This window comes from Amblyomma americanum, chromosome 1 (assembly GCF_052857255.1).
Source record: "Amblyomma americanum isolate KBUSLIRL-KWMA chromosome 1, ASM5285725v1, whole genome shotgun sequence".
NCBI lineage: Eukaryota > Metazoa > Arthropoda > Arachnida > Ixodida > Ixodidae > Amblyomma > Amblyomma americanum.
This window is the reverse complement of record NC_135497.1, coordinates 303,052,051-303,124,139: the sequence shown is the minus strand read 5'-3', so window position 1 is coordinate 303,124,139 and position 72,089 is coordinate 303,052,051. Positions and strand designations below refer to the sequence as shown.

The 72,089-nt window shown below is 45.1% G+C and overlaps 1 long non-coding RNA gene across 1 annotated transcript; it reads right to left on the bottom strand.

The window, feature by feature from the left end:
- Nucleotides 1–19,494: 19,494 nt before the first annotated feature.
- On the bottom strand, nt 19,495–38,058 carry LOC144098336 (uncharacterized). Its single transcript, XR_013307173.1, has 3 exons — nt 37,693–38,058; nt 29,368–29,466; nt 19,495–19,770 (listed from the first exon to the last, which is right to left on the bottom strand). It is a non-coding gene; the product is annotated as an uncharacterized LOC144098336 (long non-coding RNA).
- Between the last annotated feature and the right edge of the window lie 34,031 nt (nt 38,059–72,089).

Here is a 72,089-nt window from a genome sequence, read left to right as displayed (position 1 = left end):
CTCTGTGCTGCTCGCAAGCGCTCATCATGCTGCTGCTTGCTGTTGCCACAGATTAGCACGTCGTCAACATATACATGAACCCCTGGCAGGCCGTCGAAGATCTCTGCGAGCGTCTTCTGGAAGACCTCACTAGCAGACGAAATACCGAAAGGGAGCCGAAGGAATCGGTAGCGGCCGAACGGAGTCGCAAACGTGCATATCCGCGACGCGGCTTCATCTAACGGTATCTGGTGGAATCCGGAGTTGGCGTCAAGGCGGGAAAACAGTCGCGCCCCTGACAATTCGCACTCAATGTCTTCACGTCCGGGCATAGGGTAGTGCTCACGCATGATGTGCTTGTTAATTTCTCTTGGGTCCATGCACACCCGGAGGCTTCCATTCTTTTTGCGAACTATGACCAAGGGACTTACCTATTCGGTGGGCTCGTCTACTCTTTTGATGATAAATGCCTTCTCCATGCGGTTGAGCTCTTCACGTAGTGGTTCCCTTAGTGAGAAGGGTACCCTCCTAGCTGGTTGTACCACTGGAACCGCACCGGGCCGCAGGACCATCTTGTAGTGTCGTTTGACGCAGCCGGTTCCACTGAAAAGGTGCGGGGCCGTTTGCTCTGGTGTTTCATGCCCATTTTGCTTGTTAACAGCATCGACAACTGTTGGGATGAGGCTAAATTGCAGGCACGTTTTAAAGCCAAGGATTGCTTGTCGGCCCTTTTTCACGATAAAAAAATCCGTCTCGTGCTTGGCTTTGTTCAGGAGCAGTGATGCTGTGGCGACACCCACGTGCTTGATAACGGTGCCATTGTAGGCAGTAAGAACCGCTGTACTCTTGCGCAGGGGCGGTGTACTGCAGATGCGTCGAAAGATGCTGAGGGGAAGAAGGTTTGCCTGGGAGCCCGTGTCAACTTTGAAACTGATGACGCATCCGGCAATCTGGCCTTGCATTGTCCAATCTAGCCCTGCTTGCCTGTTGACACCACATATGCTGACGTCCAAAACTTGGAAGTTTTCATCGCTTTCTACCTCTTCCTGTATTTGGTTGACTTGGAGACTGCTGCAGCACAACGAGAAATGATTCATTCTGTTGCAAGTGTAGCAGCGCTTCCCGTAAGCTAGACATTTTCACGGCGCGTGCGCCTGGTTGCACTGCTTGCATCGAATCCACCTTTCTTTACCAGGCTGGTTTCTTACGGCGTAGTCAACGTGGACGTCGCCTTTGGAGCAGGTAGCATTTTGCTGAGCGGCAATCTCCGCTGCCTTACACATCTCTTCTGCTTTCTGCATTGTGAGACTTATCTCGTAGCATTTTTTCTCTGAGCGGGGTACTATTAGTGCCGAAAACAATCTAGTCTCGTACCATGGATTCTTCAAGGCCACCAAAATTGCAGAGCTTAGCTTGCGTTTTGAGGTCTCGTGCAAAGGGCTCAAATGGCTCGGACTCACCTTGCACCCGCATACGAAATACGTGCCTCTCGTAGACTTCGTTTTCTTTTTCGTCGAAGTAAGTGTCAAATTTCTTGAGCAGTGTGTCGTAATCATCTTTGGACTCATCTTTCGCGTACCTGAAGTTGTTGTAGATGTCCAGTGCCTCGTCGCCGGCAGCGCTTAGAAGGATAGCTGCTTTGACCGCTGCTGACCTTGGGGTGGCGGTCGACGTCGCTGTCAGGAACAGTTGCAGCTTCTGCTTGAATATTAGCCAGTTTCTTCTACATTCCCAGTCAACTGAAGTGGTCCCGGCGGTTTCACGATGTCCATTGCTTCGGCTGCTTGAAAAATCCAGCTGGGCACACCGGGCCACTTCTGACACCATGTATCGATCGCTTCATGCAGAGGCGCGACACATCAGTAGCTAGGCCAGAAAAGACGCCTGGTCCTTTATTACGCATAGATTTATAGCTGCGACTGCAGCGAGGGAAAGGGAAAGGAAGAAGAGGCGTTGGCACGTTATCAGGCCGCTTGCTTGATAGCCATATCTGATACAACCTGCTTGTATAAGTCGCGATTAAAAGACAACACTGGCACAAAACAAATTCGCATGTTTATACTTTAGGTAACCTGTGAGGGGAGGACGGTTCATGATTACTTTACCTTCTCACTCTGAAACGGCGAGAAAGACATGAAGATGGCTCTCCAGTGCAGCTGCTGGACATCTCTGGGGAAGTGCAGTGCCACTTCGGTATACGTTACGAATGATTGAAACCGCCCACTACGAACGCCATCGCCGCCTAGTCGTATCTTTTGCACGTAAGCCTATATGAACATGTGCAAAAACGGTAAAACGCGTGAGAGAAGTGGCGGGGGAGAGCCTTACGAGTGTTATGATGGTTTGTGCGAAGAGAAAGCTGACGCGGGGCTAGGTCGTGTGAATGATGGTGCGACCGTAGCCGGGGGAGTTCCTGTTCGGTACAACGTCAGGTCGCCAGTTACGGTCACAACTCAGGGCCCGGGGGCCGTCCACCGACAGCTACCCGACAGGCCAGAACCACCGAGAATCACCGTAAGAGCTACATGCAGGCCTTGCAGCCAACGAACGTCTGCCAGCCGATCTACTCGCTGCCGCTTTGGTACTAAGTGAGCACCTTTGCGACGGAGTCCTGCACACGCCTCTTGGCTTCTCTGTAATTTTATCGGTATAACTTGCGTGTGTCGCCACTTGTCGCGTACCCTATCTGTAATGCACTCCTGTTGGATGCGAGTCAATACGCTGTCTGTCTGAAGGCTAGCTGAGCGAGCCTGGGTCCTCCATTACAAGAACAACGAGGGGTCTCTCTCTCCCACATTGACACCTGAAGACTAGTTAGTTCTTCACAGGAATCATGATGCCTCAACTAGGGCTGCTGTCGAAGCGCCCGATATATTAGAAAAGGTCGACTACATTTGATACACTGGGAAACTTAATTTTTCCTGGCCACGTTTCGGTAAAGAATACCCAGTTTTAGGTAGTATTTTCCCCTGCATTTGAAGTCTGCCTGAAACTAATATTTACACGCGCCATTTATCTTTATCGGGCGACCACGTTTCGCCGCCGAACAAGTGTTATCGCACAGAGCGGGACGCGCCTGCATCCATCCGAAGTTTCTGGCAAGTCATCGATGCTTCTATTCGCTGTCTGTTGTAGACGAACCTTATGTTATCTGATTTCATCGCCTGACGCGAATGGTGTAGAACTTTGTGGAAGGCACGCGGGTCCCAACGATTAGTCTGGAACATTCGAGGACTGCTATATAACAGCCGACGCGCTTGACCCGCGGATCAAATTTTCGACGATCGTCGACCGTGCTCGCCGCTACCGTTGTGCTGTAAGTGTAGCCTCTTTTGTGGGCACAGGTTCGCCCAATAAAAGTTAGTTTTGTCTTTCACAGTATTGCTACATGTGTTCTTCACCGTCACCACCACGTGGCAATATGAAGGCCTCGTTCGCCTCCATTCTTTATCAGTAGTGACATGCAACCTACATGCCAAGTTTTAGGGGGAAGCTGGCGGCTAATGTTTAAATATTGGCTTTTTGAGGTAAATGATGGCTTTTTCGAAATAGTAATACCAATGTTGGCGGACGTCAGAATAGAGGAGAACCACATTAACATCTGAGCCGGTTAGGTAAATTCTGACAGTTAATTTCAAGCTACTACAGATAAGCGCCTCGTTGCAATGAGAGCTATTTACCTAGCCTTTAATGATAGCTATACCAGTTTCTAGAATTTCGAAAACAATTACCCTGGCCGCTGCAGCACGAAACATTCTGGCCATTTCTCGGGCAATTTGAAAGCCATGTACACGGATTGAGTGCACAACAGCGCATACCAGCGAACATCAGTTCGCGGTTCACGTGGCCTTCTCGTCCCCGCCTCTGCAGAAGTAGTGAGCAGAGGCAAGTAGCGCAACGCCGGCAACGCAGGCCGGACAGAGAGCGTCTCGTGGCATGCGCGTCTCTGTGTGACGCAATTTGATGGACGTCGCTGTGCGCACGCAGCCGGCGCGTGATTTTGGAATTGCTCGAGGAATTGCCAAAGTTTGTTGAGCCACAGCGCCAAGGATAATAGCGTTTTAGAAATTATGAAAGCAGATATGGCTATCGCTAATGGTCAGCTACAACTCCCTAATTTCAATAAGTGCCTTTCTCCAACAGTGGTTAAAAATTTGACCATTAAAATTTACCTAATCGACTTACTGGGCAATCTGAGTCACCTCTGTCCTGACTCCCGCCAATGATCTTATTACTTTGCCGGAAAAGCCATGTTTTTACTCCAAAAAGCTTATTTTTAAAATTAAGTCGCGGGCTTCCCTGAAACACGTGCCATATCGAGCACAACGCGTCGAAAACTAGGGAACAACGAACGCAATAACTAGATGAATGGCGAAACTTCAACACTGCACCGATGCGGCGAAAGGATGACTGTAACAGTTATGCCCTCCCTCCTTCGCAGTTATCCCACGAGATGCCGTGCGCGAAGTTTGCAGACTTGAATAACATGACCACCGATCATAAATTACCAGTAGACTGCAGCTGGAAACTCCGATGCGCCATTATCAATGAGCGCAATGAGATCCCCTGAGGCCAATGGGATAAGCCTTCGTTACATCATACCATTAACACGAATACGACGACGACGAAGATGACAACGTCCCAGGCACAGCTATAGTTGCGAAACAAAAAACCTCCCCCAGTTTATAATCGGCCTGTCTATTTGGGCAGCCTAAGTACGATTGCTTGAATGCCTTTCAAGAGGCGAATTTCGCATCCCCCATCCGCCTCCCGCTTGTTTCAGGATATTTCATGGAAGACGGCAGTTACGGCTTCCTCCCAGCAGTTCTTTAGTCGACAATCGAAAGTTTTTTCAGCGATTAGCTTCACTTGTCTAGGTCGTATTGTTCCAAGCCGCCTACGAGGGCCCTATACGGCGACGGGAAGCGCTCATGGACCAATATAGTCCGTCGTCTGAGCTTTCAGCAGGATTATGGATCGGCTTGGCCGAATGCAGCCTCTATCGAAGCTGAAATCCTCAGTGAGGGAGCAGCGCAACCCGAGCCGGACTGCATTAGCCCCAGCCTTTTTCAACCCATAGAACAGGCATGGGCCCATTATTCGCCCACGCACCGCACATTGTATGCCGCTCACACCTTGGAGCCACTTGATTATACTCCTCCAGATCTACAATGCGCAGCGCTCACTGGCGGCATTAAACGCTGATCCTCTGGCCGCTTTCACCACGAAAAAGAAGTTCGGCTCAAAAGAAGGGCTTTGGCGGATTAAGGACCGGACGGAAATCTCTCTGATGTATGTTGCGATTAGATAAGGATATATTTAGTAACAAGCTTGACGGATAAGTGACGGTGAAGGGTTGTGCGCAAGCGTTGACTTCACTGTACCTTCTGGCAGCTAATCACCTCATGTCAGTAGGTGAAAAAAATACATGGACACTGATATAAAACCCACGAACGTGGGATCGTTGCGTGGAAAGTTCTCGCATAGCTAGCGAAAAATAATTAGAGTAGTATATATTATGGAACAGCAATGCAATGTCGTTCCGTGATTATCTGAACACTAAAGCAAGAGCGAAGATGAGTGATGAAAATTTTTAGGCACCTCCATACTGCATCCAGTCAGGGAAGAGGTTCTTTCTCAACAGAAATCTTGTACTTGGACGGCTTGCGTCCGCTTTGGAACGACGTTTAAGTGCTAGCAGTCGCTTGTGTTAATCATGGCATTGTCAACACAGTTGAATAAACGCTTCCCTGTGCTGCTTGCTCTCTAGCAAAAGGGGAGTAGCCATCGGGCGAAGGGGCTTTGAATATTTAAGTATGGTATGAAAGTTCTGGAGCACTAGCATAAAGTCGTTATTGTGTTTGTTTTATTTTTTTCGAGTGCGTTGCTTTACTAGCAACCGTCTCACTTCAGTTAAAATGGCGGTTTGTAGTCACAGGAAACTTTTTTCTTTTACAGGGCAACTTCTAATGCTATGACAGGTTCATAAATTGAACAATCTTTTTCGTGAGCCACATTGGACATCTACATTGAAAGTGTGTTGTAACCGCAGAATGTCAGTCTAGGAATATTGGGGCTTTATTTTGAGTTCCTTCCTTATTCTGGCAACGATGCTGGAAAGTCATCTAGGAGCTTGAACTTTTGCTGTCGCAGAGATAAGCACAGCACGAACAAATTGAATAAATGACATCAGAGGTTCAAGCTCTGACCGAGAGTACTGAAAACGAAGGTTGGCGGGGACAAGACAGCAATCAGGCGGATACCCTGCCGAATGTATTAGCAAAATAAGGCGGTATTGAAAACCGATTACGAAGAAATAATTTGCTTTTATTGGGATCGCAAAACAACAAAAAAGGAAGCGTGGGATAAGTCCGAGTCCACAGAGATTTCGCTTTCTGCAGTGAACCTCCAAGTCGATGTATTATTCTCTCTTCTACAGAAAGGGCCCGCAGAATCGGCCGACACACAGTTTACGAAGCGAGGCTCTTGACAGTTGCCTCAAAATCGGTTGAAGCTGACTTTTCAATAAGCGAAGATTATTCTAAACGCGTTCGTCAGGCAACGAACGGCATACGCGCCTATGCCTGAAGCGAAAGGCGAAGTTCACACTTGGTTATAACAAGCTATTGATGGCAAGCAAAACGTACAACCGTCAGCAATATGAGCAGGAACGAACTGTTTGCTCAAAAATGCGAGTTTCCTGTTATTTCTTCATTAAATTTGAGAATGTCTTTTGGATACTGTTCGCCAAAATAACGACTAATAAGACAATACGAAAAACTGTGCTTGTGACAATTATGGAGCAATCAATAAAAAATGCTGGAACTCTGTTCCTTCTCGTATTGCTCACGACTGCACATTTATGACGATTGTAGTGGTTCTGTTCAAGAATACATTCAATAGCAACTTACACAGCCTTCTTCCCGGCTTACTAGAAACTGTACCGAACAGCAATTTTTCTTTGTAAGCTGGCGAAGTATAAAGGATAAATCTATTTGTTTCGCAGGTCTTGTCTGTATCGGAGTCTCACATCTTAATCGCCAGCGAATCATGGCTTCTTTGGAAACACATAGGAGCGCAAAAAACCGCCACGGACGCAGTGAAGGAAACGGGCGAGCCCTGTACTTGGTGCAACCTTTTCGCAGGAAGAAGCCAAGTAGCCTGGCGCGGCAGGTGTAGCTGACGATGTTTGCGATGAGCAGTGGAACATGGAAAGTTGAAGGTTGAACACAAAACGAAGAGCTCGATGTAGAAGAGACATAACTGAGAAATACTTGTAACTGGGCTTGTCAGTGCAGATTTCGGAAGGATATAGGAACGTAAAAAACGTAGTACAGAGCTCGTCCCGTTCCCTCACTACGTCCGTGTTCGCTTTTTGCCCTTCTTTGCCTTTCCTATATCTGCACCGACAATCCCAGTTACAAGTTCTTCTCAATGCTGGCTATGCTCACATTGCCGACTCTGAGGTTTTTCCGTCAGGCTATGTTGCATGTCGAAAGGACTGAAATGCACGTGGAAGGGAAAGGGGGGGGGGGGGGTGTATTCTTGTTCGTTAAACAGCTGAAAGCGCATCACTACTTCCAGTTCACAATACGTCGGAATCTGTATGTGTCAATCTTTCAAGATTACTGTCAGCCCTTTCATCTGAAACCGTAATTTTAGGTGGGTGATTTTAACATGCCAGACGTTGTATGGTGTGATCGATGTCTTGTGCAGAATAGTAGGCCATTGATTTAGTCTGCTTTTTACGAGCTGGTTATGGCCTATGCATTCACACCGTTCCTTGATTTTCCGACTCGTTTTGGGTGCCCAGATGAAATGTATTATATTTTGTTTTTAGTAATTAAAGCGATATAATACTCTTCATCGCAGCAGTGCACGTGATTAACGATCACGAAGTAGTTATCTTTTCGGAATTATCTTTCGGCATCCCTGAAGATATTCTCGGCTGGATAAAATATTACTTACTCGTGAGCAAGTAGCAAATTTTTCTCAACGGAGTAACGTCAGCTCCAATGGACGCGCTATTGGGAGTTCCTCAAGGCTCTGTACATGGGCCGCTTTTATTTCTTGTTTATATCAAAATTTAGCAGCAGACCTTAAATATGTCATCAAACGATAGCTCGACGACTGTGTCATGTATCGTTTGGCGAAATGTTCCCGACATGACAGATTTGCAGTGCGACCTCTAAAAAAGTTTATATCTGGTACAACCGGTGGTAGGTTACTTCAAATACCGGAAAATATTATAATGGGCAGTTTATGAAAAAGAAGACAAAATTCCCCAGCTCATACAAAGTAAGATATTTTGTTGCTATATGTACAAAATCCACAAGGCGAAACTTAGTCAAATTAGACGTCAATTCCCAGCAAATCAATACTTCTTTCTTTGGAAAAATTGTGATAACGAAAGAGGCCCCGTAACACCTAGGAAACCTGCACCAAAATCCTATTTTAAATGAGAAGTTCTCCAGATCCTACCGATATACAGATCAAAATTAACCATATTAACTCGTCATCCTTCTTTGTCAGCTTAAGCCGCACAGTTTTCACTGTTCCGAGTATCGCTTTATTTATTCCTTCTCCAGCGATACTTTGCGATCGACTGAAGGGGACATGAAGAGATCGGCGAAAGACCTGTATTCAGCAGGCGACGACGAAGGGATCATTGGCTTCGTCGCTGAGGGAGCAAGGGTGCGCCGCCGCTACACTGCACTTTAGAAGGGATTATTTTCGTTAGTGGGTATTGGCTCCTAAATTCATTATTACTAGATAAATGGTAGATGCAGACAGGAAACGACAGGACTAGCGTTTGTCCTGTCGTTTTGTCTCCTGCCTGCGTCTTCCATTTCGCTACTCATCATGAGTTTAGGACCCTCCAGTGAAGTAGAACAAATGATAGACCCAATACTTTCTAGCCAGTTCATTTTGCGCTGTAAAAGTAGCAACATAAGAAAAGAATGCTGTCACGTCAGCGGTTGAGACCGAAGCCGGCTGTTCCCAATTGTTTCTGTTGGCGAAACACCGCAGTGCCCCTGATTACATACAATGCATGTTTTCATGTTTTTTCGGCTCTACGCACACCATAATCATTTTTAAGCATTATATTTTATAAATACAGCTTGAACTACTGCTGCAAAATAATGTTTTTGAAACAAAAGTGGGTCACATCTAGACTTTAGCATGAAAAAGAGCTAAATGCAAAGTTTACATGCGTCATCATCAGCCTGACTACGCCCACTGCAAGACAATGGCCTCCCCTATGCCTCTCCAATTAACCTTGCCATTTGCCTGCCGCGGCAACCTTACCCCCGCAAACTTCAACACCTCAGCCACCCACCTAACTCTTGGCCGCCCCCTACTACACTTGCCTTCCCTTGCAGCCCAGCCCGTTACTTTTAATGACCGTCGGTTATCTTGCCTTCGCATTACATGCCCTGCCCAAGTGCATTCCTTCTGCTTTATTTCGACTAAAATGTAATTAACCCACGTTCATCCCCTGACCCACTCTGCCCTCTTACTGTCTCTTAACGTTATGCCTATAATTTTCCCATTCCATAGCTCGCTGCGTTGCCCTCAATTTAAGGTGAACCCTTTTTGTTAGCCTCAACGCTTCTGACCCATAGTTCAGTACCGGCAAGATACAGGTGTTAGATAATTTTCTCTTCAGATGTACAGGTAATCTGCCACTCATCATCTGAGAGTACTTGCAAAATGAGGTCCCCCCCAATCTTCATCTTGTAATCATTTCACTCCCGTGGTACGGATCTGCGGTCACTACCTGCACCAAGTGGACGTATTCCATACTACTTCCAGCCCCTCGCTACTAATCGCGAACTGCTGTTCCCTTCTGAGACTGTTGAACATTATTTTTGTTTTCTGCATGTTACTTTCTAGACTCTCCGTTTTTCTGTGCCTGTCTTAGTCATCGATTATGGCTTGCAATTCATCCCCTGAGTCACTTTCACTTATAATTCAAGCGAGCTTCACCAAATTATTTGCATAATTGTTCAGTACATGGTAGTGCAGTTTTGCTGAAACCTACATGTACAACATATGCAACAGATTGGATAACGCTAAGGTTTATGTTGATCAGAAATTTTCGTTTTTCTCAATTCTTTTCTAGATGAATTTAGCTCATTTAGAAAAGTTCCTCAAATAAAATTGGGCTTAAAATCCCAGAACACGTTAAATGTCCCGGTATTAAGTTTCCTGAAATGCCTGAGTGGTCTAATGATTTTGACTTGATTGTCGTCGAGGCTTACTGTCTTGTTCTCTTTTTCCAAGAATATTTCAAGCGTTGTATTTGACTAGTGTTAGGCGTATTGTAAATCATGCATAGACATCATAGACATCATAATCACGCATAGACATCATAGAATAAATATAACGAGTCCAGAAACAAGCACCACCCTTTGTAATAGGAAATTGTAATTTTACTGTCAAAGGCTTTGAAATACGTGAAGGATTGGGTTGGCAAACTCCCTTCGCGCAGAAAAATAGCAAGATTGAAATTCCTTCACAATATGCACAATTATAAAGCTGGTATTGATAAAAGAAGTCTATTAAGGAGCCGCATTACGTTTGGTCTAAGAGAGGCAATGCTAACAAAATTAGAGCTTATCAGTGCTCTATTAATTTATTGAATACTTTTTCTTACATAATATAATTAACCCCTACGCTCAGCTTCCTCATAGTGTGACGGCTGCTATTGATCTTGAAAAAAAAAACAGTGAAAACCTTCACTCTTGAGTTCTTTTTATAAGGTATTGATTCATTCATATATGAATCTGTACTACTGTATGTACTGTTTAATATGTATTTTGTTGTTCTACGAGTTATTTCACTCATTTTTAAAGTATTGTTGCTGTGTTTATTCGTTGCTGCATTACCTGACACCTGACTGGGGAAGTAGGTATATTTAATAAACAAATAAATACATAAATTTTAACCTTTCTGCAACGCTCGCAAAGTACGCATCTGTTGGTGGTGACTTTAGCAGGATAACTTTGGAATTGAGTGAAATACAAATTGACTCTCCTAGATTCGTCAATTGTGCAGGGCTGATCGACGCGCCGCGCATGAATTTCCCCTTTAACGGATCCTCTTTTCTCTGGCAATGTCTACAAGTGAGTTGTGGTTTCGTAACAATTCTTGACTAAAAGCGCTGAGCGTTCTCAGTCATAAGAGTAGCTTTACGTACATACTAAGCTCAGAGTTGGCGTTTGGGACCTTCCTTTCTTCACAGGACTTTTGGATATCCTCCAAATAGCATTCAACATGCATACTTTTCTTTGTACGTGTGTCGGCTTGTGCACACGTATTTGTTTGTCACCTCATTCATATGCAATCTTAAGTAGCAAGGCTTGGCGTCTACTGCAGCCGTTGAACCCTGCATACTTCTCTGAAGTGGCCCGTGTACTGTGCGATCTCAGTGCACGTTAAAGATCCCCCAGGTGGTCGAAATTTCCGGAGCCCTCCACTAAGGCGTCCCTCAGCCTGAATCGCTTTGGGGCGTTAAACCCACATAAACCAAACCAGCAAATAATCTTGCGCCCAGGTAATGCGCGGCAATACACATAAGCCAAGGACTCTGTTCGGCCTCCAGGTGCCCAGTTTATACTTTTTTTTTCTTTTTGTGCCACACATCGTAAACGAAATCGAACAATTTCATTTCTGTGTGGTTGCAAAGGACATTACTTCCTTCTTAAGGTGAGATGAGTCTAACGTGATTTGAAGGCGATCACTTCAGGGTAACCTACTCAGGTTGAACTGCTCTAACGCGGTTTAGTGTCGCAAGAAGGCTGCTACGAATACATGAGCTTAGCTAGTCGAAAGAATCTGCTATCTGGCATCGTCATGTTTGTTGCAGACAAAGTGGCATTCACGCCAGGAAAAAATTATCAGTCTGTTTCAATGGGAACGAACTTGATATCCAACAAATCGCGCGTAACTATGCATGTGCGCGCAACTCCTGAGTTCGTTAGGGAACTTTTTGCTCTTATGTAAGTAAATTTTCCTGCCACACATTTTCTTATAGCTATTTTTTGTCTTTGACTTAGTGAGGCCAGCACAAGTTTTATTGCGTGAGGTAACCATGCAGTGTAGAACTCAGGCAACCGGCCGGTAGTTCGGCAGTATCTACCGAGTAGGCTGGGTGCGGCTTTTAATTTTTTTTCTCGATTAAAATTCCTAGATTACAAGCAAAGACTTCAGCGTGTATTATGAGCCATCTTATGTGTTTTTATCTGGAGGGCTTTGTTCGTTATTTAGGTCTGAATCTCTGAAAATAGTGTCTGTTTGCGAACTTTGGAAGCAGTTTTCTGAAGTGCTCTGTATAACAATTTGAAGCTATTTTTAGTATTTACTACAGTAACAGCTGAAAGCAGAAAAAAATATTGCGGCTTCATAAAATGTAAGGGTTTAAGCGAATAAACCTCAGTTGCAAGTTGGCGCCTGTCCTGTTGTGTTCTTGTGCGTCTTTTGTCGTTGTTCTTTTCGCGCCGTACTGACATCATCTAGACGTTAATAACGTTTAAGTGAAAAATGTTTAAAAAGCCACATTTTTGCTTTTTTACTGAACGAGGAAAACGTGGACAATTTTTGCGTCGCTTCATTAAGAAATATGAAAGAACAGCTGAAGCGAAATGTTCTAAATTAAGATTTGTCCTGGTGCCCTGTATCCAATTTTATTTTAGAAATTTTAACTCCACCAACGGAAACTTCAAAGAGCGGAATCTTCAAAGAGCGTCGTCATGAACAAAAATTTTTCAGAGAGAAATACTTCTTTGGTACTCCCTTCACAAAATCACCAACCAGTCCAACTTTTTTTTAAACAATTGGCTGTGCTCACTTTTGAGGTCTGGAGTGTTTCGCGTGGAATTCCCCAAATCTTTTTTTCCCGTGAAACACTTGTGCCATAGCCGTATCTATATGAATGCTAATTTGTAAGAGGGCAGGCACCGCAAGAAGCCGCTGTCACGGCATTTTGTAATGCGTCCTCCTCTGAAAAAAAGGAGGTTAAGATTTCAATTGAATTACTTTCGTTTTACTAAAATTTATGTTTAATAAATCTTGGTTTGACCTGGCACATTGAAGCAATCTGTGGGCATCCCAACCATGGCTTAAAAAAATCTTGGTGTGGTCTGCACTGGTTATAAAATACAGCATAATTATTTTTACTAATTACAACACCAAACAAACTTTGGGTGCCAGCAGCTATGGTGACGCGGATCTACGTACGCAGCCTATACCTATCTCAAAACTGCTGCACATTCATCATCATCATCATCATCATCATCATCATCATCATCATCATCGTCATCAGCCTTACTACACCCACTGCAGGGCAAAGGCCTCTCCCATGTCTCTCCAATTAACCCTATCCTTTGCCAGCTGCATCCACCCTTTGCCTGCAAACTTCTTAATCTCATCCGCCCACCTAACCTTCTGCCGCCCCCTGCTACGCTTACTTTCTCTTGGAATCCACTCTGTTACCCTTAAGGACCAACGGTTATCTTGCCTTCGCATTACATGCCCTGCCCAAGCCCATTTCTTTCTCTTGATTTCGACTAATATGTCATTAACCCGTGATTGTTCCCTCACCCACTCTGCCCGCGTCCGGTCTCTTAACGTTACACCTATCATTTTTCTTTCCATAGCTCGCTGTGTTGTCCTTAACTTAAGTTGTACTCTTTTCGAATTTGCCATATGCGCTCCACCCCGTTCTTATCTTTCTAGTTATCTCCCTCTCATGATCCGGATCAGCTGTCACTACCTGCCCTAAGTAGACGTATTCCGTCACAACTTCTAGGCACTCGCTGCCAATTGTGAACTGTTGTTTCCTTGCTAGGCTGTTGAACATTAACTTGGTTTTCTGCATGTTAATTTTTAGACCCATCGATCTGCCCTGCCTGTCTAAATCATTGATCATGATTTGCAGTTCACCTCCTGAGTGACTCCGCAAGGCAATGTCATCAGCAAATCGCAGATTATTTAGGTATTCTTCATTTATTCTTATTCCCAACTGTTCCCAATTCAGGCCTCGAAATACCTCCTGTAAACATGCGGTGATAAGCATTGGCGATATCGTGTCTCCTTGCCTGACGCCCTTCCTTATTGGAATTTTATTGCTGACTTTATGGAGGAGTATAGTAGCTGTGCAGTTGCTATATATATCTTCCAGTATTTTGACATAAGACTCTTCTACCCCCTGATTACGCAATGTCTGTATGACTGCTGAGGTTTCCACTGTGTCGAATGCTTTCTCGTAATCAATGAAAGCTATATATAGATGTTGGTTATATTCTGCGCATTTCTCTATCACCTGATTGATAGTGTGAATATGATCTATTGTGGAATATCCTTTACGAAAGCCTGCATGATCATTTGGTTGATTAAAGTCTAACGTTGCCCTGACTCTATTAGCGATTACCTTAGTAAATACTTTGTAGGCAACGGATAATAAGCTGATCGGCCTGTAATTTTTCAAGTCCTTGGAGTCTCCCTTCTTATGAATTAAGATAATGTTTGCATTCTTCCAAGCTTCTGGTACAGTCGAGGCCATAAGGCATTGCGTATACAGGGTGGTTAGTTTTTCTAGCACGATGTCCCCTCCATCTTTCTGCAGATCCGCTGTTACCTGATCCTCCCCAGCTGCTTTTCCCCTTTTCATTGCTTCTAAGGCTTTCTTTACTTCATCTTTCGTTACTGGCGGGATGAGGCATTGCTGTGCACTGCTGTCTTTCACATTAACGCTCTGATTACATTGGCTATTGCACAGGTCTGTGTAGAGCTCTTCGGCTACGTTAACTATCTTATCCATATTGCTAATGACATTGCCCTGCTTGTCTCTTAATGCATACATCTGGTTTTTACCTATGCCTAGTTTCCTCTTCACTGCTTTTAGGCTACCTCCGTTCTTTAGAGCATGCTCGATTCTCTGCATAATAAACTTCCTTATGTCGGCTACCTTGCGCTTATTTATTAACTTTGATAGCTCCGTTAGTTCTATTCTATCGGTAGGGTTAGACGCCCTCATGCTTTGGCGCTTCTTAATCAGATCTTTCGTCACCTGAGATACCTTCCCGGTATCCTTTCGAACTGTCCTACCGCCTACTTCTACTGCGCACTCCGTTATTATTGATGTCAGATTATCGTGCATTGAATGAACATCAAGATCATCTTCCTCAGTTAAAGACGAATATCTGTTTTGCAGCGCTATCCTAAACTCCTGTGCTTTCCCTCTTGCGGCTAACTCGTTAATGGTGTTCTTCTTCACTAGCTTCTTCCGTTCCCTCTTCAAGTCTAAGCTAATTCTAGACCTTACCATTCTGTGGTCGCTACAACGCACCTTTCCGAGGACGGCCACATCCTGAATGATGCCAGGTTTAGCGCATAGTATAAAGTCGATTTCATTTTTAGTTTTACCATTTGGGCTCTTCCAGGTCCACTTCCTGTTTTGTCGTTTGCGTAAGAAGGTATTCACAATCCGTAAATTATTTCTATCCGCGAATTCAACTAATAGCTCTCCCCTGCTATTTCTAGAGCCTATCCCATAGTCACCTACCGCGTGGTCGTCAGCCTGCTTCTTGCCCACCTTCGCATTGATGTCGCCCATCAGTACAGTGTACTGCGATTTTGCTTTATTCATTGCCGATTCTACGTCCTCATAGAAACTTTCAACGGTCTGGTCATCATGGCTGGATGTGGGTGCGTAGGCCTGCACCACTTTCAGCTTGTACCTCCTATTCAGCCTAATTGCTATAGCTGCTACCCTCTCGTTAATACTGTAGAGCTCCTCTACGTTGCCAGCTATATCCTTATTAATGAGGAATCCCACACCTAGTTCTCGTCTATCCTCTAATCCGCGATAGCACAGTATGTGTCCGTCCTTTAGTGCTGTATACGCCTCACCTGTCCTCCTAACTTCGCTAAGCCCTATCACATCCCATTTAATTCCCGCTAGTTCCTCGAACAGCACTGCTAAGCTAGCCGCACTAGATAGAGTTCTAGCGTTAAGCGTTGCCAGGTTCAGATTCCAATGGCGGCCTGTCCGGAGCCAGAGATTCTTAGCACCCTCCGCTGCGTCACAGGTCTGGCCGCCGCCATGGTCAGTTGCTCCGCAGCCGCTGGGGACTGAGGGCCGAGGGTTAATTGGTTTGATCATAGAAGGTTGTGGCGAAGTACTACACCAGGGTGGCCAAATCCTGCTCTGGTGAGAGAGTGCTGGTCACCGACATCAGGCCGCATTCCAGGCCTGGTTATGCAATTCCATCGACAGGCGGATTTTTTTTTTGAAACCCGGTGAAGAATTGCGCGGCACCAGGATTTGAACCCCGGTCCTCTTGCACGCGAGGCGGATGTTCTACCTCTACGCCATCGCTGCATAAATGCTGCACATTGGTGAAACCTAAATATCTATCTATTGTTATCCTCATCGATCTTTATTAGCTATCCATCTTTATTAGGCAATTTTCGATAAAATATTTTATTTTATAGATTTGAAGAATCGCTTCTTTGCATAAAAACTTCCTACAGTTTATTTTTATTATTATTTGGATTTAGTAAATGCCACGCACACACAACTGGCCAGAGCGAGCGGTCTGCGCAGCAGCGGAACAAGCGGTATACAGCTGCGACAAATCACATGGTTTGACGTCACAGCCACATCTGGGACGAGTCTCCAGTTGGAGGTCACATTCAAGCGTAATTTGACCTTCAGCTTTGCATGCGAGAAGTGGAGCTTTTCACTCCAAAAATCCCTCTGTATGTATGCCATAACGAGCATCTCATTCTCCTACCTTTATCTGCCAAACTTTGCAGAGACCCTACTCACCTACTTAGCGTTATTAGCACTTTAAGATATGAATTTATTTTTCTTACGGTTCCCTTCAAACCTTGATGAGCCGCCAAGGTGGCTCAGTGGTTATGGCGCTCGGCTACTGACCTGAAAGACGCGGGCTCGATCCCGGCCGCGGCGGCCGAATTTCTATGGAAGTGAAATTATAGAGGCCCGTGTACTGTGCTATGTCAGTGCACGTTAAAGAACCCAAGGTGGTCGACATTTCCGGGGCCCTTCACTATGGTGTCTTTCATAGCCTGAGTCTCTCTGGGACGTTAATTCCTCATAAATCTCAAACCTTGGGGGCTCCGAGACAACTTTTTCACATGTGAATAAATGCTAAAACTGCTTCTTATATTGAGCTATACATAGCCAAGAGGGTGCAGGGAAGATAGAATCCTTGACAGCACAAAATGAACAAGCGTGGGAGGGAAGCCTGACTCTGCTAGCTAACGTTTTGACAAGAGGAGTTACTTTATTTGTGTTGTTCACTTTGTGTTGAACTATTCATAGACGTGTATCGCTGTAGCTAAAGCGCAATGAATAGTGAATATTTGATTTTGAAATGTCCTCAAGCAGTGGGAAATGCTTTCAAACAGTTTTTTTTCAACTAAGCTAAATCGAACAAACATGGTAAGGAAAAAAATTCGCAGCATGATCCGCAGTATGATTTAAGTTTGAAGAAGCACAGAGTAAAAAACGCGACCTTTACGGCGGCAAAACTGAAAAATTTCGCTGGCGTTACAATAAAATCTCGGTAGTCATTGAAGGCTGCAAGTATCACGATGCATATTATATGGGGGTGTTTACTTACCTAAATTTCACTTTGCGACGTAAAGTCTTTTTCCTGCCTCTAGAAGGGCTACAGGCTTGTAAGATTGAGCGGTATAATACAAAGAGACCAAAATAGTAGCAAGCACGAATAAGCACTCCGTTAATATTAAGATTCGCACATGCGTTTCCAGGAACAGAAAAGGGCTGAAAAAGCGCTACAGGTTTAGAGCGAAGCCATCACTTTTACTCAATCTGATTTCGTCAGCATGCATACTTTTCTCGTAAAGAAAATATGCAAGAACTCTTTCATTTCCGCTGATCAAGGTTCTGGTGCGAGATAACAACTCCGATGTTTTGGCGTTTTCTAGTTTTTATTCAGCCCTTATCTTGAATTTCTCTTTTTGGCAGCTGAGACAGATCCGAGAAGAGACTACAAATTTAATTTCCTCAGTTCTGTTTGGCAGGCCATTTCAAACAAGCTTTACACCGCTTTTGTGATAAGCGTACTAGTACTCATTTCCTCTCACGTACCACTCCTCCAATTTCCTTATTCAGTGTCTCTTGCTGAGAATTTTGAAATGTTTTCGTTTCTCAGACAACATGCCCCTCTCATTTTCTTTTTTAAGAAAAGTCAAGGCATCATGATTGAACTTTCATTTGGTTAAGCTTCGTAGGCTGTACCACCCCTCTCATTTTCACTCGGACGCCTGCTGAAATTTTCGCAATACACCTTGCAAAAGGGAACTTGCTTTCAGAATTGCGCGTCAGTGCTGCTAAAGAGAATTGTGACAGCATAAAATTTGTCGCACAGGTGGTACTGGCAATTTTAGGCTGGCTTTTTTCTACTGCATGTGTTGCGATAAATATCTCAGAAGTGTGAATCAGACAGCTAAATACGGATCATCTTACGTACCTGTATCAGCTCTTATTTTCGTTAGCATAACGCCTTAATAAAGGTGCAAAAGTCGGCAACACTGCAATGAAGATTATCAGTACGGCACTCTTCAGATGACTTTACAGAAATATACATTTTTACAACTAAACTGATATTTGTCGTAAAAGCGAAAGGTGGCAATTCCGTAAAACAGCAGTTCGTAATTAAACAATGCCTGCACTTAATTTACGAACTGCTGTCTTACGGAATAGCCACCTCTCGTTTTTACGACAAAATATTGTTTTAGCTGTAAAAAAAAAACTTTGGTGAGGTTTCGTTTAGGGGGGTTTATTGGCCCAAAGGGTCTCAAGCTATCAGGGACGCCGCAGTGATGGGCTCCTGAAATTTCGACCACCTGGGGGTCATTAACGTTCACTGACATCGCACAGTACACGGGCCTCTAGAATTTCGCCTCCACCGAAATGCGACCGCCACGACCGGGATCGAACCCCCGTCTTTCGGGCCAGTAGCCGATACCATAACCACTGAGCCACCGCGGCGGCTCTGACTGAACCTTTATGCTTATGAAATGCTTGTGAAATGCAGAGGGAGGATTTTTCACGTAGCTTGTAAGCTTTGCAAACGCTCCATGGCATTTTCTGCATGTCTTCGACCGCACGGTGCAAGAATTAACCCTTCACAGTAGCGCCTTCTGCAGCAACAGAATAATTTTCGCCTCTAGCAGCAAAATTGGATAATATTATAATTGTTGCAAGAGGTACGGTGCCGTGCGGTTTATCAAAAGTTATACTGCTGCTTTTTTCTTTACTTGGTATTACTATAGTAAGAAGGTGCCATTCAATGCAGCCATTCTAATTTAGCGTAACGGGTGAAATTTACTGCTTCAAGTTTACCTCTCGCAAGGAAAGCGCAAGCTGAGACAAAAAGTGGTTTGGCTTTATTAAATTTTATATTCCAGCTCTGAAAGTGGAAAACTAACCAGTTCAAAATTTTAATTCTAGGGCAAAGACTACTGGCAAAGGTACAACAAAAAGATAGAAAATTTGCATTGGAGTGGCCTCTTCACCAACAAATGCTTGCTGTCTGTGACGGCTAAACCCGTAGATACCCACGCAGCACAATGTCAGGTTCGACTCCTTTTTTCAGCATGCAGGAAACGTGCTCTGTAAGCCCCATCGCGAGCTGCGATGCGATGCAAGTGTCTGCTGGTGGCAACCCGCCTTCCGGGGAATCTCAAGGAAGCACAGTTTCCAGCCTGTGGAAAGTGCAGCCGCAAATCCTGCGAAACAATGCGATCGTGATTGGTTCGTGGAAAAAGGTCGGCGTTACCTTTGCGTTAATTAAGCAGGTTCATCACCGGGGGCAGCAATCGAATCTTTATAAGTCTGATAGATTGCATAAAGAGACACCACCATACCTCGGCAGCTGATGCGAGCGAGGTGAAAACATACCGGTTAAGCGTCAGGGTCTCTTAAGACGGATGGGAAAACAGAGAAAGCGAGTTCCAGCACCATTGGCGTTATTCCTAATAGGTGCATTAACGGAAGTCTGAATCAGTTTTCAGCATAATAAAAAACATGCAATAGCTAGCCCGCCTACTCATTAGCCTTCACTTTCTGATATGTTGGGAATAACCCAAGTCAATTCTGGAAGGTTGCCAATTCATGCAGAAAAAAAAATACATAACACCCATCACCAGGAATCCGGGACCGCACCCAGACAGCGCAGCAAAAGAATATAGCGGCGTATGGGGCTTGAATTGCAACTGTTCGGTCATTATATTTGTTTCTGACACCATGGATGATGTTAACGTGCTGCTTTAAACGTTCAAAGCTATACTCCACGTGGTGCCAGCTAAGGGAACTAGAAGAGCTTGTCCCGAATTGTTGGCAATGGCGCCACCAAATTAACATTCTTATCAGAAGTACTGAAGTTTCAGCAACGCCATTCTCAATATTTATTTTTGCTCAGTTTTATCAGTTTATAGACAATCTTCCGTATTTTCCTTATCTTCATTAGCCTGTCATTCCAGAAATAACGTTTGAACCTCGCGGCATTTATAAGCTAATCGAATGTAGGAAACTGGCGTCATATTGTCAAACATTTTTCGGCAGTTACATTTATCCTGAGTGCTGCTGGAGTGGAAAATCCGTAAAATTATTCCATTTCCTAAAAAAAAACGTTCTTCGACATCGGGTCTTGATTCGAGATTCATATCCATTACTTCAGTTTGTTATAAGCTGATGGAGCACGGCATAATTTTCCATACCGTGTAGTTCCTTCTCTCTAACAATATATTTACATTCTAGCCAGGACGCATTTCTTAATATCGTGGTATACATCACTTTCACTTTTCCTTCCAATTAGGCCTTAATGTACCGGTGCATTCCCCGTTTTTAGACTTTGAAAAAGCCTTTGACAAGGTGCCCCACAATCGGCTCCTCCTGAAACTTGCGAACTGAAGTTTAAATTATATAGTTTATAATTGGATGCATAGCTTTCTGACTGGCCACGACCGGTCTCGAGGGGAGCGCGCGCTTTTATACTTACGGCCTTCGCAATGGGGTCTGTTTCCGTCTCCCGCCGCACCTCGGTGGGGTCGCCGCTGCACCACCGCTAACCGCTCCACCGCTGCGACCGCCGTTAACGCGGAAGGAGAACGCGCGCTCGCTTCCAGTTCGGCCCCCGTCAGTGGTAACCGTCCAACCTTTATATTTTGCCTTCACGCAAATACTGCCTAGTCAGCCCTTTTGCCATGGGAGAAATCTGAGGCAACGGAATAACGATTGCGCGCTCTCCAGCTCCTTTAGCCCCAATGTGTATGGTCGAACGTATGCTTCGAGCACAAATGTCAACAGGTTTCTCTCTAATATTTGGCTAAAAAGCAAGGCTATCAGCTTACATAGTTCGTCTTCCGGCAGGTTCTTTATGAGTCGGTAAAATGATATGCGGCAAGTAATACTTGGATGGCAAATTTCAAAGATAAAAGGATTCTGCAGCATAAATATACCTCCTGAAATTTCAAGCGCAGCTGCTTTAATTTTGCGCAACAGCGGCATTAGGAAGAATTCATGGTGTTCACCAGGAGAACGCATCATGTCATTCGCGTTAAAGAACGAGTATAGACGGAACCCAACCCTGGCCGCAGGAGCAGAGCACGTTGCACGCACGCGACGTCCAATATCTCCTTTTGGAAATGCATTTTGAATTTTGGCAGCTTCTCACGACCCGCGTCCCACCCGATGACAACGCAAAATTAAGTCAGTTGTTGACAGCAACTGCAAGCAAGTACAAACTGTCAGCAAAGCAAAATTAGTTCGCAACTGCGCTCTGTCAATAAAATCCGCCTTTACGAGCGAACAGACTTATCTGAAAGGCGATGACTACCAGCTTTGCATTATTCTACTGCATTTCTGTAGTATCATGATTGCTTTCGTTAAACCTCTCGAGAGCATGAACTTTCCTCACGTCATTCAGCAAACAAAGTATCACCCCAAAAAGTTTTCCGCAACCTAACGGAGCTCCTCTAAACCTCACAGCAATGTGCGTTATACAAGCTGGCTTAGCTTGCAATGTAAGGAAATAAAAATTAACGTCTGCGATGCTTACAAGTTAATAAAAGATCCCGATTTTTTAAAAAATAGAGGGCATTGGACATTGAACTGCATTGTGTGAGATCTTTTCCAAAGATAATTAAACCAATTTTTTGTAGGCAGCTTCAGTACACGCCACAGGTTGAATATACGTGGACAAGAAAAAATGGCGCTTTTTATGGTAGCTGAAGTCAATCATTGGCTATGCATACTTTCTGAAATTGCAATACTCAGTACTCGTAAATATCTGAGTCAGCATACGCAGATTGTACTGGCTGCTTCTTTTACGTTCTGGTAACGTTAGGAAGGCCAGAATCACGACAAGGAAGCTTGCGTCCTTAAAGTTAAAATATTGGTTGACGTCAGTTTTCTCTCAACAAGCTTGCGTCACAATCGAAAATTGTTTATTGGGCGAACTCGTGTCCCCAAGCGGAAAGCATGCAGTTCGTCGGCGCAGCGATAAAACAAGTGCTCGGTCAAGTAACGTCAGAAGGACGGTCGCCCTCGTCCTTTCAAAGTTGAAATATGACAAGGAAGTTGAAACATTAGACGCCTAATGCGCTTGCGAAAATTTCGAACATGAAGAGAGACATGCGTCCAGCTACAGTCATTCCAAAGAAATCTGGTGGCCTATCGTTTGAGAAAGAAAAGCGGAAAGGCCACGTACCATTGGCTTTGAGCAGAGAACAATGCATTACAATGCTTCTTGACCTTTGCACGCACATTAGTATTCTTTTGAGCTATTGATATAGCCCTTTCGTTTAAGAAAGTTATGACGCAAATGCGGGTGAAAATAAATACATTCAGGACGTGCGATAAGCGATATCAGCGTAATTAAGTACTGTATACATCTCCCAGCAATCAGTTTATTTGACAGTTCAGCGTTAGTGTTCATGAGTCTGACTTTCAACTCTACAAGTATCGTCTCAAACCACCAGCTACGGCGATATCGGATTTACGGCTCACGCGTAGTAGAGAATTTTCTCGGCGATACGGTACATTTCTATGGGACGAGCGCAAAACTCTCGTTCTCTGACTTTTCATTATCTGCCCTTTAGCATTAACTTGTCATTTATTCACGGACTATGAGACATGCGCGAGGAAGGGATCAGAATATTTCCTTCCGGATTTAAAACCACAAATGCTCGACATAGTTCAGAGGAATGGGAGAGTTCATTTTAAACCAGCCAGAAGACGCGACACAAAGGAAGAAGCAAACAAGACGAGGCTGGACTAACAACTGAAGTTTTATTGAAAGGAAGAAAACAACGAAGACTCGCACTGAGATGTGCGCGCACATAAGCCGTATCAGTGAAAGGGCACACAAAAAAATTTTTCAATGTCAGGGTCTTACTAACAAGTTATCTAAAAAGGCAAATTCCTTAGCGTGAAGGTTTACCGACGGCTTAGCCACACACGTGTCCTTAGCCTTAGCAATGTAGAAGGCTTCAACTATCTCGCGACAGATTTGTTTTTCATTTCTATAAACTACAGTAGTGTCGCTGAAGTCAGGCGTGCAAAGAGACAGATCATCGTCCGATTTGCATTCTCGAGATTGCACGTGCAACGCCAGATTAGAGTTCGCCTTCCCACCCAGAGAGTTAGAATGCTCCGTCAGGCGCACATTTAGACATCTGCCCGTCTGCCCGTAGTAGCATCGACCACAAGGCAGCGGAACGCGATACACCACATTCTTTCTGCAAGGGGTGAGCCGTGTCTTATGTGACACTGTGCATCGGGAACGATCACTTGATGTTTTATCAACGGCATCTTTTCTGAATAGGCCTCGGCTGCGATTGCCAAGAGTTTTAAGAAGGTTAAAGCAAAGCCATCATCTTACAGGAAGAAGGCTATTGCATGGCTTGATGATCACAATCTGAGGTCATTGAGTTCAAGGGTGAAGGCGGCCTCAGAAGCCCATTTGGACGTTTTCTTCACGGCGAAGACGCACAAGGTGGACATTCCGTTCAGGACTATTGTTTCAGAACGTCGCACCTGGCAGTACAAGATTTCCGGGTTCCTGCAGAGGCACCTGAAGACGCTGAAACTTAAGGATCCGTTTTTGATTCCAAGTTCTTCTACTGTGATCCAGTTTCTTATGGACAAGAACCCGGGCACGTGCTCAGCAATGAGCATCGATGTGGAGGACCTTTACTATTCATTGCCACAGGACAGACTTCTAAGGTGTGTGCAAGATTGCATCACGGTGGATAATGATGAACAGGATTTCATTGATGCGTGCGGAGTATCGGTGGCTAGCTTCATGGAGCTGTTGTCCTTTTACCTCAACTCCACGTTTGTCTGTTGGCAAGACAGCATGTACGTCCAGATGTCAGGCGTTTGCATAGGGTCACAGGTCGCACCTTTGCTCAGCGACATTTTTCTTTCCAAAGTTGACACTGCTTTACAGCCTGATTTGGAAGCCATCGGCGTAGTAGCGTTTCGCTACGTTGATGACTACTTGATTTTCTTAGGCAAGGATGACTCTGATAGGTTGGCACAAGATGTTCTAGGAATGTTCAAGGAGGGCGGTCAGGGCCTGTCCTTTACGTCTGAATTTCCTAAAGATAACCATTTGCAGTTTCTTGATTTAGACCTGTGCTTTGGGGACGATCACGTATGTTGGGGCTACAGCCCCAGGTCAGGGAAGCCTCTGCTTAGCTATCAGTCTGACCACTCGAGGTTGGTAAAGGATGGCTTGGCAGTCGCATGCATCAAGTCCGCTTTACATAAGTCTTGCCATCACCGCGTTGAGGACTCATTCTCGCAGCAGGTTTCAAAGTTAATGGCAGCTGGGTTCCCAACTGCCCACCTTGCCCGCTTGTCTGAACGTGTTTTGACTCGCTTGAGAAAGAGCAACACGGGGCCGGAAGATGCTGACGTGGAGGTGCGGCGAAAAAAGGTGGCCGCCTTTCCCTACCTCCATGGTGTTTCACACCGACTCAAGAAACTTGCGGCGAAGTATGACGTTGGCGTTGTCTTCACAGCTAAAAACAAGATAGGAGGCTTGTGCGCCAGCGTAAAAAGGAGGCTTGATAAAACATCAAGTGATCGTTCCCGATGCACAGTGTCACATAAGACACGGCTCACCCCTTGCAGAAAGAATGTGGTGTATCGCGTTCCGCTGCCTTGTGGTCGATGATACTACGGGCAGACGGGCAGATGTCTAAATGTGCGCCTGACGGAGCATTCTAACTCTCTGGGTGGGAAGGCGAACTCTAATCTGGCGTTGCACGTGCAATCTCGAGAATGCAAATCGGACGATGATCTGTCTCTTTGCACGCCTGACTTCAGCGACACTACTGTAGTTTATAGAAATGAAAAACAAATCTGTCGCGAGATAGTTGAAGCCTTCTACATTGCTAAGGCTAAGGACACGTGTGTGGCTAAGCCGTCGGTATACCTTCACGCTAAGGAATTTGCCTTTTTAGATAACTTGTTAGTAAGACCCTGACATTGAAAAATTTTTTTGTGTGCCCTTTCACTGATACGGCTTATGTGCGCGCGCATCTCAGTGCGAGTCTTCGTTGTTTTCTTCCTTTCAATAAAACTTCAGTTGTTAGTCCAGCCTCGTCTTGTTTGCTTCTTCCTTTGTGTCGCGTCTTCTGGCTGGTTTAAAATGAATACTTACCAACTCGCCCAGTCCTCAACCTTGTTGAATGGGAGAGTGATGCCTTATTTCAAATGTTTTCATCGAGCATAGTTTGTGACGAAGGATCTGTGCACAAGTGGACTGCGTTGAAGGTACGCAGCTTAACCCTTTACATTTTGTTTTTTTTTAATTCGGTGCTGCGCTCACATTGAACCAGCGTGCTACAGCGCGAAACCAGGCAAGAGCCACCCGCCACCGCAGATGCAGGCGCGGAGCCAGCGGTAGGGTCATCGCGCCTCTAGCGGCGGCTGGCGGCGTAACTCCCGGAGAAAAACTCGCATTGTTTCCGCGGCGAAAGCGAAGGCCGAATGAAAGAGCGCGCGCGCCCTCCTCGAGACCGGCCGTGGACTGGCCGCCCTAATGAGTTCGTTTTCGCAAATAACCACTTCTCAGCTGAATAGGCCGATGGCAGCCGTTAACCCTTTAAGGCGAAAGCCTTTAATGGGTCACTCTCGCGGTGACCTTCCGTCCGGTCACGTGACTTCAAGGTGTCCGTCCGTTACATTCTAGGTAGCGAGACTGTGACCGTCCGTTACATCCTAGATCACGTGACCTTGTCACGTGATCACAACCTGCCAACTGGAGTGTGAACAAACTGCCCACTGTGGCGGGTGGTGCGATCAGCCACCAAGCAACAACTGCGCATGCGCAGCGTAACGTAACCGCTCAAATTCAAATCAGTGCAATGAGTCGCAAAGGGCTTTCGCCTTTCCGCAGTTAAAAGATATCTCAGTGACTCCAGCGAAATTTCTTCAGTGTCTCGAGCTGTGGATGCCAAATGAGCAGAGCAGCAAAGAAAGTTGGCCAGACTGACTCAGCGATTCGTGCGCCAATACCACAGAAATCAGGCTACGTCCGTGTGTGCGTGCGTGTGGTATGGTATATGTGGTTTATGTGATTTCGCAAATAACCACGAGGAAAGCCGTAGTAGAGGGCTCTGGATTGATTTCGACAAGCTAGCGTTCTTCAGCATGTGCTGACATCGCACAGCACACGACAGCCTTGTGTGTCGCCTCCACTGAAACGTGCCTGCCGCTGCCAGGATCAAACCCACCTCCACGGGCTCAGCAACCAAGCGCCAAGCGCTCTAACTGCTATAGCGCCGTATGGTGTGTGTGTGTGTGTGTGTGTGTGTGTGTGTGTGTGTGTGTGTGTGTGTGTGTGTGTGTGTGTGTGTGTGTGTGTGTGTGTGTGTGTGTGTGTGTGTGTGTGTGTGTGTGTGTGTGTGTGTGTGTGTGTGTGTGTGTGTGTGTGTGTGTGTGTGTGTGTGTGTGTGTGTGTGTGTGTGCGTGTGTGTGTGTGTGTGTGTGCGTGCGTGCGTGTGTGTGTGTGTGTGTGTGTCTGTGTGTGTGTGTGTGTGTGTGTGTGTGTGTGTGCCTGCGTGCGTGCGTGTGTGTGTGTGTGCGCGTCCGTGTGTGTGCGTGTGTGTGTGCGCGCGTGTGTGTGTATGTGCGTGCGTTCGTGCGTGTGTATGCGTGTGTGTGTGTGTGCGCGTGTGTGCGTGCGTGCGTGCGTGTGTACGTGTGTGTGTGTGTACATGTGTGTGTGTTGATCGCACCTTTGTTTAAACCTTTCGGCAGGTGATTTCGCAAAATGTTGTTCTTCACCTCATGAGAATTTTAAACTTCAAATTACATTGTTTCAATGGCCCTTGAACTGCCGGTCACCGGCCGTCACTTCAAAGGATCAAAGGATCCCGTGCAATGCATACGGTATATTACGGGAACAGATAAAATCTTGATTGCGACGGCCAGTGCACGAGGTCGAAGCCCCAAAACCTGGTGTATAAAAGGTCGAAATAGAGCTGATATTCTTTTACTTAATGAGCTATGATATTAGTTATCGCATCTTGTAAATGTTCAGTACTCTATTTGACTATGGCATTCCGTTATAAAATCGGAGCAGTTATCACTGGACGCGGCATCCAAAGACGTTTTTCACTTTTGACAACTCTGTGTTCTATTTTTACCTTTCACATAACAGACTTGATAATAAAATAATCATATTAATCGTCGTCGCATTATTAAGGCGAAAGCCTTTAATGGCTCATACTCACGGTCTGGATTCTGTCCGTTCGTTACATCGCAAACCGGAAGCCACGACTACGGAAGTGACGTCGTACCGTCCGTCCGTCCGTTGCGCTTTCAACTCGATAAGAAAAATTGGCAGTGGCTTAGTTCAGCTATGCCAGGATATACGTAGCGAGAGCTGCCGTTCCCCCCCTGGTTACGCTTGTTGTCGAGCTTGTTGTCGTGACTATAATGTTCAGTATTGAAGAAGTATTCAGTGAAACGCACTGTTTATTTATTCAATTCTTTTGACAGAGGTAAACACTGCCTGATCATCGGTAGAGTAGCACGCAGTTGCGTCAGTGTTGTCTACACAGTATTCAGACTGGATGGTTTCTCTCAGATACACAAGGTCTATGGTAGTTCGCCACTGAGCAGCCTGAATGCGAAGATCGCTAGCTCCATACGCAGCGATTGTGATACACGGAATCGTATCACCTCAGCTTTATGCAGTTTACGACTCCACACGGGGCCGCGGCGGCGGCTGAGCTCTGACGTTATGCGCTGCGCATCTGCTGCCCTTCTCCGGTTACTGCGAACGCGCATTCACGCGAGGCCGGGACGGGCGTAGTAGGGCTGGCGCGGATCTTCGCGCGGAAGCGGCGGAGAGCTCTGACGTGATGCGCCGCGCACCTGCTGCTACTCTCTGGTTTCGCGCATGCACACTATCGGCCTCCCAGGCTCAGGGCGTAATGCTCGACTGGGTAGCGTAGTGTAGCTGTCGCTACAAAAAGATCTTCGTGCACGTTTGGATTGGAACCACCATCCTTCCGTTTCGCAGCCGAGCGTACAAACGACTAGGCTACTTCCTGCCAACGCACATGTAGTTCTTCTTGTTTAGGACGCTGGAGAGTGTTTGCAGAAAGGCATCGAATCAGACGGATGCTTCCCAAACGCCCTGCAGTGTCTCCAGCATTTAATATTCACAAACAATTGTGTACTAAACATCTTCACCACACATCAGTGACACAAGCAGCAACACCGCGCTATGGGCTTTCTCCTCCCTGCACTTTAGGCCAACAAAGAGCCCCTGAACTTTTCCTATTAAAATAGAAATCAAGAAGCACAGTGGGGTTCTAAGGATATCATTGATTAAATAATGCGCACTGTTGAACAAGTTTGGGGACATGCATCTCTGAATTGTGGGAACGCGAAGACAGAAAAAAGGCCGAACAATAGATCTTGTGTCCCGTCGTTATACTGACGCCTCTTCTCTTTTTGACTTAGCGTTTCCGCTCCCATATTTTGCTGTAATGGTGCCTTAGCTTTTCCCGTTTCTGGGCGCACCTGCAGCCCTGCAGCTTACAAGTTGGCCGTCTCAGTAGCTCTATTTCATCGCCTGAAACTACGTGCGCAGGTCAGCCCCTTCGAGCTTACTTCTCTTTAATTCTCCAAGCCATCGCGGAAAGTTCTGGGAGTATCTAAATCTTGAGTAGGCTAAAGTGATCCATTAATGCAACACTGGTCGAGTTTCCTCATCCGCCTACGAACCTTGTTGTCATGCGTAGAAAATGCAGTTCTAAGAATTTGGGATCGCCACAGCCGGTGCATATGCTACTCACCGAAGAATCCGGATGAGTGTGGGATCACCCATACAGAGGGGGACTCTCTTCCCGTTCTTAGCTTTGCTTGTTGTTCCTATGTGACGGACGAGGAACCCCCTGAAAATAAATTCAGTGGGAACTGCTTTGAGATCGAATCCGCAGCGCGTAAGAGCGACATTTGGACCTCCGCTGCAGCTGTGATATCAAGTCCCCCTTGAAGGGGACCGGTTGCCCATTAACGAAGTTCTACGTAGTGAGCCGCCTGCTTGAAGTATCGATTCGAGAGGTGTCATTTGTATACTATACTCGTGCGCGCCGATTCTAAATAATGTTTATAGGTTATACTTATATTTTTGGTTTTAGCGTCTCCTGTACGCTCTGCGCATTGTACATAGTGTGGTACTGGGTACCATTTTATTTACCCTTTGTTTAATGCAGTGGTTGAAATATCGCTTATAATGTCTCCTAGAAGATCTTAAAGTGTGTTTTTCGACTCTAGCACTACAAGTACGCCATTCATAAAAAGCTTGAGCCCAGGCAGGGAGTCTCCTTCTAGCTCACATTGTGGGGTTCGTTATCTATGACCAGTGTTCCATATCTCCTAAATATAAGACGAACCCTTGGCCCCAATCCGAGCGTTACAACCAGAGTGTTGAACCAGAATTTTTTCGTGTTTGGTTCGGGTACACGTCTTCTGGGTTCAGTTCCGGGTTCGGCTCTGGAGCCCATTCCATCTCGTTTTGAACCGGTTAGGACCGGTTCGGACCGAATCGAACCGGTTCAATCTGGTTAAAAGATGTTCAGGACCTAAAATTTCTCAACGTAGATGGGTTTTATTCAATAAAGTTATCATGCTTACTCTTCTGTGTGACATTGGCATATAAAATAAAAACGCAAAATTTCCTTAATACAAGATGCTTTCAATTCGCCCACTATAATTTACTGTCCACGCAAAAAGAGGGCAATTTACGGCAAGAGCCGCGAAATCAAATTAACTTAAAATTAATGTAAATCGGCTAGCGTATACGCTAGAATCCATCTGATGGGGTACATAGGCGAAAGGCTGGTGGATTCTGCAACAACAAAATCCTTCAGCTTCAGCAGTTTCGGAGACCCCGTCGTGTATAGTAATAGGTTTCTCCGGAAGCTTGTGTCAGTCGGGAATTTCTCATACGCAGAGTACTTACGCGGGCGCCGTCAGGACCGCCGCATCGCTCTCTAGGTTAGCACACACTATCGAGAGAGGTAGCTGTCCTGTATCGGCAGCTGTTACAGACACCTTTCCGCCGCCCAAAACTGACTTGCCAGTCCCCCCCCTCCCCCCGCTGCACCTTCAACGTGTCTACTTTGAGTATTCCTCCTCCCTCCTTACCAACTCTCTACCACATTGTATTATTATATGCGAGAGCCCCTCAACCGCCATCCCCAACCCAACAAGAGCCACGTGGGAACACAGGCTCGCCCTAACATTCAAGAGCTTACCAAAATTATTTTATTTAAATCACATGTTCTCATAGCCTTTGCTGCTCGCGTTATACCAGGTGTTTTAGAGAAGGTGATCAATAATTTTTGTTTAAAAATAGGGTTTTTGACGTAAAGAGAATGTTTTTGCGGCATAGTAATACCAGTGCTGGCAGGCGTCAAAAAACAAAACAAAAACAAACATGCGGATCAAGTGAAGTACTAAAATTATTACCTAAATTCTAACAGTTAACTTTCTCACTATTATCGATAGGCATCTGATTGTAATTAGAGATTTGTAGCCGCCCGCTGGTAATAGCCAAATCAGGTTTTAGAATTTCGAAAATGCGATTACCTTCAGCGCAGTGCCTCGACCAAATTTGGCTATTTCGACTAGTTACATGCACTGGAAGGGTTGCTTTGCCTGCATAATTTCCGAAAGCGCATGTATTTTGCCACTATGTAGCCAAATTTTGTCGAGCCACAGCAGCGAGGGTCATCGCCTTTTCGAAATTCTAAAACATATATGGCTGTTACTAACGGCCGCTTAGAAATCTGTAATTGCAGTCAGGTGCCTATAGTTGTTAGCTAAAAAGTTAACTATTAGAATTTAGTTAATCAATTTACTAGTTAACATGATTCACCTGTTTTTTGACGTCTGCCAGCACTGGTATCGCTATGCCACAAAAAGCTTCTCTTTGCCTAAAAAACCCTATTTCTTTTAAATTAGTGAGTACGTTCCCTGAAACACCTGGTATATCTCGAGCCCCATAGTTCACTATCTTCAAAAATAGCGAATCGCGACTTCTCCCTCGTACAGTGTTAAGATTTCGGCCTGTGCTGATGACGTCGCGCCCTTTTCTTCTTATAAATAGGTTATGAGATAGAGAGAAAAAAACGTTTAATGCATAAAACGTTTGTGCGGGCCCTCATTCCAGGAGCCCATTGGCTTTTGCCGCCGCTCATGACCGGTTCGCCAGCGGAAGGTGGTCTTCCGAATGTGAGCTGGACAGCGCCGCCTCCCAGTCCTCTGTTGTTGGATTATTGATTTTTGGTATAGCTGTTTTTTTTCTGGCATGCCCACACGTTATGGTATAAGTCAGCCACTTCACCGCAGAAGGCGCCATGCAGATTGCACGAACTTGGAAACATATTCAGGTTGGCGCGCTATACTTTGGCCCAAGGACTAGTTACAAAAAAAAGCAGAACAAGACAGGTACAGGCTTGGTCAAAAGTTCCCAGGCCACAGGGTCTGCTTTTCTTCGGTATATCCAGTCGCCTAAGATGCCGATAAAGCTATCAGGGTCCTCAGAGGTTAGAACGATTCTTCTTCTACCATCTACAGATATTTAGAGCTTCGGGGTGTCGCAACTTCCCGACACTACTCAAAAGCAGACCTTGTGGCCTGGGAAATTTTTTGATCGACCCTGTACGTGCGCGAACTTTCAACTGTTTATTGAATGTACTGCTATCCTTATATACTCACATAAAAAGAACAAATGTACAAACACGTATGAGGCACAAGATGTTAAGTGCTATTCATGAAACCGCAACCCGTGTATCACCGCTTTCCATCGCGCTGTTTGCTGACAATCGAATCTCGCTTTGCGTCAGCACTATTGACAGATCGCTTACGCATACCGTGGCACCGGCCCGTGCCATTTCCTGCGTCCTGGTCCTGGTCTTGCGTAAGCGATCCGTCGATAGTGCTGACGCAAAGCGAGATTCGATTGTCAGCAAACAGCGCGATGGAAAGCGGTGATACACGGGTTCCGGTTTCATGAATAGCACTAAACATATTTTATCACGGGTTACGGTTTCATGAATAGCACTTAACATCTTGTACCTCATACGTGTTTGTACATTTGCTCTTTGTATGTGAGTATATAACGAGAGCAGCACATTTAATAAACAGCTGAAAGTTAGCCCACGTACCTGTCTTGCCCTGTTTTTTGTAACTAGTCCTTGTGCCAAAGTATAGCGCGCCAACCTGAAGATGACAAACCAACTAGCCACCATTACAGCATTGCTTGGGAACAGCGGAATTTGACAGGATTTCTATAAGTATTCGATTGCAATTTCCTAAGAAAGACCCCTTTCTCCTTGTTTAGGTTTTTGTGGGGTTCGGCGTATACTTTCCTCGTTAATCTCAAATGTTGGAATAAGTCCTTATAGTTTAATAGTGGTTTAGAATAATTATGTTCCTGCGGATGTAGGGGGACCCGGGTTAATAGCACCCGGGCAGCGGCGGGAGCGCCTTCGTTTCTAACATCCCCAGTGTCCTGGAGTCCATATAACAGTAGATTTAAAGTCTGTATCTTTGTTAGTTATGAGCATTCTGTTGGCGAGTTTACTAATCCTTTCTTTTATATAGTTACGACATGCAGTCTGGGAGTCCGTAATTACACACGATGCTCTCCTGGAAACCATTGCCAAAGCTATCGCCGCTTCCTCAGCCTGGGCGATTACCTGGCATCGAATTGATGCCCCATTCATTAACTTCCCTCGCACGTCCATGCATGCTATCGTTGATATCCCGTTGACCGGTCCTGCCGCATCTATGTAAACTGCCTCTTCCATCGCGCCCCATGTTCTCTTAATGGCGTTCGCCCTAGCCTTTCTTATGATATTCGGGGTGCATATTTCTCGGAATGGGCTGCATCACGATCTTGCCTGTAAGTTGGTCTCCTAAGTCCTCTCTGTCCTCCGTAGACCAAATTCATGGGAGCCCAAGTCTATCGAGTACGTCCTTTCCTGTCCTGCTTCCTGACAGCCGCATCCTCCGCGATATCGAATGGCATTCAGTAATTTCATCTACAGTAGTATGAATGCCCATGTGTAGTACTCTTTCTGTTTCTGCGTTGACCGGGATACCAAGTGCTCTTTTATATACTTTGCTTATTATGACGTCCAGCTTGTTCGTCACACTTTTATTTCATTTCAGATATGGTACTATGTAAGTTATCCTGCTGACAATAAACGCCTGTATTAACTTTATGGTTTCTTTTTCTTTCAGTCCATGCTTGTGGTTTGATATCCTACTAATCATTCTCGCCACTTGCTCAGTTGTTGCCTGCAATCGCCTAATCACTTTCGCGTTGCTGCCCTTGGCGTTTATTAACAGACCTAAGATATTCGCCCTTGAGTAGCATGCCAGGCCAACAACCAGGCAGACCTCTCCTGTTTCATTAAAGCCTCTCTCCTCTCTCTAAGATTTTCGCAAGTGGCACCTCTTGAATTTGCGTTCCCCCCACAAATACTATAACAGGGTCAGAGTCTCCTTTCTTCCTAAATATTAGTAACTCCGATTTGGTGGCTGTGCATTGGATTCCACAGCTATTAGCGTATTGTTGCATTGTATCTGCCGAACATTGTAGTCTTTCCTGTATGCTCCCAATTGACCCTCCGGAGGTACAAATTGTCGTCAGCCTACAGTGCGTGAGTGACACGCTGTATCTTCAGCATACAGGGCGTGCTTGACACGCTGTATGCTGTCCAGCATACTTGGTAGTCCTAATAGGGCAATGTTGAAGAGCAAAGGGGACAGCATTGTCCCCTGCGGTGTGCCCCTACTTCTCAGTCACGTGAACTACGACTTTAGTTCTCAGACACTGAACCTGACTCTTCGGTTCGAGAGAAATGCTTTGATATAATTATACGTCCCTACACCACAATTGCAGTCCTTTATATTTTTGAGTATGACATTATGTTTTGCTTTATCAAAGCACCTTTCAGGTCGAATACTAGAATTACCCTAGTCTGATAGCTTCTAGGTTCTTCGATAATTTCTTCTTTTAGCTGTAAAAGTACATTTTGAGTCGAAAGGTTTGGTCTGAACCCGAACTTCGTGTTTGGGAAGAGGCCACTGTTATCTAAATATCTGTAAATTGCTTTATATATAATATTTTCCATCGACTTGCTGGTTCACGATGTTAGCGATATTGGCCTCAACTTCTCGATACTGATCTCTTCACCGGGTTTCGGAATAAGCAGAACTTCTGCCGTCTTCCATAACTCAGGAATTTTCCCTTCCGGCCACCATTTGTTAAAGAATTCCGTGCTAGCTTCCGATGACTTGTCGCTCAAGTTAGCTAGCAATTTGGTGGTCACCCGATCTCCACCAGGCAGGTATCCTCCTGATGTCCACGAGTGCGGCACGCACCTCCAAGGTTGTGATCACCTTGTCTATTTTTTCATTCTGTGTGCCCTGTAGTCTTCCATGTCCAGACCGATACCCTCCGATTGTATGTATCTCCTTTTAATCCCTGCAATGTGCTCCCTTTTGCTCCCCTTGAAGTTGTACATGACCTTCAACAGATTTGCTTTGCGCTCTGTTTTGCTCTTTCCTAGGGTTTTGCTCCGTTTTGCTCTTTCAACCATCTCAATACGGACCAGGTTATCTTGAGGTTAACTCTGCCATTGAAAGATTCGCAGAGGTTGTGCCAGTTAGGCTTGACCAAATTCGAGGTATACTGCTCCGCGTGTTCCGTAAGCTGTGCTATTCTGTTTTTTAGTTTCTGTTTAGCTTCTGCCTCCTCTACCTCTTTGTGAACAAGACCTCTGCTCGCTTCCCATATATGCAATAAATGCGGGTCAATGGCCGGAAAGTACTCCAACGTTTTAATCTTTTTTTTGGTCAGGACTTTCCCGTCCCTCAAAAGCGTTTTCGCCCATGCCTCATAATCTTCAGTACTCGGCTCCACCTTTTCGCTCCGGCACTCCCTGACTTTATCCCAGTTTGTAATTCTAGCTGCCGCCCTCTTTCTGCTGCTCTTGTCGCACTCCACCGTAGTTTGCTGGATAAAGTGATCGTTTCCAAGTTCTCCTTTAAGTTCTCCGAGGCTGCATGTCTTGGATTTTTACCTGAGCTCAGATCTGGACCAGTGTCCTTACAGTCACTACTTCCAGCTCTAGTAGGCTCGCTTGGTTTCGTTAGGATCGTAAGCGCTTCATTCGTGATTGCATCTGGTAAGTGTTTTCCCTTCGCTATCTCGTACGAGGACCTTATAGGTAGCTTGCAGAGTTCAAGTCCCCGAACAATTAGCAGTGGACCTCCATTAGCGGCAATTTCGGCTTTTATAATAATTTTCTCGAACCTGGCCCTTGTATCCTTCGGCCTGCTACAGATATTCACGACCCAACTACTCCTGTTTTCTCTACGAAGGGGTATCATTTCTATACAAGTATATTTTACCCCCTCCACTTCCAGATCAACGATTTGTGCCTTGTATTCTTTACATACTAATATGCACGCGCTTGGGTGAAGATGAAAGGTTTTCTATTCTATTAGCTTTCCGTCTGCTTCAGTCTCCTGCTGCGCTATTACTGGTGGTTTGAGATCAACACTTTTTACATATTACTCTAATGTAGCCTGTTTTTTGCTTAATTCTCTGCAGTTTCATTGCCAAATTAATTATTTGTTCTTTTGATTTTGACTGTTCATCTTCTTCGCGAACCTCACCATCATCATCGTCTAAAACTCTATTGGCAGTCCAACTCTTGACCGAGGTCCTTTTGACCAGCGTTGTTCCTTTCTTAATAATTTTTCCTGTGCATCTCAATATTAAGGGTCGCTATTTCATTTTTCTCTATGCCTACCGCCTGTTGGAGTTGATGTTGGTTGAGCTGTAAGTTATGAATGGCGAGTTGCATTCGCTGCATGCTAGAAATGATCTACAAACTTTCTTCTCTTAATTGTGCTTTCATCTGTAAGATTATATCCTTGATTTCTTTGAGTCTATTTTCGGGAATCCCAGTTTGTTTGGATCGGATCTCTGGGGGACAGGCCCCGCACTAACGATTTTCATGGTTCTTATTAAATTTTTCATTTCCTCCTTAAGTTTGCGATTTTCTTTTATAAGCTCTTCGAGTTCTTTTTTCAGCTCCCTACATTCGTTATTGTTTCCCAATAAATAAAGACCTGAGGTAACTCGCGCTGCCTAGCTCACCTTTTCCACTCTTTTATCCGTGGTCTTGTCCCTGCATCGCTCATTGATCCACCTCTGCTTCTGTCGACTGACGCCAAGCTAACCGACCGCGAGTGGCTTTCTGATCTTTGGCCGCCGGCTGCGCCCAACTCGAACCCCGTCTTGGGCCTTGGCTCGCTGTCCTTTGCAACTCCGAGGTCACTCATCTTCTCTGCCTCTCTCTTTTTAATAATGTACGGAGTCCTGAATTTCTGATCTCAAAGGTTCGAGTTTGTCTTATGTTCGCCGTTACACACTGAACAGTGCACTACACATTCATGTACCTCCAAAGGATCCTGTTTCCCGCACAGTTTACATCTCGTTACATACGGGTTAGGACAAACGTCGGCCCTGCGGCCCACTTCCCCACACCTGTAGCAGGACGGTGTCGTTTTCTTGTAAATGTAGCACGGCATTCCCTTCCGTTGTAGCAGACGTAAAAGAGAACTCTGTTACCCGAGAGGGTGACCGCCACTGTAGCTACTTTTCCAAATTTCTTTACAGCCAGGATTTCCTTCCCTTTGGCTCTGATATTTCTCCGGATGTCTTCTTCACTTTCCTCCGGATTAATGCCCCTCAGTACTCCCTTGCACGTGTCCTCTGGGGGTTTGACGTACGCACAGGTCTGATATTTGCACCAGACTAACATTATCGCTTCCACTTCGAGGATTAGGCGAGCCGCTTATATGTTCTTTGCCCCTAACACGATGATACTCTGCTCCAAACTGAGCCTGACCTGGATCTCGGATTTCATGTCGGGCTGACCAGTGGCGGATGCCATGACCGCTTCAGCTTTCCACACGCTCGCTTCGTATTTTCCCAAATCCAAACCGCATCTAAGTCTGATAATTGCCTCGTCATCTCCCCTTTTTAGCGCCGGGAGTCTCAGAAAGCTTTTACCTAGGCTTGGGCTCACCTTGGCATGTTCCACGTCATCACCCCGACCCAACAGCTGCCGGTCCAGCTTGGCTTTTTGCATCGCATTCTAGGAATGTGCCTCAATCCACTGACGCGAAGCTTGATCCAGGGCTTGTTTTCTCTTCTTCATCTGCTTCTTGAGGACTCCAAACTTGCATCTCAATGGGATCGTATCCTACGATCTCCTCCATGTCGTCAGGCTGAGCGCCTCTGCCAACTGTCGTAGAATTCCAGTTTATACACTCACATCTTTTTGGTTGGTATCCATGTACTCGTGAAAACTTCGTGTATCTAAGCGCTGTAAAGATTTGCTCTTGCAGCCGCCGAGGTGACGACGACAGCGAAACTTTGTCAAAGCGCCTCAGAACAGTGTCCGAGCAGATGCACTTTGTCTTCGTCTGGCTGCCAAGAAAGGTTACGATAAAAAAGCAGGCTTGGATGGGTTGAGAGCACTCTTTTTCTCCACGAACAAAAATGTGCAACATCGTCGCGACGTTGCATTGCGACGTTGCGTTGCAACACTGTTGCGAGCGCTGCGTTGTGTGAAGAAGGTGCATGAGCTGCATAGAATTTTTGCGATTTTTCTGGGGCGCAGTAAAAGGGAGCCTATGAGTGGACAGAAATTTTTGCTCCCTTGATAGAGTCTGGTGAATCTGCCTTTCACCTTTTGTCCACCAACTACCCCTTCCCGGTAGGCTAAGTGATCACCTGACTTTTCTGGGCATTGTCGCGAGAGAATTTCGCGCTGATGCATTCGGTTTATTTAGTCTTCGCTTTTTCTTAGAATACCTGTACGGCCTCTCCAAAAGGCAGTTGACAAAGGCTGCGATCAGTAATCACTTCATCTACCCATAAAATTGCAGCGTTACATAGCCTTTATTGACACCAGTGTATTAAATGGAGTTCATCGGATGTAAATTCAATGGGCCGCAAAGACATTTTTTACTCTTCAAACGTGAACCTTACGCGTTAGGACGTGCCTTCACGCCAAGGAGACGTTTTTACCGTGGTCAGTGATTTGCTACCTGTGCAAACAACGAGAAACTATCGAACAATGAAATAGATAGATAGATAGGTAGATAGATAGATAGATAGAACTTTTATTCATGTCAATTGCCAGACAACATAAATCAGGCCTACCAAAGCCTCAAAGGGCTTGAGTGGCAGCGCCTGGCAGACAGCGAACGTTGGCAAAACAAAGGAAAATAGAGACGTTGCAGTGAACTTTGCAAAAAAGAAAAAGGTCACCAAACATAGTGAAACAAATATATAACTATTACAACATCAAGAGAGATTACAGTAATTTGAAATTAATACAGCAAATAGATGAAATAACTACGGGGCAGGAAGCAGCGCGGAGACATACCGCAAAGTTTGTTTCAGGGTGTATTTAGTTTTCATGCGGAGTACAGTAGGTGGCAAGCTATTGAAACATGCAGGTACATAGTAATGGCGTGTGCGCTTTCCGTACCGGGTTGAGGAGCGAGGAATGCAATAGCGGTATTTTGGTCTTAAATCCCGAGCAGGAACATATGGAACGGTGAAGTGACTGTACTAGAAGTGTTTTAGCACAATAGTTTATGTTAATAAAGAGTTAAAACTTGGAAGCTTTAGTCTTCTAAAAATATCAATGTCATTACCAATGGACAGGTCGTAAGCAATATTCTTTAGAAGCAAACGCAAAAGCAAATTCACCCTGTGTTGCCAGCGAACCGTGCAATGACCATAAACAGTAATTCCGTACCTAAGTACACTATAGGCTAGAGCATGTGCAACACATTTACGGACAGAAAAAGGCATAAAATATCTGATGTTATACAGGACACACGATACAGCACGAAGCCTTTGGCAAACAAAAGAAAGGTGCGAGTTCCAAGAGAGATCGCTGTCGAAGATCAGGCCAAGATATTTGGCCGAATGCGCATATTTTACTGGTACACAGTTGCAATTAAAACAAGAGGAAGTATGCAAATAAACACGGTCAGTCAATTCAACTTGTTTTAATGGGTTATGAAAACAGATCAGTTTTGTTTTAGAAGTATTAACATTAATAAGATTAAACTTAAACCAGTCCATGACTTTAATAGCTGCTATCTGTAGTGCTGTAACAGCATCAGTGTATTTCTTTGCACATGCAACAATAACAGTGTCATCAGCATACTGAAACAGCAAAGGTGGCACACTGGTAGCAAGGTCGTTAACGTATAGATTGAATAATAAAGGACTCAATATAGAACCCTGCGGGACTCCAGAGGTAATTGCCGTGAAATCGCTATGGAATCTTGAAATCGACACATATTGGCGCCTATCTTGTAAAAAGTTAGTAAGCAGTTCTAAAAACGAACCTCGAAATCCCAGCGCAGAAAGTTTATCAAGCAAAAGAACGTGGCAGATGCTATCAAAAGCCTTGCTTACGTCCAGAAAAAGAGAACATGCGACTTGATTCTTATCAAAAGCTGAATTTAGCACGTCAGAGAATTCTTCAAGAAGAACCATTGTTCCTTTTCCTGCTATAAAGCCGTACTGACAAGGTGATAGAACACTGTGCGTATTAAAAAAATTCGTCATGGTGAGTAATAGATGCTTCTCAAAAATTTGGCCAATGCATGGTAGAATAGAGATAGGTCGGTAATTACTCATAATGTTTCTGGAGCCACCCTTGTACAAAGGTATAACTTTAGCAGTTTTCATTGAAGCAGGTATTATACCAGTAGAAATGATAGTGTTAAGGATAACTAGTAGAACACCTTTAATCACTTCAAAGTTTCTGCACAATTCAGAAATCGTGAGGCCGTCATGACCAGGAGATTTGCTACGATTGATACTGAAAAGTATACACCTTAAATCACTTTCAGTAAAATCAGGAAGGAAAGCAGATTCCATCACACTGAGAGGCATAGGACAGTCGGTAGGAGGGGTTCTAGATGCACCAGAGACCAGAGAAAAAAAATTGTTGAAGTCATTCGCAATGCTCTGTCCATCTTTATGAAAATGCGAGATGAAATATGTATCATTGTAGATAGCAGCGCTCCCTCCTTTCAGACTATTCACCAATGACCATGTTTTGTTGCTGTTAAAACGTGCGTCATTAAACTGAGACCTAAAGTGGTTGCGCTTGGCCAGACGGATCATGGCATTGACATGGTTTCGTTCACGTTTAAACTGCAGTCGTAGCTGAGAACAGTTTGGGGCACGTCTTGATCGAGCCCAGAGCAGATCCTTCTCTTTAATGGCTTCCAGTATTGCGGAAGACATCCACTTATTGTCTAAATTTCGTTGTTTAACTGTCACCATGCGGGAAGATTCTGCTTTGTGTGAACGAAAAACATCGACGAACCTGTCATATAAGTCCGCAGGGGACACACTGTGTATAAAAGAATCCCAATCATGCTTGGCTATTCTTTCATCAAGACGCTTATAATCAAGTACTGATACCTTTTGCTGGCTGTGCGTAGATGCAGGATGGCTGGAAATATCTGTTAACGAGCAGCAAGTGAAATAGTGGTCTGCAAGCTTGACCTCAACCACAGCAGACCGCACCGACAGGTTTTGAGAACGCACGTTGATGTGGTCGATGCAAGACGCGACAAGCTGCCCAGCTAAGTATTCCTCACGTGTAGGGCTGTGGATTGTAGTCGCTAGTCCCCACTTTGATAAAATGTCCAGATAATCTGCGACCGTTGACACAGTGGGGCGTAGAATATCGATATTCATATCACCGATAATGCACACGTGTTCTTCGCGGGAGAACGATGATATTGCAAAATCAAGCTCAGCTAAAAAGATTCGACCGTTACAACACGGAGGGCGGTAAATTGTGAGAAGAACCAGCGACAACCAAGGTGTACTTAGGCGGAGCGCAACTACTTCTGCTTGAGTGAAAGGAACACTAATTTCAGAAACGGACCAAGAATCCTTAACAAAAACTGCGATTCCTCCTCCCATTCTTTGTAAACGAGTGTAAGAATATAACTGGTAGCCTGGCAGCGAGAAATGTAGTAACACGTCTGACGAAGCGTTCACTTCCGTGAGAGCAACGACGTCAAAACTTGAGTGAAAAGGGTGAGTTAACGCAAAAAAATGGTCCCAGTGTTTCCGTATACTGCGAATATTAACATGAGTAAACTGAAATGAATTGCCTGTTTGATACTGAAAAAACTTCCGGACTTCAGAAAAATCGGAACACTTCACGAAACCTGTATCAGACATGGTTATGTTAGTTTCTCAAGATCCGAAAACTTGTTGATGCGAATGAGAGGTGCGCCTTCGGACCGCTTTGCAAGGACCTTCCCATTTTTGGTCCAGATGAACTCAAAACCCTTTTGTTTGCCCCGAAACCTTGCTAGTCGGAACAGCACGCGATTAACCCGAGACAGGTTATCGTTAAAAAACAGCCGAGGAGACTGGTCGTCTTGCACCAAATCAGGAAGGCCCTTCCGAGCTCCGAGCCATTTCTGCCTAACAGAAACCGACTGAGTCTGTACTAGGATCGGTGGGATATAGTCGCCTCTGGACGGCAGCCGATGGACTGCCGATATATCTGCTGGTTGAAAATCGGTAAGGTTTAGTTTGCCTGCTAAGGTACTTAAGAAAGTGTGCAAGTTTTCATCAGATTTGACTGGAACGCCGTGAATCTCGAAGTTACGTCGTCTGCTGTATTGTTCGAGATCATTTATCTCTCCACTCATCCTGTCAATCACTTCTGTCTGGGAAACTACTGTTGAAGACAGTGATTGAACTTGTGACCGAAGATCTGCAAGCTCAGCCTGATTAGTGGTCACTGTAGCAAGCACAGAGTCATACCGTGACGAAAGGAAGTCAATAGCTGACTGTATGTCCTCGACTGCTGAAGCAACCTTTTCGCTAGTTTCCTTGACCAACAATAGTTCTTCCATTTTCACCATCAGTGCTGATACAGTGGTAGTCAAAGTATCCAGCTTCACATTCAGAGCAGACAGCTGCTGCGAGAACGAACCACCATCGGGGTTGGATGCTACGTCAGGTTGCGCCACCAAATCATTCTTGCATGAAGGACACTTCCATGTTTCACGTGTTACCGTACTCATCTTCTTGTAGGCGTTATCAGTAACTGACGAGCAGTTTTTCCCCAAGTGAAATTCGCCCTCACAGGCACAGCAAGTCATAAATTTCCTATCTTTCGGTATGGCTTTTGAGCAAGAAGTACACAAAGAAGACATGGTGCAGTCAGCGGCAAAACACGAAAAGTGATGAATTACAACAGGTTTAACCAACACTCACCTGCCAAAAGCGAAGCAAACGTTTAGACCGGGACAAAGGTTTGCCGCTGACTGCAACGGTCCACGAAGTTGACGGCCTTTAAATAGTCGGTGATCGGCGCCAGGGGGACATCTTTGGCAGGTCCAGAGCCAATGAAGGCAAGGATGGCTTGCGATGTCGAAACAGCAGCTTTCTTGAGAGCCGCATGCGCAGATCAGTCACCCGAAGCAGTTGCGAAGGCGATAGCCGTTGAAGATACGAGCCGCTTTCCGGCTGATACTGTCCCCTGGCTTGCAGAGCCTGCCAAAAGCGAAGCAAACGTTTAGACCGGGACAAAGGTTTGCCGCTGACTGCCAAAATGACTTGTGTTGTGTCGTGATGCTGTGTTCTTTTTTTGGGGCATACTTCAGCAAGATCTTAAAAAGAACATTGAGATCACGCCTTACGCTACAAGATTTTGCCTGCAATGAAAGAGTCTGGAATTCCGTCTGGACTTTTCGTGCTAATAGGGCTGTTTAGCGTGTGGAAAGCCATGTGATGGATAAGCACACAGAAGCGCCGCGTTAAACGAGGTCACTGCTCAAAGAAAAGAGCATTTTAGCGCAGGAGGCATACGCTGCGCAAGTTCAACCTGCTGACTGGTTGCCCTCACTTGACGTGTAAGCCTTCCAGAAATTTCATACGCGGACGAATTAAGAGAGTGACGATGACCTAAAGTCGTGTGCCGAGATCCCTGCATTCGACCCGCTAAAGTGAGACACGAGGAGGGTCAGAGAGGTTCCTGATATTCCAAACAACAACAAAAAAAGAAGCTTCGAGATGGCCCAGTAGCCTAAAGAATCAGTAAACGAAGCTTCTCTGTTGAACTGCTTCGAATACCACTCAGGGCTACAGTACGATAGCTGTTTTTTTTTACTGCGTTAGGAGTATATCCTTATTTCCCAAAAAATAATCAAGTTGTGTGCTTGTGCGTGTGCAGCCTCCACCCTTGACGCACACTCCGGTGGGCGCACACCCGGGCACTCACTGATAAAAATGCATCTTCACCCACCTTCACCCCCACCCATCTACAGCCGATGTAGCCGAGGCAGATTGGTGTGGAGAATTGCCGCCGAAAGTGCATTACAAAAACGCCAATTGCGTTTCTTCCTAGACACCGGACTTCCTTCAGTTTTTCTTTCGCATAGACTGGCCGCCATTTTTGCACTGCCTACCGCAGACTGCTTTCGATGGGTAAATTTACGCGCCAGCACATCTAATTTTGTCTGAAAAAACAAAGAAATAAAAGTATGCCAGGTGGCAAAAAAAAGTGGGGCTGAACGAAGTCCCGAACCAGTTCGGAACGCTTCCTTTAAATCGTTCCGGTTCGGGTTCTAGTCCAAGATGGCGGAAAAAATATCGATTCGGTTCGGTTCCGGTTTCGGGTTCAGGTTTCAGGTTTGGTTTCTGCTCGACAGCCTGGTTAAGACTTCCACGGATGCTAAAAAATCCCCACTACAGGGCTTGAAGCAAACAGCACTGGCTTCTGTACTTTTTACAAAGGCTGTACAATAAAGGCTCAAGGCGTCTGCGCAAATGACACTGCTCTTAGAGTCTCGAAATTCATATTGTCCACCGCAGCACCGATAGCGAAACACTGTGCAGAGAAAAATGAATTCGCATTAAGACACACTGATAGCTCCCCTTTTCCTAGCCCTTTTACGCTTCCGGTAAAATGACAGAATATTGAGCCATCTGAATAAGATGAGGCGTAATGTCACATTTTTTTCGTTCAGGGCGAGGTATTCCTCAGTAATGCATTCTTCTGGGGGCCGTTTATCCGACACTGTGTAGGTGTAAGATCATTTACGAATAGAAAATTACACGAAGAGGTCCGTTGGTCGGCTCTCTGGCCATCAGTACTTGGCAGTGCGTCCAGTATGCCTGTTTCCTGGTGCCTCTGCTCGAACCTAAGCAAAAGCGTCCCAATCTCTCGAGGTTTAGAGTTGAGCAATGTGCTTGAGGGGCACTTTGTTATGATAGGGTGGCAGAGATACCGTAATAATGATCTATATAGCTTAAAGTATTTGTTATTGATCCTAGTTAAATAACATATGGGCTTGCAAGTATGGCTATTTCATGTTCTAAGGTCCGCTTTTTATTTTGAAAGTAAAAGATAGCTACTGGTGATGTTCTCTATTCAACTGAGGATAGACGTTGGCTAAGGTTAGGTACCGTGCAGAATAGTTTTAGATTTTCTCGCGGGCTCATGAAGTATAGAGTTGTAATCTAGAGTAGAAGCACAATAGAAGACACCAGGAAAGGTTTGCCGCATAAAGTGTCAACTAAACGCCCCATGCTTTATTTCGCTCTTTTCTGCCATGCTTTATGGCACTGTAGCATCAGCTTATCGGATCGAAGCACTGCTGGGCCCATGGCAGAGGGAGGTTCGCAAGACCGCCGATTGGATTTCAGGCTCCTCAGAGGGCTTGGATTTCTTCCACTTCATTGCTTTGGCTACCTGATAACAAAATAAACTGGTGACCTGGGGACCAACCTGGTGGCTAACGACACTTAGCGACGTATGTGGCAGCTATCATTCTACCGTGTCCATGGGCTATACGCGAAAAGTTTCATCTTCCGCAGCGATATACACCAAGCGATATGCGGTGTTTACGCCGTTGAAAGATGATCGTAACACAGACTCCAGAATTCGCAAAGATCACACCTAATCAATGAGTGTGGTCAAAAGCCCGTTTGCTTGCTCATTTAAGCGGTGAAATAAATTCCCAACTGAACAGGAAATTATGCAGCTGTTCATATCCGACATCTCTTTCGCATCTGTCCACTTGAATTCCAAGGGGTCCTTCTACACTATACTTGTTCCTTATTATGCCAACGCCTTTCAAGCGGGAAGCGCTTGATTCTCGCATAATTAAATCACAAATAATGAGAGGCACTAGCACTTTTCCTGATTCCGAAGTGGTTAAGCCGCTAAGCCTAACCAGAACGCATGCGATGATGTGTTGAAAACGAAAAAAAGAAGCCCACAGCGTCACTAAAGTGTACATAGGAGTTTTCAGATAAGTTGTTCTACGGCATTGGCAGCCATGATGTTTATCCCGACAAAATTCTCTGATACAGCTGTCGCAGACGAAAGGTCACTAGCAGCAGCATCAGAGTTAAAAAATACTATTCAGCTGATCAGCTTTTTGTCATCTGATCAGATATGACGTTTGCCGCGAGGGCAGTCTGAGTGTGGCGTTGCCGCACAGAAAACTACAGTGCGACGAACTCCCCGCAGATGCCTGCAGCGTGCGCTACCAAAGAACTGCCCTGGTGTCCAGTTTTATGAGAGGACAAAAGAGGTGCAATCTTGAAAATATCTCTTTTGTAAAAGCAACCCCTCACGTACGCGCCCTAGTACTGGACGTTGGTTTCATTACCAGCCAGTGACGTACTGTAGGCGGCCTAGGAAACGGAACTGCGCCCGCACTTGGAAATGCTGCCGCAAAGGCCGCGTGCTTCCAAAGACACAGTTTTCTATACCGACATTTTCCAGTCTTTCTGTAACATTACTCCGTCACCATAAATGGCCTCGCCCTACTGAAGATGCACTAGCTTTATGCCAGCTACGTTGCTCGTCCCGTTTCCCGGAAAGTTGGAATCGTTCACAAAACACGCTAGCATATGTATTCGGGACAGCAATCTAGTTCACTTGTTTTTCCACAACGTGGTTCGGGACAAGAAAGTAACAGAAAAATCTAATCTGAGAACATTTTTATGTGTGCGATGTAGCGTACGACTACTCGGCTATGGCTAGGCGTATAAGTGTGTGTGGACGCATTGGCTTATAGCCCTATGGCGTGAGATGTTGTAACCGTGGTAATTTTGGACAATTTGCCTATTTCTCTAGACGAACAAGGAATTTAATAATAAAAAGACCGGAATCTGTTCTATTTGAAGCCGCTAGAAAAAAAGAAACTGGAGCTGTAGATACTTCAAAAACCGTGTTTTTGTCCCCAAAAGGTGTTCATATTTTCTCTCTTTCTATATACACCCGTTGTTAAAACTTTAAATGGTTCTGGAACAAACGTTAGGCGAGACACCGATTCGACGCTGTTTTTCACGTACTCGGGAGGTCACCTAGAATCTGAATCCTGTGGAAAAACCCAGATCATCTGCACTATTAGTTGTAGGCCAAAAAACGCAACTCATTCCATAGGCTTCAAGGCTTAGCGGCGCTCGCTAAAGGAGCTCTCCCGAATTCCTGATAACGCTTTCATGACAGAACGGGGACCACCCAAGACGCAGTGCGGTGGGTCCTGTCTGCCAATATTGTGCCATTCAGGAAACGGACGTAGACGCGAAAATCAGCCCTTACGGCCGTCGCGTTTAGCGTTTCCTTGTTAGCTGCGGACTATAATAGGAGTGATACCATCGAAGTACTGACAACCGGAGCTCAAGCGAGAGAGGGATTTGGGGAGTTTAACGAGAGAAACAACACATATGCTTCTCGTGGGAACTATATACATGTATATGCTCAGGGCACACATCTCTCATGTTTTAATACTACGGCCTTTCGGTGACAAGCCGGGAGAGTACGGATGAAGCTCGGCAACGAAACCGAATGTATCACACATGCGAATGCAAGAAATAAGCCACCAATATGCCTGAGCGGCAACGAGCGCCCATATCACTGACGCTTTTATACAATGCATACACCAAAGCTAATAGCGTTCTTTCCTTATAATTAGAACTATCGTTGTTGTTTTAGTCACGGTGAGAAGTATTATTGCACTGGCGTAAATGAAAGCAATAAAAATTTTTACAAGGCCTGCAGCTCCCAGGTAAACAGTGCTAAAATTTCGCGCCGGTTCCACTTTCAGGGACTTTCTCTAGTATCCATCATGCACGGCGTTGGGAAGCTCTCTGCCAAACCTCCGTCGTGCTTCGTTGCATGCGTGAAGGTAAAGAATGTGAAAAAAAAGCTGCGTCGTTTTTAGGCGCACCGCCACAGAACTAGTTAGGAGGCTTCAATAAACGGGCGAGTAGCGTAGAGTACGAACAGACCAATGAAGTCGACTGCAATCGTCTCTAGGCGTGGAGCATAATGGTCCTGACAGGACATTCTAACCTCTAGTGGTCTTTTCTGCTAGCATATATGTTTCTCCACTTTGTCGTTATTTTCTCTTTCCTTTTCCTCAAATTCACGGAGTTCCTAAAACCATTAGACATGTTTACGTATCCTTTCCTGTGAATCCAACACCAATCTTGATTTATTACTTTGGCGGAGATGGAGGCCTGGAAGAGCGAACAGTGGTGAACGGCGTAGCCTGCGTGGGACTGAGAAGGTCACTTCACACATGCGTTGCCGATTAAGGTGTCCTGGACGATATCGCTGTGCGCGTTCAAAGGTAGCATAGTTTCGGTTTGACGCACTGGTATGCAACGAAATTGTTGCGCCACAGCGTTGAGCATGAATAGCGTTTTTAAATGCTAAGACTTAATATAGCCCTCACGAACACTTGCAGCGACAAACTCTAATTACATTTACGTTTATGACTCCAATAGCTAAAACGTTAAGTACAAGACGTCAGTTAACAAGTCTGGTTTTAACACGACTCGCCTATTTTATAGCGCCCGCCACTGCTTGTATTACTATGCACAAAAGCCACCTTTATACTCCAAAAACCCTATTTTTATATATCACAGGCGAGCTTCGCGGATACACCCTGTATTGTATATTGTAAGATAACTCCAGGCTAATTTTATGGGTTTCTTCTTTCATCAAAATAGTGATCATCGGCCAACAGCGACCTCATTCGGAGCATTTCTCGTTGAGTTAATACATGACAGTCGACGAGGCGCATCACTGATACTGCCTGAAGTAAAAAAGGAGTTCTAAATCTTTTCTCCGAATGTTTTTTTCAATAATCTTCGTCTCTTATCACTTTGTCACAAACGCGGATAACTTGGGATTGAGTTCTAAGCGCTGACACGCGCATTAGTCCGTCAGGGTTCCATTGACTCCGGCAAATGAACTGATATGCCGTGCTCGAGAAATATATGACGTGCTCGAGAACAATCTTTTCAAAGCGTAAAAAATGGCTCAACACGACAATACATTGAACGGGAAACCCACTATAGTAGCTACGTGTGTTCATTTCTACGTTCTTGGTTGTTCTCTGCAGCCCACTGATCGCATCTGAGAGTGGCAGAAACGTTCGGTTTTTCTTGTCGAAAAATCGACTTTATTCTGGGACTATTCAAGGGTGGTAACGCATTATGGATGTCATTTTAATGCTTCCGAATTTCAAGGACAAATATTCAAATGTTCTAAATGCGTTTCGGATATCTCCGCTCTAATGAAAGCAGGCATCATGTAGTACATTGTCCGTCTGGACCCTTTCTGATAGCAAAATATTCCAGACATGGTTGACAGTAAAGGCAGTACTTCTTTTATACTTTCGCTGTTTTGAGACTTTATTCAAACGAGCGCGTATTTTCTCTAACGCATTTTTTTCGCAAATATAAAACATTCATATATGCCGATAGATGCCTCCCATCGTTCCCCTGTCGTCATTCGTATTGCGCCTCATAAAGTGCGCGTTCGAGTGCATGATTTCATTTCGGATGCGACTTTATGCGAAAAAAAAACATATATAACGCCGGCTCTGAAAGCCTGAAGCTCCAAAGATCCCAATGCTTTTCGCGTATGTTCGCACGTTACGAATGAGCCGAATTGTTGGAACACATTTGAGAGGAGACAGAAGGAGCCATGCGTCTTCTTTGGACACCAGCAAGCCATTTGTAGGACTGTCAGGAATGCACCGTTTCATTTTTTTTACGAATGAAGTTTAATGCGCCGTATTTGCGAGGGCGACTCCAGCAATGTGTCGCCCTAGCGACATGGCGCCTTTTTTTTCCTTTGCAGTTTCTTTCACAACTTGCCAAACAGTAAAAACCAAACAAGTATAAATCGCGGGAAATAAATTACTGCTTCCCAGCCGTTTCATTGTGTTATATACGTGTTCCTGGTATTTGTTTTGAGGAGATAGATGAAATTTTTTACTCGTTCTACGTTCTTCTTTTGTTATAAAAATGGTGTATAAATTTTCTATGCAATTCTTATAGACTATCTTGCCTTCTTATAGGTGTCCCTCATAGCCTGAGTCACTTTGGGAAGTTAAACCCCCATAAACCATACACCTATAGATATTTCATTATGTCTATTCATTGCCCATTTACAAATGTCTACTAAAACTTATGGCCATAAATCTAGAGACTGTTTGTAGAAAGTCTAGAGACTTTATTGGAAAAAAGTCTATGACAGTTTGAGTTTGAGTTTATTTCCACAAAGAAGGAGATACAATGTTTGTGGGGGATACAATTGGAAACAACTGCTCAGGGGCAGCTTGACTGGCCCCAAGTGCCATCTATAGACTGACTAAAAAACTTTTTAAGGACCGTGGTAAGGTGGCTAGATCTAGCCACCTTAACCGTGGCATTCTGAGTGTGATCATCACTAAGAAAAGCAGTAACTCTGCAGTCCCGCCCTGCTACCCAGCAAGAAGCAGTTGGGGCCAATAATTATGTATGAACATGGCGAAAACTACGTTCCGAACGAAGCTTAGCTCCAGATATTCTTCGGCAAAATCGGTGCGCTTCACTCAAACGCTCTGATTTGAGGGTCCTAGCGCGTTTTCGCCCATCGCCTGTTTCTTTCCCTCAATTCTTCGTTCAAGTACACATCACTTATAGCCTGCTGACTTAGCCGAAAGAGCTCTAAAAAACAGACAATTGATTTTTATGCACCTGTACAGTCTTTTCGATGCTGTTTTTCTTGCGGCGAGTCTACTTTCTCAAGCTTAATTATGCCTCTGCGAAAGGCTATCAGAATCCCGCGAGTGGGATGAACCTAATGCATGCGTCATTGCTTGTGGCACGCCGGTATCCAGGGGAACATCACGCGCCGGATCATAGCCTTTAATTAGCTCCCCGGCGTTGGCCGACAGAACGCAATCACGGCCATCGCTGCGGTTGCTGCTCTGGGGTCAGTGCGTGTTAGCAGGAGCCTCCTCTGGAATCTCATATCTCGATTATGCTGAAATCACTGTCTGCTAGTTGCGTATATCTACACGCGCTACATACACGCGCCGCGCAGAAATGTTCTGCACAAGCGCCCAACTTTCTTTTTTTTTTTCTCGCCGGCCTCCTGACTTGATTTCTGTCCCATTTTAGAAAGTTGAAGAACGTCTGAGAATAAACTGTATATTATGCTGAGACGCAAGCGAATTTTCCCAACAAATGCTCGCGTCTCGCCATGCAGTCGTCGTTGGACGGCGCGCCGTGATTACTGAGGAACTTTCGCTCACATGCTGAATTTTCGCTGCCTGTAATGAATGCTAGATTCTCGCAGAGATTTACATGGTTTTTATTTTTTTTATTGGCTTTAATCCCGGTAAAGTGTTGCTGGTCCGGGCTCCCTCTGTCTTTCATTTATGTTTTTTTTGTATTTTTTCTGACAGGGCCAATTAAAGGGTTTTTTTAGACTTGGTTTGGAAAGAAAAAAAATACAGAGGGTTGCGGGGAAAATACTGACAGACACTGAACCAAGAAACGAAGTTTAATCGCTTACTCGGCATTCTGTAACCATGCACGCAGCCACGTCTGCCACGAATAACACACGCAGCCTGGAAAAGTCCCTCAAGCTGACCGTCTACCACAGAACTTGATGAAAATGCCAGCATATATTGCAGTATCATGGGGCTGTTATTGCGGAGCTCCGTTCTGTAAGGCAAGAATAGACAGGGTTTCCTCGTGCACAGCTGAAATGAGGGAGGCCGCATTTACGCAACTTCCCTTTTGCAGCCCTCGCCGAGGCTGGTGGACTTGCCAAAGGATTCCGCTTCGCAGCAGCAGGCGCCGTTGGTGAAGACACCGCCCAGCGACGCATATTTGATATTGCGAAAGGGCCCTAGCTGTAAGGCTGAGAACCTCCTTCATTGATTTCTATCTCCCTGCGGATTTTCGACCCATGGCCTAGCTATTCCAACCGCAGCCAGGCTATTTCGTCGGCTTGGATTTTTGTAATCATTTGTTATCTTCGAAATCGAAGCTTCGCGCTTGACGTTTCAAGTTCATGTGCATATTTTGATTTTTTTAAATGTATACGCCGGGCTGTGCGAGCGGGTAATGTAAAAAAAAATTGCAGCGCCATCTTCAAAATCCCGTAAGTTCGAGAGCAACGAAAATTCCCAAAGTAAACACTTTCTTGTAACGCAAGAGTTAAGCCTTCAAAGCCCACGTAAAGTAGTGAAAAATGCAATTTACGGTAAAGATCCCTGTTCATCTCGAGTAATCTAAACAATCTAAAACTCTGTTACGTTGGTAGCTGAGGAACTGCGCTGGATACCATTTTCCGCCTTTACCAAGTTATAGTAAATCAAACCGTCAATGCAACATTGCGATTGTTTTCAGTAGGCAGTTACACAGATTCTGCCATGGAGATTGACTATTTTCATGAATTCGGCTTCACAGAGGTAGTACGCGGAAACACGACGCTTAAATGATGTCGTGGGCGTTTTTTTTTCTTATAATTAGAGGGAAGAGGGAGGTTGCTCTTTTACACCTCTGTTTTGTATAGGAGTAGACGTTTTCTTTGCGCGTATGAGAGTGAGTTATTTTCGGTGCTGCTAAAGCTTAGAAAATGCTTTTGCCGTAGCTGTATGTGGAATGTCGGCGCAGTGAAGCTGCTTGAAAATGACAGATTTCAAATCATTATCCAGCGATGTTTGTTAACGAGCGAAGTCAATGCCTCGAGTGAAAAATTTATCCTGATGTATTTGGGATATATTTTGCCTCCTCTGACTTTCGAATCCCGCTGCGTAGACCATTCGGCCGAGGCTTGCCTATGCACCTGTAATGTTTCCTTCGCATGAAACTCGCTCGAGATGAATAGAACCTGTACGAGGATAAAAAAAAATATGTATTTTTGCTTACAGTTGTTTTTTTGCGCACACTCAACGCTTTGTAGCACTACCCATTATTCAAAAGTGCATATGTAAGGCACACTCACTCGATGCATTGTTCGTTCGAGCAGATAGAGGCCTATAAACTTTTTAAATCTCACAAGCACGGTACAAGCGACGTGACATGACGACCAAGGTAAATGTGCTGACACGCCACAAGCACCAGGTAAAGCAAACTGCGACCTGAACCTATACTTTGTTACCACGGCAATGCCAGATGCAGAAAATGTCACACACCTGTGACGTTTTGAACTTTGTATCAATGTCTCGCAGATTTCTTCATCAGGAAGACGCAAAAATGCCACGCGCACTGTTTCCTTCTTTCTCACTGTAGTTAATCCAAGGGTAATATGCAAACTGACTTTCATTAGTAGTGTAGGCGAAACCATTTGCGTCAGAATGAAATTCAGCGCAGTGAAAACTAAAGAACAACATTTAAACCAACGCCTCTGTTCAGCTTGATCTCCCTCAGACTTCTAAACTTCCTTAGTTCGTTTTCTACATATCTGACCGTCAAGTCTGCAAGTATCTTACCCTCTCACCTTCTTCTCTAGGAAACTTGATCTGCTTAATACCGAAGTTAGATTCGCATTTGAATGTATTATAAACTCGTCCCGATTACTTGAGCAAAGGGGTCGTTCTTCACTCTAGCCATGCCTGCGGTCGTTTTAGGGTGATATCACGAAGGATATAAAAAAATTATGATTAACTGTACAACCCGTCACTATTTAAGCAAGCTCATCTATGGTTCTGCGTACCAAGGTCGTTAACCTTAGTTTACCCTTCCTGTTTGTCATCTGTACTTCTCCGATTCCCGCAGAGCGATTATCGACCCCTTACAAGCCCCGTTCTACGGTCTTATTGTTAAGAAATCGATTTCTCTCTTCTTCGTGTGCGTAATGGTGGTGATTGTGCAGCACAGTCGTTATCTGCCAACCGTTGCCATTTTAGCGATCGGCTTCTAAGGATGACGCCAAAAACAAAGTCTAAAACGAGGACGGCCTAGCATGTACTGAGGGCAAAATACACAATTACGGTGAAGAGAAAACCAGGTTGAGCGCTTAGAGTCAAGATATTTTGTTTCTTTTCAAAGGCATGGTTAAGCAACTGGCCTTCGGAAAATAGGAATGACTGCAAGATTAATGTTTGTTACATAATGATCAAGGAGTCATGAGATGCGCTCCAAGTCGCGCTCTTCTGCGCAATGATCTGCATGCGAATGCGTTCACCAGTAGGCAATTGTTGCTCTATGATGAGAGAGGCCGAAGTTTTGCTGCAGCTAATCTGAAAAAAGCGTAAGCTTGAAAGACAGAAGCAGCCATTGAGAGTTCCTAAACAAGAAATCCGCCCTGCTGTAGTGTAGAGTTTTGCTGCATACATTAGAAATAAAATCCCAGAAGATGAAGGTATTTCCATAAAGCACCTTTACCAGATGGTTTGCGTAAGTTTAAATTCTCACTACAGTTAAGCATCATGAAAGACTAGCTGCCACTATTGTAAAAAAGAATGTATATGCATGAAGTTACTACCGCAACGCATACGGCGCTTTATACTGCAATGCACCATTGGTAAAATAGTCGTAATATCTGAGGCGCTGTTTTCGAAGCCCTAAAATAAAAATTGTTGCTTCACATGACTTCACAGGCACGTTCTGATTCCTAGAAATCTGCTCCCTGCGGTGGCCTGCCGTTTTCGTTTACGTGTAAAACACCCAATGCTTTCAGAATAATTGATGAACTCCACCAACTGCGACAGCTCAGGTTCCTCAGGTTTCGATGGCAGATGCCGTGGCTAGCAACATCTTTTCCTTCCATTGTTCTTTTATTAATAAAAAACCACAACAGTCAGGAAATGAAGCGATACCGTAAAAGTTCCCTAGCGCTGGCCCAAGCGAAGGCCCAAGTGCTAGCAGTTACTATGGAGTTGGAAACTCGAATCCTGCCATTTATTTTTATTTTTTTTTGCATGAAATCGTTACTCGAGAGTTTGAATTTGGTCCGGGACGTAGAAATTCCCAGATTATTCACTGTACACATCCCTTGAGAGTGGAAAAAGTGGCAATGTACCTAAGGGCTCTACTACATCACTGCGTGGATCTTGTTTACGGCTAGAAAAGCGCAAAAGAAAAGCAACCGCACCCCCTCCGCCGTCTTAATTTCTACCTTATGGTCTGTACTACATCAAACCAGCTAATGCCACCGATGGTGAATTCCATAATTTCTTAGTTAACTAAGAATTTGAGCTGAAAGATTGCAGGGTAAAATTGTGACAATGAAGGCATCGTGAAATAACAAGCTGAGGTCACCTTTCTGTCACAGATGTCGTCGCCATGTCTCACGGCACAGAAAAACATTCCTTCGAGCATGTACGCACGAGTATTTATACTTTGGCGACCTTTGTAGCGGTAAAAACATTATTGGGTCTGGAATTTTCAAAGAGTAAAGAAATTAAGCTGGCCCTAGTTCAGTAGCACGCATTTCTGGGGTTCTCCGATAACTGTATTATTACAACAACCCTGCGAAATTTGTTCTCCTGAAAACCGCTAAAATGGATCGCAATGTTTTATGAAGCATGATAGGGTCTTCGGCGCGATATTGTCTGTGATATTCTATTTGGGTGAGTGTGCGTGCGTGCGTGTCGTGAAGTATGCCACTAAACTAGAATATTTCCAAAAAAGTATACGCTCAGATAATAACACCTCGCAGGCAGACGGTGCACTTCACTTAGAACCCAAAGAAGAGGCTACCTGCTCATTAGCGGCGAACTACTGCCTGCAAAAGGACGGGCGGAGCACACAGACGGCCCAGCTACCAAACTTGCGCAGTAGTGGAACCGAAAGTGGATGAACGCGCATCACGGCAGTCGAATATGCAAACTCGGCATTGCACACTATGAATCACTCGGGGAGTATCAGGACGGGTGCTGCTGTATTGAGAAAATACTGCAAGCATCCCGACTACCATCTGCCTAATATTGTGAAGGTCTTATGCCGGAACAGACACTCGCGTTCACACGAATAAAAAACAAACAAGCCTGTTACCAACGGCGGTACGTGCGCCTCAGATGGATGGCTTAATAGTTTAAGTTTTCTAGTTTCCGAAGTCACAGGCATTTTGCCAAAGGCGTTTCTTTTTTCCTACTTGGTGTGCGCAAGGAAAACAAGAACGGATCTCACTAAGGTCGGTTATCGCTGGGTATATAGGGCTTAACATCCTAAAGTTGCACATGGGTTTTGCTGGACAACATGGTAGAGGGCTCCGGATATAATTTAAGCCAGATGGAATTCATTAACGTGCACTGTGATCGCACAATGCAAGGGAGCGCTTGCGTTTGGCCTCCATCGAAATGCTGCCACCGTGGCCGGGATTCGATCCCGTGAACTTGTGGTCTGCAGCCGAACGCCAAATCGACTGAGCCACCACGAAGAGAGAAAAATGTGGATAATGCGTTTGCAATGCTTGTGTTCAATTTCGAGCGGGCAGAAAAGAAATGGAAGGGATTAAAAAAAAGTGTGATTGATGAGCTTCCGAGTGGTAAAATTTTGAGAAAGTTGTGGTCATCTTCGAAAAACTTTAATCAATCAGTACTTAATGTCGGAAATATATACACACCAGGCGCAAGTAATAATTACAAGAAAACATATTGCGATCAACTAAAACAAAACATTGTACGAAAAGAAACAAGGTAGGGCTGCGAAAGAAGAGATACGTGTAACGCGCAATGCCTTAAAGTTGATGTCAGCGACCCACTATAGCCTAAACTATCGCTGTTTAAGAGTCAGCTTTTCGTGTGCAAAAAGCTGGATGGATGGATGGGTGGAAGGTAGGAGCGTCCCCTTTGAAACGGGGTGATGGCTGTTAACACCATGCTTAGCTTTTTCCCCCTTTGGTTTTGTTTAACTGTGTTGTAGGTTATTAAAATTCGCCATTTTCTTTAAATACCTCTTCCTACATTTTAACCTTATGTCACCTCTCTGCTTTTGAGCCACCAATCTTCCAATCGCTTTTTGCTAATTTCCACCGCGGATTTATTTACATGACTATCATTATCTATAAACCCTAGGGCGTCAGGAAGACTGACTGTGCCTGCATCGACATCGGGATGGATACCATCACATTTTAGTATAAGTTGTTCTATTGTTTCGACAGATTTACTACACACAGCACATGTGTTATCTTCTTCGCTAAATTTTTTTCTGTAGCTGCGCGTTCTAAGACATCCTGACCTAGCTTCAAAAAGTAGGGCCCTGCCTCTTGAGTTATCATAAAACGCTTCCTTCCTGATCTGCTGTTTCCAGTATCGATATAGTTCTACGCTATGCTTCTTTTCCATTGAATCTACCCAATTTTTACCTTCCGCGTTATTGACCTATCGTTTAACGCTCTTTCTTTCTCCGTCCTCATGTCGGGCATACTTACTGGTTAGCTTCCTAGTTCTTTTCCGCCACTGTGTGTCAACGCTCGTTCTGTACAGGTATTTAAATACCTGAGCTGCCCACCTGTTATCGTCCAACTTCAACAGGCGTTCTTCGCATAGTATTTTACTCTGAGCTTCCCGTGCTTCGAACGATACTCAGCCCCTACCCCCTGTACTGCCTCGTTTGTGGTTTTCCCGTGGGCACCTATAGTGCTAATCTCCCAACAGCTCTCTGATTTACTTCTAATCTCGACTGAACTTCTGCCCTTAAGTACAGAACCGCAATCCCGGAAGTATGCCCCGATACCATTATTCGTTTCCAAATACTTCTCTGTACATTATACCTGTTGTACTCCCACAATGCCCTATGTTTCATTATCCCGGCATCTCTTCGCCCTTTTGCTATGAGAGACCGTTCGTGCTTTTCCGTGTACATCTTCGCTTCGTTTACCCATACTCTGAGATATTTGTATTCGGCCACTCGGGGTATTTCATCGCCTTGTATTGTAAGGTCCTGATCAGTTGTATTGTTGAAAACCGTCACATCTGACTTAGCTGCGCTAAAACTGAAACCTAGACTGTCTCCTTCGTCTCCACAGCAATTCACCAGAGTTTGCAAATCTTCCTGGCTATCTGATAACAGTGCAACATCATCCGCAAACAATAAACTTGGTAGTATTTGCTCTACAACCCTTCCTCCTAATGTGTACGATAGATTATAACCTAGACTGCTTCATTGTAGCCTTCTTTCCATATTTATCATAAAAGCATGAACAGCAGCGGTGATACAAGACAACCTTGCCTTAATCCGTTGTGTAGCTTGGCAGTTGTACTCGTAATTCCGTCCCATGGTATTTCAACTTGATTTTCTCGATATATTTCTCGTAGAAAATCAATTACCTCATGACCTATACCTTCATCTTTTAATTAATATGTTTCACAGGAGTTCCCTGTTCGCGTTGTCGTATGCACCGCTTATGTCCAGGAAGGCTAAATACAGAGGCCTGTTTTCCGTCCTAGCTATTTCTATGCACTGGGTAAGCACGAACAGGCTATCATCTAAACGCCTACTACTTCTGAACCCGTTCTGAAGTTCTCATAGTATTCTATTAATTTCTACACATGATCGCATTTTTAATTTCACCTCTTGCATCGTCATCCTGTATATAACTGATGTTATCACAATCGGTCGGAAGGATGTTATGTTCGCCTTATCGCATTTTTCTTTATAAATCAAATTCATTTTACTCTGTTGCCAGCTGTGCTTAATTTGCTTATTTGTTATGGCTCCCTCCAATGCTTTTATCAGCGTTTCTTTGCTTTTTGGGTCAGTTTCATTATTCAGCTAGATTGGAATTTCGTCCATCCCTGAGGATCTGCATTTAGAATTACTTGTTTCTGCCTATCTTCAGTTAAGACTGATCAGTTCTAAGCTGTTTTCTATTGTGCTGTCCTATGTTGCTTCCTCATTCTGGGAGATAACCCTACCGTCGTTCCTCAATGATTCAGCTTTGACTGATGTAATGTAGTTCACAGCGTCAGCTCCCTCTAAACATTTTCCCTCGGCATCGTGCATCTGTTCTTGCTTTATGTGATTAGCTTTTCCCAGCAAGCTTATATGGTTCCAGAATTTTTTTGGCCCCCCCCTTTAGTTGCATCGCGAACTTCAGCCAGCCAGCAATCAGAGGACTGCTTTATTTTAGCCTGGACGAGGACCTGCCCTTGCTGTTTCTTTTGTCCATAAGATTCCCATTTTTGGCCTATTTCCTCTTTAGATAACTGTGCCCTGCTCGCTTCTGTGTGTTCCCGTGATGCCAACCGTAGTTGTTCGATGGCCTCCCTAATTTCCTTATTCCACCAACTTCGTGGCTTCCTCTTTACTCTCCTGTACATCCCCTCTAGCACCCTCTCTCCCTCTCTGTTCACACAGTATCCATTACTGCGCCGGCCCTGTCTTGTATTCTGTGGGTTACATGTGTGGGCCTGGTATTCACTATTTGCCCAACTGAAAAATCTGTGTGCAGGAGGAATAAATACGCATTAATTGAAACTCGTTGTATGCAGGGCTTCATCTCTCGAAGCGACACGTGGGCTATGGGGGCACCGTAGTGGAGGGGCTCGAATTAATTTTGAACGCATGAGGGCAGTTAACGGGTACAGACATATCGCACAGCCTCGTGACGGGCGTCTTTTGCTCCCTCTTCTCCCCTCTCTCCACTTGTAGTTTTTTGAAAAACAGCGGATTAAGAATGACTCAACAAAAATGAATAAAAGAAGCGATTACGAATAGAAGTGGAATAAGAATACAATGAGAATTTCAATGGCATCAGAATTGAAACAGAATCAGAATAGTAATAAAAAAAGGCATTGGAATAGATTGCTGAGTCAAAGACAACGAAATCAGAATTGGAATAGACGAAACCGTTATCGTATTTCTTACGCGCAATCCAATTGGGTGCCTATAGATGCCTCCTGGATGCCTCTAGATGTTTCCATTCCCTTCTTCGTCTCGTCATTCAGGCGCGGTTTAGGTGTCTACATAGAAGTGAGACAGTTACTGCGCATTTCTGTTTTCATTTTTAATGCCTCACGCACCTGGCCGAGGAGTCCCGTATCTTTAGCAAGTCAATTTTTGAGAAGATGACAGTCCTGGCGCGAATGAGTTTAAAGACTGCAGTCATTATTATAACGCTTTGCAACTTTTTGCCCCCCCCCCCCCCTCGCGGCGAGGAAGGGATACCGATACCTGCATCGCTTACAACCTGCTCGGCCCCATGGCAGCACCGACTTCCATACGAAGAATGGGATACGCGACCACGAGTGGCCCGTCCTCAAGAGCGGTATACTTTCCAGCTCACATGACTCTAGTCCACCTGACCATTTTGTTCTCATTGGCCAGCACGTGAAGGCGGGAGTTTTCAATTACGGCATCCAGCGACGTCGACACTGTCTGCCCCGAAGAGAGCCCTCCACGCAGCTATCGCTACAAAATGTGATTGCCGTGGCAGAAAGTGGACTCGCACCGACCTGGCGTGCGCCAACAAAGGACGACGGGCAACAGGCGGCTGGGAGCGCAAGCACTGTCAGTCGAACAAAAGCGATAGAGGCACGTACTGCGAGCTATCTCCAGCTGAAGGCTCGTCGGATCAATAGTGCGATCGCTGTGTCCAAGCGCGAGCGGAAGAGCGATGCGTCCATCGGTCAGATTGCCGCAGCCGTCGCAGGCGATCGATATTGCTGCCCGGTCGTCACGGTCAGCGGTCGGCGAGGTGAGACACCGCATCTGACACCGGCACACTGCTAAATGCCCTGCGAACGACCTCCAGGAGAGAACAAACGCTAGATGAGCGATGGCCTTTACGGAGAAGGTCACTCCCGACGTTACCACACGTGAGGGCAATATGATCCGCGGTGCTCGCAAGAAACTCCTGTAGAAAGCCGATCCTTCAATCAGGCTTCCACGCATGAAAATATTTTCAACGTAAAACACAAGCCTTAGCAGTGTAAAATCCCCGACACTGTGCAGCTGAGTTTTTTTCTCTCTCTCTTACTAATAATAACTGGCCTTTTCACAGAGATTCGTTACAGATTAGTTCCTGCGGTATTCGAATTACTTCAGCGTCAGGATGCGGCCTCTCTGCTTCTCGGCATCCGACTGCAATCTCCGATCGTTGTCTCCGCTGTGTCCGCCGCGTCTCGTGGAAGTCTCCTCTCTGCCGGCGCCCTCCTCACCAGGGGATCCTTGGTCACTTTTGTCCGGCACTTAATTTCGAGTTCTTTCCTGTACGAAGCAGACAACGGACTCCAGCCGGTTCGGCCGTTAAGCAGACCTCTTTCCAGGCACGACGGCGCTTTCGGGACAGCGGTCGGAGGGGCGCGCTTTCTCCAACCAACATTTCTCATTTGCAGCTACCCGTCTCTTCGATGCCAGACTGCTGACCTCCTAACCAGTCCGAACAGGTGTGCTGCTTGTAGCATCCGCCATCGCTAATGAGTTGTTTCATTTTGAACCTTGAGATATGCAGACTGTAGTACGGAGATTTCGTTCGGATCTCTCAAAGTATCGAATAAAGAAGAAAGGCTTAGGGGCATTGCAAAGGGGGAAATTAGCTAGTGAGCATCAGGTAACAGCAGATCTGTTGAAGGACGCTGGGTAGATTTTGCTAGAAAAACTAGCCACCCTGTTCCTTATGATCTCGATCGTACCTGAATCTTGGAAGGCCATTAGCATCATCTCACCCCATAGGAAAGAATATTTGAAAGACTTGCAATAATATCCTAATCTGCTATGGAAATTTTCTTGTGTATGCCACTACACCTTGGCCAATCCCCCCATGTGGGTATGTGCCATGACTTAAAAAGATGAAGAAGAAGAAGAACAGACCAGTCATCTTACGGTCAATTGCCTTCAATGCGTTTGCTAAGGCAATCGCTAAGAGAATCAGGACAACCTTATACTTCAATCAATCGAATGAGCAGGCAGGCTTTCGTAAAGGCTACTCGACGACAGACCATATTCACGCTATCAATCGGGTGATAAATAAATGTGCAGGACAAAACCAGCTCCTGTACTATGTAGCCTTTATTGATTACGAGAAAGCATTTGGCTCAGTGGAAACCTCAGGAGTCATGCAGGCACTACGAAATCAAGTGTAGAAGAGCCTTATGTAAAAATACCGGGACATATCTATATCAGATTCACATCCACCACAGTCCTCCATAAAACAGCCATAAAGTTCGAATAAGAAATGGTGTCAGGCAGAGAGACACGATCTCTCCAATGCTATACACCTCCCGTAGCAGTCGTGGTGTATCAGTGGTTATGATGTTCGGCTGCTGGTCCGAAAGACGCGGGTTCAATCGTAGCTGCGGCGGTCGCATTTAGATGGAACCAAACTGCTAGAGTCCCGTGTACTGTGTGATGTCAGCGCACGTTAAAGAACCCCAGATGGTCGAAATCATCAGGAGCCCTCCACTACGGTGTCCCTCATAGCCTGAGTCGCTTTGGGACATTAAACCCCCATAAACGAATAACTGATGCCATGAATTGCAAAGCATGATCAAGAAGAATGGTGGCTCTAAAAATTAATATGCATAAAACTGAAGTAATGTTCAACAAGGACGGAAGGGAACAGCAGTTTACGATTGGTAGCAATGAGCTAGAAGTGGTAAGGAAAGTAAGTTAGTAAGTAAGTAAGTTCTTTATTTCAAGCTTGTGTACATACCTGAGGGGGAGGGCAAAAGGCATATTAAGCCTGACGAGGCCCGTCCCCCCTGGTGCACCTGGCAGAGCAACACAGCGTAACATGTAACATATATGCGTAGCATGTAACATATAAATTAACACAAGCGAATTACAATGGCAAGATTACCGCAGACACGTAAAAAAATGAAACAAAATCGGTAGTCATTTATATCACTGATTAGAAACATTTTCACGAGAGTAAGTTTATGAGGGTTCTACTAGAAGCATTTCTGTTAATTTTTTCCTAAATAAGCGCTCATTTCTGTACTTATGGATGAGATCTTTTATGTGTTTGTTATAATTAGAAAAACTGTTATCTGGTATATCTCGTATAATACGTCTTCTTAGGGGCAAGTGCTTACCGTGGAACCGGACCACGAGAAAGAAATAACTACAAGAGTAAGAATGGAGTGGAGCGCATTTGTCAGGTGCTCTGAGATCATGAACGCAGTTTATCGATATCTCTCGAGAGAAAAGTGTATAATAGCTGTATCTTATCGGTACTCACCTTTGGGGCAAAAACATGGAGGTTAAATTCAGGACAACGCAACGAGATATGGAAAAAAAATTACAGGTCTAACGTTAAGAAACAAAGAGAGCAGAGTGGGTGAGGGAACAAACGCGGGTACTCACCTATGGGGCATAAACATGGAGGTTCAATTCGGGACAACGCAACCAGCTATGAAACGAAAAATGATAGGTGTAACGTTAGGAGAAAGAAAGAGAGCAGAGTGGGTGAAGGAAAAAACGCGGGTACTCACCTATGGGGCATACATGGAGGTTAAATTCAGGACAACGCAACGAGCTATGGAAAGAAAAATGATAGGTGTAACGTTAAGAGAGAGAAAGAGTGCAGAGTATGTGAGGGAACAAACGCGGGTTAGTGACATCCTAGTCGAAATCAAGAGAAAGAAATGGGCTTGGGCAGGGCATTTAATGCGAAGGGAATATAAACGATAGTCAGTGAGGGTAACTGACTGGATTCGAAGTCAAGACAAGCTTTGGAAGGGGCGGCCGAAAGGTTGGTGGGCGGATGAGCTTAAGTTCGTGGGGTAGGTGGCCGCGGCTGGCAAGGGAAAGGGTTAATTGGAGAGATATGGAAAGGGTCCCTGCCTTGCGTAGTCATGCTGCTGCTGCTGCTGATGATGATAATTATAAAATTATTAGATACGTAGGTTTCCCAGAGGACCTACAAATAGAACTTTTTCGCACGTATTGGTTCTGTGTTATCGTCAAACCCAGAGACCGTTTTAGTATAATGAGATTGTAGACGTCCGCTCGCTTTCGCTTATTGATCAATGTGTGCCTAAACCAAATGACCATCTGAGTACAACTGGGTTTTCCTTGTGAATTTCAACATAATATGTATGAATCACTAAGCTGTGTGACCCACCGTGGTGGCCTATAGCAGCTTTTCCTAGTGGATGGGCCTAGTGGGTGTAAGGCTGCTGATCCCAAAATCGGGGGATTAAGTCTCTTTTCGTTCAGGGCGAAATGCCAAAATGCCCGTGGGCTGCGTGATGTCAGCCCACAATAAAGAGCCCCGTGGGTGGTCTAAATTAATCCGGAGCCTTCAGCTATGGCGTCGCAAAAGCCCATGTGTCGGTTCGGGATGTTAAACCACGCATGCCAATACTAAGCTGTTTGCTTTTGTCATGAATAGGATGCTTGTCTTTGGGATTTATTCGATACGTTTATGTCTTCAGTGTACTCTGTGTTGATATGCATTAGCCTTGTCGTAGCTTAATTCAGCTCTCTGCTCAATTATTTGGCGCTTTTTCTATATGCCTATCTATCCGCGGAAATGTTGCTAATTCGGCTGGATACCGTGTAATGCTGTATGTGTTAAAAGGCGTTAACGTGAGAAGGTGGGCGAGTTGGTACGCACTCATGGTTAACGAGCGCCAAAACGACGAAGACAGCAGAGAAGAAGAGGACAACACCACACAAGAGCGCTTTGTTGTCCTCTTATTCTCTGCCGTCTTCGTCGTTCGTTAACCATGAAGTGCTGAAAGGCGACGAAACCCTTCAGCTAAAGCATATTGAGGGCTTTATTTTTACTTTACTGCCACAGAGAGCTCTGGACAAAGCAAATGGACTCAGGTAAAGTACGCCAAGGTAAATGCTCCTCGAATTGTAAAAAAAAACTATAAGAGTTTTTGAGAAGACAAGAACGTGAAGGCACTTTATTTAAAAAATAAACAGTAAGCCGTTTCTGACAGAATTCTCTCCCTCATTGCAAGGATGTTAACCCAACAAATGCGCCTTCTATATGCTGCTAGTTCTATTAGCGGTGTCTGTTCTTCTGTAAGAATGGCAAGCCTGACATACTTTCAGTGGATTATTTTTACGCCTCATATATATTTTGTGCAACGCTAGCGGTAGGTTATGCGGGTATGCGTCTGCTACTTCGAACGTGACGTGCTTAAAGAAGCCTCTTGAGGAGTGTGAGAAACAGCCTAGAAACTGTTTCGTATCACTTGAAAACTTTCCCCGAACGTGTCTTGACTAACGTAGTCGGACATGTGAGACTTTGCTAACACAGAAACTATCCTTTCAACTCTGACCATCAACGAGCTACCTTGACTGCTGAGAACGTGCGAGGAATATCACAACATCTCCGCACTCCAAGAACGTCGTCACCGACCGCCTGTTATCCATTAACGCAACCAGAGCCACCAGAATGAAGTCAGTACACATTACTACACCCTCTTCAGGATAATGCGCTTGTTACTTCTGCGAGCAGCGAATTCTAAGCAAGCAACGAAATGATGTAGCCTTCGAGTACAGGCGGCGACACGTAATGCACCTATCCGGCTATATCAGGAGACACATTTTCCCGGACCAAGCAGGTCAGCGCAGCCTTGGGAACATTTTCAAAGAGAGAAAATAAACACTGTGCATTAATTGGCGCTTTCAAGCACTTCCTATTGTTCCTGAATGCTTAAAAGATCAAACTAAATTCACTTAAAGCTGCAGCTTCAGCAGCCCGGCACGCCCTTTTGCAAACTGAGGGCCAGTTATGGAAAAGTGCCAACCAAGGATCGTCTGTTCCTTTTTGTTCCTGCGCATACCTCCTCTTCCCACCACTCTCCCCCTCACCCAACCCCCCAAGAATCACACACTCAGAGGCCACCGACCGTTGGAGCAACACTCGTATTCACCATTTCCCTCGACAGATGTCATACAGGCCTGGCAGCCACTACAGAGTATGTCTCCAAATTTACCTTAATTGTACAGGGAGGCAATGAACAATATAATTCAATTATAAAACTGACTCTTGCACGTAAATTCCATGCCGTGAGACCTGCGGCACAACAAGGCGCTCTATTTTACAAGGATTTTATTGCCCGGTTCCTTCTTTTGATTCTCTACCTTTGGTTAGCCGCGAAATTGATGCCGAAGCTGGCGTTCGAGGACGTGGAAGTTACAAACCCTGATATTATCTAAAAATATTAAAATTGCTGAAACGCCCATTACAAAACACGGCCACGGGAGCTGTCTTTCGCATGCCTTTTCTTTTCCGAACTAAAAAAAATCATGTCTCCTCGCCGTCGGTTTTTATGAAAATGCCATAGCCGTGGGATGTGCTCATTAAGATAAGGAAGGCTATCTAGAGCCAAGCAAGTCGTCAGATTTTAGATGGTTTCCTGAACTGTCAAAAATATTCTAAGAAACCAAATCGACTTGGAGCATGGACTTGTGATGCTCCAGATGAACAGTTCCTACTCAACTCTTGAGTATCATTACTATAAAGGAATTAAATAAAACAATCATTACCTCTACATTATCCCATCTAATGTACCCTCATTCAAAAGCCAATGTACAAAATTGGCTAGCGTCATTAAACATTTAGATATTGGTACATGGCCAGTTAGTTGCAATTAGTATTTGGTAAATTATGTGCAGCTTTTGCAAGTTTCGTGAAAGACCGAGTCGAAGGCATGGAACCAACTCGACGGCCCGGAGGCAGAAAACAATTTTTTATCCAACGAATGTCTTGCTGTTTTCCCGACAGCGTTTGTCAGAAAATAAGAGACGACAAATTGCTGGACGATGGATGGAAGTCGCAGACTCATGCTCCTTTTTGTTCACGCAGCTTGCTCATAATGGTGCCAAGCACTTTGATCGGAAAGCGCTTGCTCTGATATGTTCACATCAAACTTCGTAACGAAGCTCCATGCTGTAACAAGTGCACGACGTGCAAACGGTATGTCGCGAATTCGCTGCACCCGGCACTACGCCTCGTGCTTTTTTTTTACAGATTTGATTGCTAAGAAATTGCTACCTAGTAAAGACATATTTAAAAAGTAACAGCGCGGAAAACGGGGATTTCAAAGGTAGAAAACACAGGACAAGCGCTGTATTTTTTTTTTACAGGCAACCCTCAGGCGGTCCTTGAAAAACCAGCCTTGGTGTCACTGTTCCGAAGACAGGATTTTACACGAGCGGCGTGCATGCCCTTTGTACGGTTGAAGGAACCCGCAAATCTCTTGAAGTTCTGGCGGACACAATCCTTTCCGTGCATACCATGAAGACACACGAGCCTTGCACACACACACAGCAACCAACGAAGCCAAGAAAGCCAGGTCTTCAGGGTGAGGGTCAGGAAACGTAACAGAGCCCGTAGTACTGGAAATGAAATTCAACACAACAGCAAAGCTGCCGAGTTGGTGATACATATTTAAAATATAACAGCGCGGAAAAAGGGGCGACCGTTGAAGTCACCGTTTTCCGCGCTGTTATTTTTTAAATATGTATCACAACTTTCCCCCCTTGCTATCGTGTAGTAGTTGTTGCTGTTAGCCTATCAAAATAAGGCACTTACCCACAATGGGGGATCGGCCAAGAACCGGGTGACTATTCACCTGTACTCAGGTAATTAAAATGAAAAGCACGCGGGAAAGCAACACCGGAGGATTCTTCCTCATGAAGAGAAAAAGATGAAAATTTTGATTTCAAAATTAGTAATAATAATAATAAAAAAAATAATAATAGTAAAGAGAGGGACTGGAACATAATTATTAAGTCAAAAGGTAATAATTGAGAGGAAAGAAAATTGTGTAACCCTTAGCATGGCAGTCGGTGCGATTCTAGCAGGAAATTTAGAACAGCGGTACAAACAGATCTGTGGCTGAACCCAAATGTGGTGGCACCAAATGATAGAAAAAGCGGGCTGCTTAATCTAAGGCCAAGGGGCCGCAAGGGCTCCTCCAGCAACCTTCTTCTCAAAGAGGTGTATCGGCGACAATGGAGCAAAAAATGCTCAATAGATTCAGGCTCACGGCAAATGCACAAAGAGGAGAGAGCGCCAAACCCGACCTGTGTAAATAGAAATTTAGAGGAGAGATTCGGCACCGGAGCCTCGTCAGAGATACTTCAAGTTGCCGAGATCAACAAATTTGCCTGTTCCAAGAATATCTGACGTGCTGATAATTCGCCGATGTTACAAGTGTTGTGTCTTGCGTGCTTAAAAACGCACGTCGCCGAAACCTAGATGCTGTAATATAGGCTGTAGCCGGGATGATAGGCAACACGGGGCCGCTTAGGGAAGCCTTTGCGAGCGTATCAGCAATCTCATTAACTGTCACACTGCTGTTACCGGGAACCCATACTAAATGAACAAGACTCAAATGAGGAGGAAACAGGGACAAGAATGTGTTTAAAATGGGACCGTCAACATGCGTGGTGAGGGACGAACACAGAGATAAAGAATCGGTAATTACTGCCACTGCGGTAATAGAGGGGTGTAGCTTCCGCAGAGCAAGTACTACTGCCAGAAACTCTCAATGAAAAATAGGGGAGAAATCACGAAGGCGCAGTGAAAAGGACCAGTCTAAATGCGAACAGAATATTCCTACACCTGCCTTTTCATTGCACTGCGGTGCGTCGATTGCTATTGAAATTTTTCTATGTAGGGTCCTTAGATGATCATCTAGTAGACCATTTAGAATACAGGATGACAAAAGCTTTGCATTTTGGGGAAAAAATCGCCGAAAACAATGTGGACAGCGGGCCCTCTGCATAGCGCAGGAAGGATGTCATGAATTTTCACTTCCACAGGCTCAAGTAATCTTTGCACAAACACTACCTGTGTGGTATGAAAACGAGACCAGACGGCACTAAAAAAGGAGGTCGGCTGGCAACAGAAAATGCTTTGTGAACGGTGGAAGTGATTCGTAGATTCTTGGGTAAGTGTGCATAGTTAAAAATTGAAGTCGAGGTAAGAGAGAGGGAATGCGGGCTTCAAGGTACAGCACATTGGTAGCCACAAATTTTGGGAGGCCGAGGCACATCCTAATGCTTCCTTCTGCAAAAGGACAAGAGGACGAAGTTTGTATGCAGCCAAGCCTGAAAACAACACAGATCCGAATTCTAAAATTGGGCTGACATACATTTTGTAAATCATTAATAGCGCATCTCTTCGCATGCCGCACCGGTGGTGACTACATAGTCTACGTAACATGCCCACGGCACGAGCCCCTTTCAGCGCGACATGGTCAATGTGGGTTCGACAGGTGATTTTCTCGTCATAAATGACCCCTAGGTATTTTAGGGATTGAACCAGCGGTATTGCTTGTAACTGACAAGTGAGAGAGACCACTACAGGATTCTGTAGAGGGAAAACAAGGATGGCGCACTTGCGAAGATTTAGCTTCAGTTGTAAACTGCTCAGCCAGTGCTCAAGTGTACTCAAGTATGACTGCAAAAGACCATACAGGGAATGTACATCCGGTGCAGCCGCAAAAACGCAATGTCGTTCGCATAGACGTAAGTGCGTACATGGCGATTGAGAGGAATTGAGCTCAACAGAATATTAAAGAGCACAGGAGAAAGAACCGCTCCTTGCGGTACACCTCTCATTTGTTTGTACCTCTCTGAATGCACATCATTATGGACGCAAAAGAATTCCCTGTTATAATGAAATGCACATATCCAAGCAACTATATAATCTGGAAACTGAAGAGAGTGTAGCCTATGTATCAGGATCGAGTGTTAGCTTTGGCGACGTCTAACGTAACCAAAGCCGCGACCTGGCGTTGGCGACGAGAAAGGAGAACTCTGCTCTCAAGATCAACATATGCAGTCCATATCGAACACCGTGGCCGCAATTCGAGTTGACACGGGCTTAGTATACTTTTGCTGTCCACGAAGGCTGATACTCGAATTAGTAACACCCTTTCTATTAATTTTACCACGTTTGATGTTAAAGAAATTGGCCTAATATTATCTAATTCATAGCCTCCACTCTGATTTTTAAGTAAAGGAATCACCTTGGCCAGCTTCCGCTCAGGAGGTATCCAAGCGTGTTTGATAAAGTAGTAGATAAAGTAGACTCCTCATAGAGAATCTCGAACCTCTTTGTAGTGACACCATCAGGGCCAGTAGCAGCCGCTGGTAATCTCTGTACAACTTGGGAAAGCTGCGATAGAAAAACTTCTGAGGCATTATCATTTGGCACCACTGACGCAAACAACATTGGTCGCAAAGGCAGTAGAGACGAAAACCACTTTTGCAGACCCGTGGCAATTAATTGAACCGCCTGGATAGCTTCTTTACGTGACATAACTAACGACTGTAAATTACTAGAGGACTTGAGCAGTTTTCTAGACCGTAGAAAGTCGAATAGTGAACGTCGGTTGCCCGACTTCGAAAGATAATCGAAATGTTCTGAGTCATATTTTTCCTTCCCACGAGAAACTGCGTTTAAAGGTGGCTGCAATAGATTTATAATTACTCCACTTATTTGGGAATTAGTTACGAAGAACCTTTTTCCATGCTGCCTTCCTCCGCCTCTGATAGCTTGTACAGTCCGCATTACACCAGGTAGAAGAATTATCTTTTGTTGCCCGCCCCAGAAACTCCCACTTTTTACGGCATTCTTCTATAGCCAGACATATGCTTGTTGACTGGTGGGCCTCGGCGATGTGAGACACTGACTCAAGGGCTGAGCGCAACGCCGTCTGAAACTTGAAATAATTTACATGTGACCGCCACTGAGAAGACGGAGTTACAAAACATATGATATCAAAAGGAATAGTTATATGGTCACTTGAGGTGCCGCAATCAACAGTCGACCAATTCGTTAGGCCAATGCCGGGACTAGTGAACGTGAGATCTAAAACAGATTGAGTCTGTGCGCGAAGATAAGTGGCCGATCCTGAATTTAAGCACATAAGGTTGTGTTGTGATCTGAATCCCGGTCCCAAAGGCGTTTGCCGCATGTATTAGTCCTAAAACCCCACGACACACGGTGAGAATTGAAGTCCCCAGCCACGAGAACTGGGTTTTTACAGTTAGCGAGTAACAAGTCCAGAGGTCTAACATCCTGGACACCATTGGAGAAATAACAATTTGCTATTGAAAATGGAGGGCACCCAGGGAGTACAAAGTCTAGTGCCAAAATCTCCGTCAGGAGACATTTGTTGAAAAGATACCATAGCCCTGTGGCAAAATTTTGAAGAAACTAAACTTAGTAACCCCCCCCCCCCCCTCTTGACTGGCGATCCAGGCGAAATGAACGGTAATTTTTGAAATGAAAATGTTTGTCGGTTGAAAGCCACGTTTCTTGCAGAATTATGACATCCGGATTAAGCTGGGTGGAAATGCAGTGTAAATCTGTGGAAGCTGAAAGAAAAAAGCGACAGTTCCACTGCAGAACTCGCAACGACGCTATGGTTGCGAAAGCCTAGCATCAGCAACTGCCTGCCCCAAAATAGTATCCTTGGGCTTGGTGCCAAGCTGATGCTTCTTTGATTTGGGCTGGGTACGTGGAGAAGACGACGAATGAGACATGGGGGACCCGCTGCGCTTGAGAACCCGCGCCATCAGGCTCCATCATCTCGGAGTCATAGATGATACCATCATCACTCGAAGTACCCGAGGTAGGTACCGCGGAAGGGGCTGTAGTACGTTCCTGGGGCTGAGATGCTTCAGGAATTGTAGACCGAAAAAGAGAAGAGGTAATTGCTGTCGAGAGAGGGGCCAAACCGGCCTGCACGGCATGTGTAAGCTGAGTCGCTAGAACGTTTGTAAGGCACTCCGATACACTTGCGACAATCCTTACTACCATTTTAGACATTGAAGCCTGCACAGCAGCCGCAATTGCCTGGGACAGCGTCGAGTCAGACATGACTCCTTGACGAGTGGTCGCACCTGCATAACCGTGGGCACGTTCTTTCAACTCTGCAATAGCGTCATGGCGCGAGCAGCGTTTTCTGTCAATTATCTCTAGAATTTGGATTTCCTGCGCTCGGGCGGGACAGTTTGAGTAGTTTGCAGAGTGGGCCCCACCGCAAAGGCAACACTTCCCGTTTTGCTCACTGCAGGTGCTCGAAAAATTAGAGGCCATGCCTTGATTTCAGTGGGGCAGGAAGTTCCGACAAAAGGTGGCAATCACAGATTCAGTAGGCAGCCGCATGTTGCTTACATCCAGGCTACAGCGGTGCACAGCAACAACACCTGCAGCAGGCAAAAGCTCAA